General features: G+C 35.1%; 3 protein-coding genes across 4 annotated transcripts; 1 reads left to right on the top strand and 2 right to left on the bottom strand.

The window, feature by feature from the left end:
- Positions 1–1,508: 1,508 nt before the first annotated feature.
- LOC130801038 (protein FAR1-RELATED SEQUENCE 5-like) lies at positions 1,509–4,059 on the top strand. The gene is made up of 3 exons (XM_057664797.1): positions 1,509–2,063; positions 2,454–3,293; positions 4,021–4,059. The coding sequence occupies exons 1-3, from the start codon at positions 1,509–1,511 to the stop codon at positions 4,057–4,059; spliced, it is 1,434 nt and encodes a 477-aa protein (XP_057520780.1).
- Positions 4,060–20,798: 16,739 nt separating this feature from the next.
- On the bottom strand, positions 20,799–38,302 carry LOC130800669 (PH, RCC1 and FYVE domains-containing protein 1-like). Of its 2 annotated transcripts, XM_057664256.1 has the most exons (9): positions 37,834–38,302; positions 36,265–36,351; positions 33,465–33,554; positions 32,605–32,685; positions 30,675–30,869; positions 28,450–30,564; positions 26,064–26,210; positions 22,090–22,469; positions 20,799–21,325 (listed from the first exon to the last, which is right to left on the bottom strand). In XM_057664256.1, exons 1-9 carry the CDS (start codon positions 37,882–37,884, stop codon positions 21,193–21,195), a joined length of 3,279 nt encoding a protein of 1,092 aa, XP_057520239.1. In that variant the 5' UTR covers positions 37,885–38,302; the 3' UTR covers positions 20,799–21,192. The 2 variants fall into 2 exon arrangements, 1 of the variants encoding a protein (XP_057520239.1); XR_009039476.1 differs by lacking the exons at positions 20,799–21,325; positions 22,090–22,469 and adding an exon at positions 27,838–28,363 and having other exon boundaries at positions 26,078–26,210; positions 37,834–38,284.
- Positions 38,303–58,347: 20,045 nt separating this feature from the next.
- LOC130800668 (uncharacterized) lies at positions 58,348–59,554 on the bottom strand. Its single transcript, XM_057664255.1, has 2 exons — positions 59,464–59,554; positions 58,348–59,392 (listed from the first exon to the last, which is right to left on the bottom strand). The coding sequence occupies exon 2, from the start codon at positions 58,899–58,901 to the stop codon at positions 58,584–58,586; it is 318 nt and encodes a 105-aa protein (XP_057520238.1). The 5' UTR covers positions 58,902–59,392; positions 59,464–59,554; the 3' UTR covers positions 58,348–58,583.
- Between the last annotated feature and the right edge of the window lie 12,535 nt (positions 59,555–72,089).

Raw genomic sequence — 72,089 nt, 5'->3', positions numbered from 1 at the left:
GTGATTAAAAGTTACTATGACAATGTATAGCTACTGTCTTCTCTTTTGTAACTTTGAAAAATCTTTGTTGCCAAGGTGAATGCTACTATGTTCTTAAAAAAAGATACTATGTTGTGATTGAAAAATACTATGACAATGTATAGCTACTGTCTTCTCTTTTGTAAGTTTGAAAATCTTTGTTGCCAAGGTGAATGCTACTATGTTCTTAGAAAAAGATAATATGTTGTGATTAAAAGTTACTATGACAATGTATAGCTACTGTCTTCTCTTTTGTAAGTTTGAAAAATCTTTGTTGGCAAGGTGAATGCTACTATGTTCTTAGAAAAAGATACTATGTTGTGATTAAAAGTTACTATGACAATGTATAGCTACTGTCTTCTCTTTTGTAAGTTTGAAAAATCTTTGTTGCCAAGGTGAATGCTACTATGTTCTTAGAAAAAGATACTATGTTGTGATTAAAAGTTACTATGACAATGTATAGCTACTGTCTTTTTTTTGTAATATTGAAAATCTTTGTTGCCAAGGTGAATGCTACTATGTTCTTAAAAAAAGATACTATGTTGTGATTAAAAGTTACTATGACAATGTATAGCTACTGTCTTTTTTTTGTAATATTGAAAATCTTTGTTGCCAAGGTGAATGCTACTATGTTCTTAAAAAAAGATACTATGTTGTGATTAAAAGTTACTATGACAATGTATAGCTACTGTCTTTTTTTTGTAATATTGAAAATCTTTGTTGCCAAGGTGAATGCAACTATGTTCTTAGAAAAAGATACTATGTTGTGATTAAAAGTTACTATGACAATGTATAGCTACTGTCTTTTTTTGTAATATTGAAAATCTTTGTTGCCAAGGTGAATGCTACTATGTTCTTAAAAAAAGATACTATGTTGTGATTGAAAGTTACTATGACAATGTATAGCTACTGTCTTTTTTTTGTAATATTGAAAATCTTTATTGCCAAGGTGAATGCTACTATGTTCTTAAAAAAAGATACTATGTTGTGATTGAAAGTTACTATAATAATGCATAGCTACTGTATTCTTTTTTTAATTTTGGAAAAACTTTGGATTGTTATACAGGGACTCAAACTCCAAGAACTATTACACAAGTTACCCCAAATGGTTCAACACTGTGGATTCCTCATTGTGAGTTTGATAAAAAGCCATTTGTTGGTATGGCTTTTGAAAACTTAGAGAAAGCCTTAGATTTTTATGGTAAATATGCTGAAATTTGCGGTTTTGATATACGTTCATCTACTACCTACAAAAAAAAGGGTATTGTTTTTTTTAAAATATTTTGTTTGTAGAAGGGAGGGTATCATAAAACCTAAACCTAAGAAAAGTGCAGATGTTGTTGCACGTTATAAGAGATCAACCAAAAGAATTGGTTGTAAAGCTAGATTGATTTTGAAATATGACATAGCGAAGAGAACATACCATGTTTTAAAATTCGAAGAGGCGCACAATAATTGTCTAGTTAGCCCTACATCGCGTCAATTTTAAAATGACTTTGTTGCACAAAAATTTCATATCTAAGAATGCACGGGTTAATATAGGACCGATTAAATCCTTTAGATTGTTTAAGGAAAATGTCGGGGGTTATGAGAATGTGGGAGTGACAATGCAAGATTTTAAGAATTTCCATAGGGATTTGAAAACATATATTAAAGGAGATGATGGGAAGATGTTGATCGAGAATTTTATCAGAAAAAGAGATATTTACACGGGGTTTTATTTTGATTATGCTTTAGATGAGGAGGACCACATTTCACGTTTATTTTGGGCCGATGCGATAAGTAGAAAGAATTATTGTTTATTTGGAGAAATGGTTACTTTTGATTGTACTTATAACACCAATAAGTATAGCATGGTTTTAGCCCATTTTACTGGTGTAGATCATCATAAGTCTTGTATTACATTTGGTATAGGTTTATTAGCTAAGGAAGATAGTGAATCTTTTGAGTGGTTATTTAGAACTTTTTTACATTGTATGGGGGATTGTATGCCAACATATTTGATAACTGATCAAGACCCTGCAATGAAAATTGCGATTAAAAATGTATTTCCACACACAATACACAAACTTTGCTTGTGGCACATCATGAGTAAAGTGACTGATAAAGTTGGACCGGAATTGAACAAAAATGAAGATTTTTTGAAAGAATTAAATGGGTGTGTGTGGAATATTGATCAAGAAGAAAATGAATTTGAGGAAAAATGGGAGGGAATTATGACCAAATACAATCTTCAAACAGATAAATGGTTTACTAGTATATTTAGTATACGAGATCAATGGATACCCGCATATTTTAGGGATATCCCATTGGGGGGGATTTTGAGAACTACATCCCGATCGGAAAGTGTTAATAGTTTCTTCAACCATTTTTCAAACCCTCACATGACACTTGTTGAATTTTATATGAGTTATGAAAGTGCAATGGATGCACAGAGGTACAAACAAGATAAGCTCAATGCTGAATCACTTCACACAAACCCACAATATAAAACACCATTGCCGATTGAAAAACATGCCGGTGAAGTCTATACTAGAAAAATTTTTTTTCTTTTTCAAAATGAAGTTTATAAGTCTTGTTTCAAAACTTATATTCAAAATATTGAAAAGATTGAAAGTGTGGAAAGTATAACTGTTTTGGACTCAACGGTAAGTAAGATGTACAAGGTGAAATTTATACTGGGAAGTTCGATTGACGAGTTGAAGGTAGATTGTGATTGCAAGTTATTTAAACGGATAGGAATATTATGTTCCCATGCGATTTGTGTTATGAGTGCAAGACAAATAACACAAATACCAAAGCAATATGTTTTAGATCGTTGGACGAAGCTAGCATTAAAGAAGCCTATTTTTGATTTGCATGGGAATCTGATTGAAGAGAGCAAAAAGTGTAACAACGTGGGGAAGTTGTTGGGGGAAGTTTGGTGTGAAATATTAAATTGTGTAGGTTTAGCTCAACGGAGTGAGAGTGATTTACAATCACTTTTACAAAACCTAAAAGATATTAGTAGAAAATTGGAGGAAAGTGATGATGTGAGGGTGGACATTACTAAAGAACAACAAATCGAATTGTTAGTAGGCACAAGTTCATCTTCGACAATGGAAATACAAAACCCAATCCAATCAAAGAACAAAGGAAAAAGACAAAGAATAATTGGGGAAAAGGAACAAACTATTGAGCAAAGCAAGAAGCCCAAAAGAAAGTGCAAAACTTGTGGTAAATTTGATTATCATGATAGTCGAAATTGCCCATCAACAAAAGATACCCCACTTAAGGTATAAAATATATATAATTTGCTTATATTTTATTGTATCCTTATTTAATAATTTGATTATGTAAATGAAAGTGCAAAATTTTTGTTATGCAGAAAAATTGATGCTGAAGAACAGATAAATGAAGAGATTAAAAATTGATGCTTAAGAACAGATTGACTATGGAAAGCTACTGTCTTCTGTTTTGTAATTTTGAAAAATCTTTTGTATAGCTACTATGTTCTTAGGAAAAGATACTATGTTACTATTAAAAGTTACTATGACTATGTATAGCTACTGTCTTCTGTTTTGTAAATTTGAAAAAACTTTTGTTGCAAAAGTGAATGATACTATGTTCTTAGAAAAAGATACTATGTTGTGATTAAAAGTTACTATGACTATGTATAGCTACTGTCTTCACTTTTGTAAGTCTGAAAAATCTTTGTTGCAAAAATATCAGCATAACATATATCAGCGTTCTTCACCCTTTCAAAATGATTCCACACAACTGATGTTAACCGTTTTGGTTTCTTAATCACTATCTCACTTGATATTTACATCACATGGGTTTGATATGAATATATGCAGAAAATTCAAAATCGGATTGATAAAATCGAACTCGTTATTTTCATATAGTATCAATCTAGCATACACACTAATCAGCTTATCCCTTGATATGATCATAAATTCACAGATTGCCATTAACTTAGACACCAACAGTTTTTTTTTCTTTTACTTTTTTAAATTGCAGGAGAGGGTGAGGGAAAAAGATGGGCCAAACCAGAATTGAACCGAGGACCGTACAAATGAATACCTTATCTGCTCCAATCAAGACAAAACCGGATTTTTGACACCACTACTATACAAATATTCATGAAAAAACTTCACATTATTACAGTAATTAGATTATCTAGTAATTAGATTATCTAGTAACTACAGTAATTAGATTATCTACTATGTTCCATCAAATGTTTGTACAACTAAAAACTTCACAACTTCATCTTGTACTTCACATTAACGAATCTTTAATCTTCTGATAGAAACTTGTTTGGCAATGGAGCGTCTTTTATCCTTAAAATTGGACACCTCTTCTAAAACTTTAGATCTTTGTTTGTTCAAATCAGATAACACCAAAGATCCAGCAATCTTAGCTCTTGCAACATGTCTCAATGGAGCCTACATAAAAAGAAAATACATTTAGTTTGAATCTTTTAATTAGAATGTCATTCAAAAAAATACATTTAAAGATAATATTAAGAAGAAAAATCGTAACTGCATTCAATATTGGACACTGGAAATCAACTGTTCCCTCAAAAAACAGCATGCTCATCATCATGAATACATCATTTTCAATGTTAGTCCTAGCAGTCGTTTTCCAATCAGTGGGAACTCGTTCCATTTTCCATAATGGAATAACATCAGTAGCTTGCATCTTATCATCAAAAATTGTTGACAGCAAATCTTTCTACAAAAGTTTCATTTAAATATTTATTAATAAATATTTCACAATCATAGCAACATAGGCAAAAGGTTTTTCAGGATAATAAAATGCTACACATACCATAGTGTCACCTAGCTTTCTAATTTCTTCTTCTGAAATAGCAGTATGGTTCACATTGTCAATCCATTGCACTATTCTTAACTTCATATTCAAAAGAAGTAAGAAGTACTGACTGCCCTTCAGTATCGGAACAACAATCTGTATATTATATATCACTGAATCAATAAATATATCTAAAAAAAAGTGACTGCACAAGTACTAACTACCTATTAGTAGCTATAATAACTAAAATAGTGACTATATAAGTCAATCAATCATTAAAAAAATATCTTACCAGATCAAACTTAGACAAATCAACTTGGTTGAAATCCACCCATTTGACCCAAGAATCATAAATTAAATCAATTTGTTGAGAACCACCACTATTATTAAAATCCAACAAAGCTAGCTGTAAAAATAAACAATGAAATAACTAAAAATAGTTCAAAATAAAAGAAAAGTTATTTAGAATAAAAATGACAAAAAACGTACACTAGAACTAGCATTAAAAAAGAACTTTTTGGAAGATTCTTTGTTCTTTTCATGTTCATTGAGTGATAAACACCAACAATCCACAACAGAAACATGAGTACACTTTGAGGGATCCCCTAGAGTATAAAACTCTTCCCTTTGAATTCTCAAATTGTCCTCAAAATTCACAAGCAATTCACTGTCAAATAAAAAGAATAAAATAAGTATAATAAAAAACAAAAATCACAAAAAAAAAAACAAAAAAAAAGACTCACCTATTGTCGAAACATTTATCAGAAACAAAACAATAGTCAACTGATTCTTGAAGTAACGAACCAAGTGTTCTCATATATTTTTTGTTTGATTTCATCAGATGTGAAACATACGTAAATTTGTCATTCACACCTCTAAAAGGAATGGAACACTTTGCCCTGCCATGTATCAATACATTCTCATAACCATGGCTTTCGAAAACAGTGACATTATTTGCCACATCATTAACAACTTGTTCCAATTCAACCTCATCCAGTACATCATTAACAACATCTACATTACCCTCATCAGCAACAAAAACCTCATTCACCATCCTTGGAATAGAGGAAACCCATTTAACCGTGTCAACTATTTCATCAATTGTATTCAGCACGGTAGGATTCATAAAAAAACTTTGGGTTTCAGAAAAAGGTGTGGATGAGGTAGAAGGAACATCAGGAAAAGGGACAGGAGGAGAAGAAAATGAACGTTTTTGTTCTAAGAACAATTAAATTTTCTCCATGTAAAACTCAGAGACAACTTGAGTGTCCCTCCTCATGAGCATCAGCAACTCACATATTTCCTACAAAAATAAGTAAAGATAAAGTTAAATGTTGTTCAAAAAAAAGTAACTATGACATTATAAAAAAAATACTATGTTATGATTATTTTCCAAAAGCTACTGTGTTCTGTTTTGAAATTTTGAAAAATATTTATTGCAAAAGTGAATGTTACTATGTTCTTAGAAAAAGATACTATGTTGTGATTAAAAGTTACTATGACTATGTATAGCTACTGTGTTCTGTTTTGGAATTTGAAAAATCTTTGTTGCAAAAGTGAATGCTACTGTCTTCAAAAAAAATATTTGTTATTATTAAAAAATATAATGTTGAAGGCAACATAAATAAGTAAGATCATACTTACATCCTCAGCTAATCGGCGTATATCAGAATTACGCATTGCATTCAACGTTAACTGAAACTCAATTTTATCATCGTCTTGCACTGTTTGATCTCTGAAGGGTTCTTCATTTACACTTGGTTGTCCAATATCAACGTTGTTCACCTTTAACCCAACAGCTTGACCATACTCAAAAACCATTGTTTCACTCACAGGATATGTACTCAAAATTAAACCACTGCCAAAATGATTAGCAGATGTTTCCTCCTTAATTCTTTTTGACACATCCTTATCAGTCCAATGAGAGATAAGAGGTAAAGAGGATGGCAAAGAGATATTCTTGAATTTCAAACGATGAAAATAAATAATTTCCAACAAAACAATGCATCCAGAAAAAAATTGCAACTTTCCTTTACGATATCTAACAACAGAGTCACAAAACTGATCAAGAACATACTTACACCAATTAAAAGTACTAATCTTATTCGGATCTACTATGGACTTTACAATCTTAAGGTCTATTGTTCTGTTTTGAGTAGGGGCTAAGAAAGAAGAAATAGCATGCAAAACAAAAAGTTGCTTGAACTCATCCCCACCATCAATCATCTTAGGGATCATTCGTTCAAGCAATTCTAAAGGAATTGCTGCATTTGTATCTTCAAAACCAAAAAAGGATCTAAATTCTTGTTTCAAGGGAAAATCAGGATTATACTTGTTCGCACACCTTGAAACTAATTCTACATCATTGTTTGGGTTCAGAGGTAGACAAAAAACATCATATACATCATGTTCAGAAATCGGAAAGCACTTCAAAGAGTCTATTGAAAACATACAACTACCGGGATCAAAACAATCTACAAGCCAACCAAGCATTGCAGATGGATTTCTACATAACTTTAAACTAAGAAGGCCACCAAAACCAATCTCTCTCACTGAGATTTTTTGTTTCTCAGTGAATCCCTTCATCATTTTGATCAATTGAGAAGGTCTACTTTTTGTTTGAAAAGTAGATCTCAATCTGCAACAACAAAAAAAATATACAATGTTCTTAGAAAAAGATACTATGTTATCAATAAAGGATACTATGACTATGAATAATTACAATGTTGATAACCTGGAATACTTTGTTGGAATTACAATGTTGGAATTCAACATACTAGTCGATAAAATTACCTTACAGACCTTTGTTGTACATTGTCAGTTTCCTTAGCTCTTCTCTTTCTTGTGTTGGAATTCAAATGTAAATTAGAAGTGGAGGGAATATCAACTGGAATACTGCGACCTCTTGTTTTTGCCATGACAATTAAAAAAAAGTGTGATAATCGAAGTTGAAGTCATCATCATAAAAGATTTTAAATCACATAATTAAACCAAATGAAAAACCCTAAAAAATCAAATACCAGAATAATACTCAAATACCAGAATAAAAATCAAAATGTCGAGAATAAAAATCAAAACCCTAAAAATCGAATGAAAATGTAAAATCGCAGAACAAGAGAAAATCGCAGAATGAAGATCAACAGATTTTAACCCTAAATATCAAATACTAGAGTAATATTCAAATAAACACCAAAAATCGAAGAAAATAAACCCTTAAATCAAGAACGGTTGAGTTTTATATACTAATTCAAGAACTGAAACAACAACACAAAACAAGCAAAAATGTCGACATTGTTGAGTTTTATTGAAGAAATACCTGAAATAAATTCGAAGAACGATTGAAGAACAATGAAAATGTCGAGATTCAAACGAAAATTTTAAGTGTTGAAGAACGGGAGGAAGATGCAGATTCAAACGAAAATTCTTGAAGATGGAACGGGAGGAAAATGTCGAGAAAGTAAAGCAGGAGAGAGAAAAAAAAAGATTCTTTATATATTGAACCGGTTAATCAATAAAAAACCGGTTCATATTACATGAAAAAACCGCGTGCAACTATCAACTTAAACAAATTAAATCTGTCCGTTGATATAAATATGAATGCTTTAGATTACTTCTTACCTTTCTCATTTTAAGACCTCTTCTCATTTGATCCTAAATCTATATATATATATATATATATATATATATATATATATATATATATATATATATATATATATATATATATATATATATATATATATATATATATATATATATATATATACATACATATATATATATATATATATATATACATACATATATATATATATATATATACATACATATATATATATATATATACATATATATATATATATATATATATATATACATATATATATATATATATATATATATATATATATATATATATATATATATACATATATATATATATATATATATATATATATATATATATATATATATATATATATATATATATATATATATATATACATATATATATATATGTATATATATATATATATGTATATATATATATATATATACATATATATATATATATATATATATATATATATGTATATATATATATATATATATATATATATATATATATATATATATATATATATATGTATATATATATATATGTATATATATATATATATATATATATATATATATATATATATATATATATATATGTATATATATATATATATATATATGTATATATATATATATATATATATATGTATATATATATATATATATATATATATATATATATATATATATATATATATATATATATATATATGTATATATATATATATATATGTATATATATATATATATGTATATATATATATATATATATGTATATAAATTTATATATATGTATATATATATATATATATATATATATATATATATATATATATATATATATATATATATATATATATATATATATATATATATGTATATATATATATATATATATGTATATATATATATATATATATATATATATATATGTATATATATATATATATATATATATATATATATATATATATATATATGTATATATATGTATATATATATATATATATATGTATATATATATATATATATGTATATATATATATATATATATATATATATATATATATATATATATATATGTATATATATATATATATATATATATATATATATATATATATATATATATATATATATATATATATATATATATATATATATATATACAAAAAAATTTTCGTTTAAAAATATTAATATTTACTATTTTAATTCAAATTATTTCAGATTATGCGGTTTTAGAAAATTAAAATGAATAAATCATATAAATTAATTTACAATGAATTAAATCACCAAAATTTACAGAATATTTAATTTATATATTATAAACACATATAAAATTTATGGGCATAAGTTTATGTAAATAAATATATGTAAGAATTTGTATCTTAGTAATTTCACTATTAATCGGTTTCCTTATTTGTAGAATTTCTAGCCATAAAATTAGCTTTCTCCCCTTGAATTTCTATAATATATACCAAATATTGTTATTAGGAAATTTTTGAGAATTTTTAATAATTTTTGTAGGAATTTTAGAGATTTTTAAGGAATTAATTTTTAATTTTTGATTTCTTTTGTTTTTTTTTTCTCCCTACCTTTGTAGCTGAATATATATGCTAGTTTTAGTGTTATGTTTTTTTTCTTCATGTCTAAGTAACTTTAAGATAAGGTTAAAATAATAAAAAATTGAAGAAAAGTTAACACTTGACACTACAAAAAACTCTTGAATTAGCGATGGAAAAATGGCGAGGGGAAGAGTTGGTCGCCCATGGCGACGACATGGTGAGGGAAAGTTGGGTCGCAAAAGCAAAAAGCAAATTGACGACGACAAGGCGAGGGAAAGGTGGGTCGCAAAAGCAAAAAGTAAATTGGCGACGGGTTTGGTCGTCGCCCAGACGTCGCCAATTTCCTTTTTCCTTTTTGTTTTTAATTTTAAATTTTGGCGACGGGATCAGTTTGTTGCGAATGCGTCGCCAGATTTGTTTTTACTTTACGTTTCATTTTTCAAATAGTAGGCGACAGATTGTTTGGTAGTCCTTTGGTCGCCATGTTTTTGAATTTGAATTCAAAAGTGGCGATGGGTTTGTAATCGCTGTCTTGTCGCCATTTTATTCTATAAATAACCCACTGATTGTTGTGCATCGTAGTATATTTTGGAAGCTAAAGAATTTGAAGAGGTTAGTGAGTTTTTTGTTTTTTTTTATATGAGTTAGTTTTATTTATTTTTATTATTTATATTTAGTTTCTATTGTCATTAATTTGATTTAATTTTATTATTTAATTAGTACATATTTTATTTTCTTTGTTATTTACTTGAGTTTTATATTTACTTGATTTAATTTTATTATTTAATTTCTATTGTTATTTTCTTGAGTTTTTATATTTTTTATTATTTTATATTTTATTTTTATTGACATTAGTTTGCTTTAGTAGTTTTTATTAGAATAATTATATTATTATTGTCATATATTATTACTGGCATTAACTTACTTTATTGATAAGTGGAATAATTATGTTATTATATTATATTCAGGTCTTAAAAATGAGTTCTAGGCAAGAAAGAAGTTGGATGTACAACCGACGAAAAAATGAAAAGTTTAGTTTAAGATTTATGAGAGGGTTGGAAGAGTTTTTAGATTTTGCTCGTTCACAAAGCATGAGTTCTGAGATTAAATGTCCTTGTAAAAAGTGTAAAAATTGTTGTTTTAAGGAAGCAGATGAAATAAGGGAACATCTAATGAGAAGGGGGTTTGTTGAAAATTACTATGAGTGGGAATATCATCAGAACACAGAGATATGAACAACATCTGATGTTGTAACGGAAGTCGGAGAGCAATCGTCAAACAATCCAAATCCATACTCATAGATGGTGCATGATGCAATAGCTAGTGTGTTTCCAGACAATTACCATCACTTTTTTCCCTCACAGTATAATGTAGAGTCAGTAGATAATGAACCACCGGTACACGTTGACGAAAATCCAAACCCACAGTGTCAACAGTTTTTTGAAATGTTAAATTCTGTAAATAGTCCTCTGTATGAAGGTTGTAAAAATCACACGAAGATGTCTATTATTGGTCGACTTACAAACCTGAAGACAGACCATCGTCTCACTGAGAGGTGTTACGACGATATTTGTGGTATTCTGAACGAAGTGTTACCAGAAGAGAATACGATGGTAAACAACTTCTACGAAACGAAAAAACAAATAGCTGCTCTTGGATTACCTGTTGAGAAGATAGATTGTTGTCCTAACGGATGTTTGATATATTGGGGGAATAATGCGAATGCAACTTGCTGTTACATTTGTGAAACTTCTAGATGGAGAAGAAACAGTATGGGTGATAAGGTTTCGCGGAAACAATTTCATTATTTTCCCCTAGGCCCCAGATTACAAAGATTGTATGCTTCAGAGGCAACAGCTAGGCATATGAGGTGGCATGCAGAGCACCGCACTAAGGATAGAGAGATGATACATCCGTCCGATGCTGAAGCGTGGTTGACATTTAACGACATTCATCCAGACTTTGCATTGGAGACTCGAAACGTGCGGCTTGGTCTGTATACAGATGGTTTTAACCCATTTAGAAGTTCGGATCAACAGTATTCATCGTGGCCTGTCATTTTAACACCATACAATCTTCCGCCATGGATGTGCATGAAGAAGCCGTATATGTTCTTGACCCTGATTGTCCTTGGGCCGAGTAATCCAAAGCACAACATTGACTTATATCTTCAACCACTAATACAAGAGTTGAATTTGTTGTGGGAGGAGGGTATTTGTACATTTGATGTGTCAAGAAAGGAGAATTTCCAACTACGAGCTGCTTTAATGTGGACGATCAATGACTTTCCAGCTTATTCGATGTTGTCCGGGTGGAGTACTGCGGGCCGATATGCTTGCCCTTACTGCATGGTTTGACTGTCATAGAAGATTTTTAGATAAAAGTCATCCCTACAGGAGAAATGGAACAAATTTCAGAGCAGGCATTGTTGAGAAAAGAGACCCACCTATCATTCGGACAGGACTTGAATTGCTTGACGAATTAGATTAGTTTGGTTTTTTGAGAGTCAATGAAGAAGATGCACCGGAACATAATAAAGAGGCTAGTAAGTACTCTGCTGGATGGAAGAAGAGGAGCATATTCTGGGATTTGCCATATTGGAAAACTAACACGATTCGACATAATTTGGATGTTATGCACATAGAGAAGAATGTTTTTGATAACATTTTCAACACTTTGTTGTGTGTGCCAAGTAAAACAAAGGATCACATCAAGGTTAGACACGATCTGCGTGAACTTGGTATACGTTCAGAATTGCATCCTATAGGTACGTGTACACTCAAACCTTTATATAATTAATAATTAACAATAATTCATATAACATCTTATTATGATTATATACAGGTACGTCTATTCCTAAAGCTTCCTATACATTAAATGAAGAACAGATACGTGCCTTGCTTCAATGGTTGAAGAGTATTAGATTTCCCGATGGTTATGTCTCCAATATGGCAAGGAATATTGACATTGCCAAGCATCAATTGTTCGACATGAAAAGTCACGACTGTCATGTTTTCATGCAACGCTTAATTCCAATTGCATTCAGAGAATTGCTACCGGTGAAGGTTTGGGAAGCTCTTACAGAGTTGAGCTTATATTTTAGAATCATAAAGCTATGTGTGGAGGATTTGAGGAAAATGGAAGCAGATATTCCGGTTATCATCTGCAAACTAGAGACTATCTTTCCGCCCACATTCTTTGATAGCATGGAACACCTTCCTATCCATTTGGCATATGAGGCTAGAATTGCAGGACCGGTCCAATACAGATGGATGTATCCATTTGAGAGGTATATAAATCATATGTAATTAATTTTTTCATTATTCTACCAGTGAACTAATTTTTCCGTACAGGTACCTTAGACATTTGAAACTGAATGTTAAAAATAAAGCGCATGTTGAAGCGTCGATATGCAACGCATATTTAACCGAGGAAGCATGTGCGATGTAGGGTCAGAGACCTTCCTAGGAATGACGATGGAAATTACAACAATATTGTAGCTGGTGTATTCACAATCTTCAGTCATCCAATAAGATTTCATGGAAAAGGAAGAGCATATATTTTGGATGAAAGAGATTACGAGATTGCACATAGATACGTGCTAATGAACTGTCCAGAGGTGGATGTATTTGTATCTGAGTTTAAAAGTTCAATTCAAAGACAGCAACGAATTGGTCAAGTCAGAGGATTGAAGCGTTTATGCAAGAGAATTTCACTGATGCGTTCAGAACTGCAGTATGTTGTTCATCTATAACTTTAGTTATTATGTATGTATGTCAGTATTACGTTAATTAAATTCATAAAGTTATTTCCAGTTGTGTTACAGGCAAGACAAGGATCATTCGATAATCGAGTGAACAGTGACATTTTGAAGCAGATTGCTGAAGGACCACTAAAACATGCTTGGAGTTACAATGTCTGTTACACAAACGGATATAGATTCCATACAGTACGTCATGCATCAAATAAATTAGCAAACAATAGCGGAGTGTGCGTCAAAGCTGCTGACAACAGTCGTGACGAAGAAGATTTTTATGGGCAATTGCTTGAAATCGTAGAGGTTGAATACCCGGGGATACCTATCAAAAGAGTAACGTTGTTCAAATGTCATTGGTATGATCCAACTACTACTGGAAATAGCCGCGGAACAAATATTTTAATCATCTTACTATCATTAATATTTTTTCAATATTAAAATTTCAATATAAACTAATTTTATTAATTATTGTAAGATTTAATCCCATATCCGGAAACACTATTGCATCCAAAATAAGGGCTACCTTCAATTATAGGCAAGATGTCGAAGGTAGTAGTTGGAAGGGTGTGACAAAACACACCAAAGATTTTTATTTTAATGAATTTAAGGTAAAATTATTATTTTGTTGTTTATTTTTAGACTTTGTTATATATAAATTATTTTAAGTATTTTATTTGATGAAACATTTATGTATTTAGAAACAATACAAATGGGACCCTCGCCTCGAACATTTCGTTCGAAGGTCGTGGGAGGAAAAAGCCGCAAAGCGCTATGCGGATATGCTTTTCAAATGGCGTAGGACGTTGAAAAGCAAGCCTGAATTTAAACCTCCTTCCATCGATAATGAGACCTGGGCGCGATGGAAGGCGGATTGGGAACGCCCAGATAATAAAGTCGTTTCGGCTAGAAATTCCTCCAACAGACGTGGAGGAAGTGACAAAGCTGAAGCCACCCATATAGGTGGCTCAATCCCGCACGCCAGAACAATGCGGGATTTGGTGAGTATTTTGTCAATTAAGTAGTATTATATTGAATTTTTTTATTATCTTTTATTTAGTTTTAAGTCGTTTTTTTTAAATATTTCAGGAACAATCAAAAGGTCAAAGACCCACGGCCTATGAAATATTTACACGAACGCATGGGGTCTTTGACAATGAAACAGGAGATTGTTCCCAATGGACGAATAGCAAGTCACAAAAAGTTAACGTAATAATCTTTTAAACTTGTTTATTTAATTATTGTTAGTATCAATTAATACTTTGTTTATTGGTAATTGATTTCTTTGTTTTATTGAAGGATGAATATCGTTCTTTGATGGAGGAGCATCCAACTCGTGACCCAAGTCAAATTTGGTTGGATGCTTTAAAAAACATAGAAAGCGGTTCAAACAAAAAAAAACAAAAAAACCAAAGAGGTATTTGGGGTTGGTTCCGCCTCTCAAATTATTTATCCTCCTGAGCCAACGGATATTCCGGCTTCTCAGCCTGCACAACCTGATTATGATGCCATTATACAACAAAGGTTTGCGGATTTAGAAGCCCGGCAAATGGAGTTTAATAATCAATTATTAGAATCGATACGAAGAGGAAATGCTCAGACAGCCTATGACTATCATCAAAGGATGACTGAACAAATAACAAGAAAACGAGAACAATTTATGAAATTCCTTGAATCGCATTTCAATTTGAATCAACCCCCTCCTCCACCTCCTCAATGAATGATTAAAATATTTGTAATTTTTGTGACTTTGTAATAAACTTCAATTTTATATAAAATATTTCAGCTCTTTTATTTTAATTTATTTGTTTTATGTGTATATATTTTTATTTTAATATTATAACTAATACAAAATATATATAAATATAATATATATATATATATATATATATATATATATATATATATATATATATATATATATATATATATATATATATATATATATATATATATATATATATATATACGGCTTCAAAAAAGCTTCAAAACAGCAGGCGACGAGATGGCTATCAGAGCTTGGTCGCCAACTCGGCAAAGACAAAGTGGCCGCTGTTTGGTCGCCAGTTCTGGCGATAGCGTTGGCGAGGAGCTGCTTGTCGCCATGGCAGACACGTGCTTGGCGATGGATAGCTTGTCGCTCGGTGGTCGTCAATTTCATCAAAAAATATAGCGACGAAATGGCGTCCAATTTGATGCTAGCGACGAACGAAAAGGCGACCACCACGAAGCCCGTCGCCAAGGTCACTTTTTGACCGTTTAGCTATGAAATGGCGACGAAAAGCTGTGTCGCCAATTCAATAGTTTTTTGTAGTGTGAGAAGTAGCTCCTTTTTTTTCCGCCAACTCAGTTAGTTTGTTGATAACTTTTGTTTTTTTATTTTTTTTATATTATTAATATTATTATTGTTTTTTAAATCAGAAAATAGTATATAAACATAATTAGATTTTGTAAATATGGTTAATTTAGATAGGTTTAATATTTAAAGTACAATATTATCATTATTATTCCGAGAGAAAAAAAATGAAATTACTAAATATAATAAAAAAAACTTTTAATTTAAACCTAATATTTTGATCTAAGAGAAATAAATAAATAAAAATACATATAAAAAATCAAGAACTTGAAAACAATTGAAATAAAATTCAGAACCGAATTAAAAATAAAAAAATGAAACGATGATTAAATTTGTCAAAATATTTAAGATTAATGAAAAAAAGACCTGTTACACTTGGTGTGTTATGGGAGACTAATGCGGTCTTTAATGTTTCTCATCGGTCCAATGGTAGGTTGGTTTCGAATTATGAGATGAAAGATTTTCTTGAGTGTATTGCTGAAGCTAAACTCATCACTCCTCGTTCTGTTGGGCATTGGCATTCGTGGCACAACAAAGCTCATGGTGCTGCTAGGATCACTTCTCGTATTGACCATGGGTTTGTTAATGATGCTCGGCTTAATTGGAATGAGAATACTGTTTTACAATACTTGAATCACTACCTGTCTGATCATACTCCTCTTGTTTGTCAGTTTGGTAAGTGTGATTTAGCAAAGGGTAGGCCTTTTCGTTTTCTCAATTATCTTGCTGATCATCCTGATTTCTTGAGTACTGTGGAGATTGTGTGGAATTCGAATCACCAAGGCAATCCTATGCAGAGGGTTTGGAGTAAGCTCAAATGTGTTAAAAAAGCCTTGAAGGATCTTCATGCTCACCAGTTTAAGAATATTCACTCTAATATTCTGAAATGGCAAGCGACCCTTGATGCTGTCCAAAACCAGCTCCTGAGTACCCCTCTTGACAGAACTATTCATTCTTCGGAGAGTGAGGCTTCTGCTGAGCTCAGGAAATGGCAAAGAATTGAAGATGGTGCTCTTAAGCAAAAGGCTAAAATCCTTTGGTTGAAGGATGGAGATTCGAACACCTGTTATTTTCATTCTGTGGTTAAAGATAGAAGAAGTCATAGCCGGATTGACTATTTGATGGATGATAGGGGTAATATTGTGGAGGATCAGAGAGAGATTTCTCGACTCATTACGGGTTACTACAAAGCTTTGTTGGGTACTTGTGCTTCTTCTCTTGTTGGCATTGACATTCAAGCTATGAGAGATGGCCCTCAGCTTACTCGAGACCAAGCGCCTTCTCTTATTCAGTCTAATGTTCCTTCTGAAGTAGATGCTGCTCTTGGTGGCATTGATGACAATAAAAGCCCTGGCCTGGATGGGTTTAACTCTTATTTCTTCAAGAAGACTTGGCATATTATTAAGGCAGTAAATGATTTCTTTGCTCATAATTCTCTTTATGTTCCTGCTAATATTACCGCTATAACCTTGATTCCAAAAGTTCCTAATGCCTCTCTGGTTAAGGATTTTCGGCCCATTTCTTGTTGCTCTATGCTCTATAAACTTTTTGCTCGAATCTTAACTTCCAGATTGCAGAAGATTATCTGTGATATTGTGAGTATTGCTCAGTCTGGCTTCATTCCTGGACAGCAAATTGTTGACAATGTACTATTGGCTATCAATAGTCCCTAAATTAATATTTCCACAAATAGCTATTAAAATCTATTTCTCTTTAAATAAGTTTCCAAAATCAACATTTTCAACTTTACAATAAATAAAACTTTATTCTCTTCAAAAAAAATCAAATATTCTAATTAAAATTCAAGTTAAAATTGCATCATTTGAATAAGTTTACAAAATTCTACAAATTCACCAAAAATCAATATTTCAAGTTTAGAAAAATAAGTAAACTTATTAGGTTTGCAAAAATCAACATTCTAGTTATAAAACAAGTCAAACTTATAATTTCATAAAAAAATTAATATTTCTAGTTTTAAAACAAGTCAAACTTATAATTTTCAAAAAAGTCAATATTTCTAATTATAAAACAAGTAAAACTTGTAATCTCACAAAATCATTATTTCATACATAGTTTGAGCAGCAAGTGTACTAAAAGTATTTTCACATCATTTTACATAAATATTGGTCAAATAGTTAGCAAATAAAATATTTTGTACTAAATAGTGATTAAAAGTTACTTTTATTATAAAATCTCTTATATTGAAGAAAAACACTTCAACATTTAATAACTTATAAAAATTTCTCAAAAATATCTTTTTAAATTGTTATTTTATTATCATCACAAAAATAGGTGTAATAATTTAAAATAGTAAATCAAACTCTCTTTTTTTATATGATAGTGATCGAATGACCTATGAGTGTTTTGGGCCCTTTTCACATAAAAAGAACGACTTAATTTAATTTATCATACTAAATCCTAGATTTAAATAAGTAACATAACCACTTACAAAAATAAAAACTTTACGCAATAACTTAGAAATTTACCATAACCTTAAGGATAAACTTAAATCTCAAAATAAAGTATAATAACAATATTCTTAATATAACCATACTTAATAAAAAATAAGTTCATAAAATAACTTAATACCTTATAAACTAATTTGAAGGCTAACATAAACATTTAATAAAGTTTTAACATAAAAATTCTTAAATATAATAACATTCCTAATGTAACACATAACTCATAAAAATACTAACACTGGTTTATAACATGAATCATACTTAATATCACTAGAATATAATTTTGCACCCAACTTCCTAAACTTGTTCAAAGATTATTAAATGAACGTACCAAAAAATACTTTTAGCAAACACATACTTAATATAATTTTGATCATAATTTCATTAAACTAACTTCCTACTAAAACATATTAGCATATTTCATACTTTACATATTATAAAATAAATATAATGTAAAATTCCACAAAAAAAGTAGGGTAAGAAGTTATACCATACTAACACCAAGGATTAGTACTAAGTACTAATTAAGAAAATAATAAGAAATAAGACCCTCCAAAATAGATAATAATGCTTCAAAGATAATTAATCCAAACTCTCAAAATAATGATGATCTTCTAAGCTCCTAAAATAATTAAATGAAACTCTAAAAATAATGATACGTTAAGTACCCAAAATAATTACCCAATAATGCTCCATAATGATGATGATTTAAGCTAAATAAAGAGTGTTCTAAGCTCCATGTTTTTGAATTTCTTCAACTAATAATAAAGGTATTAATGTAGTAAATAAAGTGAAAATATAAGAAAGAATGTTAGAAATATTTGATGATGGTGGTGTAAGGGATCTCATGGCTAAAGGGGGTATTTATAATGAATTGTAGCAACTTTGTAGTTCATTAGATCGTATGAAAAAGAATGTTAGTAGTATAGAAGACGATTAACTTGTGTAAGTGATTTAAAGTGTGTAAGTGAATGCATAAAGTTGGAGTGTGTAAGTAAATGTGTAAGAGTTAGAGTGTGTAAGTGAATGTATAAGAGTTTGGAGTGTAGAAAAAAGTTAGTTATATTTAGTCTTATAACTATTTGTTTCAAAAGTGTTTAAATGTTATATAAAATTTCATTAATTTCATTGTTGATATATTGAAATAAAACACATTCAAACTAGAGGCTTGAAGTTTCTAATTTAATACTAATTTAAACATGTGTTTATGTGTAATTAAGAAAATTTAATTAATGGAAATTAAAAATGCAAAATCGAATTGTTGAATCAAGTTAGATCTTACCGTCCAAATTTTATTCCAATGAGGATCATAAGAACCTACAACAATACAATTATACTTATGATTATATATAAATATCGTAGATTCGTACTTGCTAATTGAACGACTGCCTTGAAGTTACTGAATACTACCAACTGCGAGTGGCTCCTGGCTTAACAAAAACCAACTTTTAATTCACTGTTCGTCTCAATCATCCAGATTATGAATAACAGAGAGGATTTAGATAAGGTTCCAATTATCTAGGTAGTACATGTTAGTTTAACTTATGGCCTTACTGAAGATTGAGGTGTATGCGTATCCATCCGGACAATGTTAAATTGACTAGCCATTGACAATGGATGCACCACATGGCCTGAGATTAATAATATGTAGTAACTGAGGTCAGATCCTATAGAGGTAGCTTTGTTTAGGGGCGGGTGTGGCTGTCTCTCGGCTAAGCTCCAAAACTGAACTCGGCAAAGTTTGTACCCTCCCGTTTTTGCTGGAATGTGTAAGATGTAAATCAGTAAAACAAAAGTTCTTGCAAAAGGTCATGAATAAACGTTTAAGGTCTCAGGTTGCGTTTGCCCCTGATTCAACTCCAAAAGATTACACAAGAACAATTCAATTGTGCATGGTATTCTGATAATGGTCAGTAGTGATAACTATAGAACATTTTCCCTAGTGCAAACTGAATTACAGGCCACTTTTAAGGCCCTCTTGCCGGTGACCAATACTCATTTCTCCAAGGTTGAGATTCAAACAGATAACAGGGGCAAGAAGATTGGGCAACTCTGAACTTATGATTTCGACTATTGGGAGCGGAACTCCTCAATGACTGAAGTACGATGCCCAAAAATCCTCTTACAAGTAGCTCCTCAATTGCAACCTAGTGTGTCCGATATTTTGAATGTCTGCATCTCTTTTTCTCATGTTTCTCACTCAGTAATTAGTTCATCCCATAAACATGCAAAACAAGCAAGGATGTGGGGCATTGTATGTCTTCGATTTATCAATAAGATGTACTTATCAAAACAAACAAATTGGGTCAGGAACTTGATGCCATCTTCAATATAAGATGTACAATCCGAATATACATTGGATAATGAATATACACGAATAGCATCCCATATTTGAAGCTGACAGCCTATTCTCTAGAGTATATACAATTTCCTACCTACAAACTTTTACGGAGAGCAACTTTGAACTCTGAATTTCCCATTGGAAAGAAGAGAGGATGAAAAGCACACTTGTTATGGTGTAAAACGGTAAAGAAAAAGAAGCATGGCTAACCTTGCTTCTGCTGACACAGAATTTCCTAAAATCTAAAATTGTTAACACAAATCAGAGTTCCTGATGCTTGGTTAATGAGCTACGCCTTCCCTTCCCACACCAATGCCAGGCTTGTCAACCATGGGAACATCATACTGCTGATATATTCGAGTTCGGTTTGCAGCCCACCATTGTTCTGCTTCTTTTTCACTAAAGCGTTTTCGACTGCGCATAACAATTGGAAAACAGCTTTATAAGTAAGAAGAAAGGATAAACATCAATGAGTCAAAGTATGTAAACTCATGTTGTCAGTTGTCACCACAGAGAAATTACTGTCAACACAATTATCTTTATGTGGTCATTATTCAAATTTCACACGAGAATTCGAATATAGTACCGATGCTTTTTATGTAACAGTTTTTTAGCTGACAAAAAAGCTCAAGTCCAACAGATTAAGCACAAGAATTACAGTACCCAGCTCTCCTGTGAATCCTATATCCCTTAAGGTACTAGGAAGCTTCACAACCAAATACAACAATGTCAAAACCTTCAAAAACTAATGAATTGATTCTAGCTAGTGGTCGTCCACAAGCTTCACCACCAAATATAGAAACACAAAATAAGAAACAGAAACATAAGACCAGTTAGTTTAGATTGATGTAACCTTCAACAACTAGGTCAACCCATATTTTCAGCTACGCGAACAAGTTGAACCAGACACTTAGAGCATATTAGTTGTCGAAATAACAAGCCATCAGATGTCAGGCCATGACTAGATTCAAGCACATACATACTATGACAGATACATGGTACAGCGAAAGGATGCCAGTCTGAAAGCTATGATGTAAAAATCAGATAATAACAAAGTGTTTACGTGTCCAATATGTTTTGCTGATATAACAGACATTTTTTTAACAAAGAATACGATACAATATCAAGATTATCAGCTAATGTTCATGAATTTCTTCAAAAAAAGATCAGCAACATACCTGAAACGGACACGCTTTAGATCTTTGACACCTCCAGGTAGTGACACGAGAGTTATGTAAACACCAGGCTCATCTTGCTCCACCCATTCAGATCCATTAATAGCTTCACCATCAGATGTCCTGTTCCTATTCTTGGAAGAAGCCTCCAACAGACCCATTACTGAGTTATGTGTCGTCCAACTGCTGGGAGTAGTTGGCCCATTAAAAGTATCTTGACGGTTTGACCAATTCAAGCCAATTTCATGCACCGACACTGGACTGTTAATTCGCTCCATTACATTTGAAAAATCATTGGAAGCATTTGGCCCAGGGGAACCTGGTATAGATGTCTTGCTGTTTCTTACTGTTCCAAGGGGCAATCTTTCAGCCATCTCTTTCAACTAATAGCAGAGAAAAAGTAAGAACGATTAGAGGATTATCTAAATAAGCTTGATTAGAGGAGAATCCAAATCAACCAATAACGCTTACCCAAAAAATTGGGTGGGGGTAACTTGAAAAGATTGGGGGGATAAAACCCAAAAAAGCAAGCAAAAATCTTTGGAAGGCAAAAAAAACATGGCCAACGGCTTTTTCAATTTTGCATATTTTCAGAATTAGTAAACCCTAAAAAATTGTTATTAATTCACTTCTAGATTTATCACTTGTCTCTTACCCATAAAATTCCAGTGTCCAATCATTGATCCCTGACTTTTAGGTTTTTCTAGGAGTGCTAGCACAAGTGAAGCATAAGACAAGAAGCTAAGAAACTACACATCACAATTTAATTTGAAATAAGGCCAACATGAATGACAGGTACGGGAAGTAATGACCTCATTCACAAGACACTTGTTAACCTTTCTTCACAAATAATGATTTTCTTTTTGTTTGTGATGTTGTGCATCTTGTTTTGTTGATCATATAAGAATAATAGAGCAGGAAAAAACCACATCACATCAGTTGTAGGTGGTACTAACAAACTTCCCTGCCAACTGGAAAAAAACCAACGAAAATATATCAGTGTCACTTGATTCATCACCTTCACCCACGAATTGAGATTGGGTTCGGTCGGCTTGAATTGGGGTTCATTAGCGATTTGAATTGGCAAAATGTGATGAATCAATGTCACAACCCTACCCAACCACTATACCACACCAAACCTTCCTGGTTGACAACAGATAACCCAATAAAATCCTCATCCGCTCAGAGCCATAATTCAAAACCCAAATACACGCACTACCATTTCCAACGAAAATTTCTCCAGAAAACCCGAAAATCCAGCACCCATCTCCAGAAAACCCGAAAAATACAGAGGTACTGAGAGACATTTTAGGAGGAAGGAAGAGCATTTGTAACCCCTAGGAGATATACAGAATTCAAAATTACACAATTTTAAATCTGGTTCGTTGTGGAAAACCGAGCAATAATTCTGCCTCTACTCACAATGTCAATGTTCTGGTGAAGGCCGATAAATTTAAGAATGAGATTCGTCAAGAAGTTAGGATGATGGAAGAAATGACAAGTGATCCTGAAATATGTGTAAATGGAAGGAAGATGAAGAGTCTTAGGAGCCCTATCAAAAGGAGAAATTCATTCCATGAATCACATACGAGTAGGTGGAATATCAAGGGAAGCTGAAACGTATCAAGGAAGGTCACACGGGTGACATTAGTAGTGTTGTCATGAACAAATATGGGAGATTTTTTATCCATCCTTTTATCTTATACATTTTTAAATTAAGGCCAATCATAACATCACATTTTTGTACCACATGGACCCACTACTTGTTGTCACTGCTATTACACGTCTTTTTCTTAGCCCAATTTTGTACAATTGTCCAAAGGTAAGCCATCAAAAATTGGTCAATGCAGCCCAAACAAATTATACACTACTATCTACTTTCCTTTCTACTACACAATCAACACATTTCTATTTCCTTCACATACAAGTTCTTATGTCCAAAGATAACCCACTAAAAGTGATCAAGTTTCCTCCCTACTCCACAAATGACATACCCTTATTTTATTCCCTTCACTCTTGATTGCTCTAAATTGCATCTTACATATTGTGACGCTGAGGAGATTGGTGCAAATTCCATTCAGATTGTGACACTATTTGTTTACAATGAAGCATACCAGTACCCACCTTGAGAACAAGGTGGATCTTTGGGAGGTCAATAATGTGATGAATCAATATCCACATAAGAGAAGCGGAATAGTCATTTAGTGAAGCTTCATGGAAAGGAATATTGTGTAACTAATCTAGCAAATGGCAACAAGTTTGTTAGGCCTGTTAGCTGTATATGATAATGTAATATGATGAGTTCTCCTTCTCATATTTCTCTCTTTTCTCTCTGTTACTTTGTGTTCTTCTTCACCCATCTTCGGCAAGTCTTCCCCATCTTTGCTTCTTCACCCTTTTGAATCCCTAATCTTATTCATTCTCCCATTATTTCTTTTGGGTTTATCACACAAAATCGCCAATCTGAAATTGTGAGATTTTCCTGAAGCTCTGCATGCCATTGAAACTCCAACATTGCTCTAGGAAAATAAAAGCTTTTTTTGTTATTGAAACGTAAGAAGAAATGTGGTGTAGGGATAAAGATGAAGGGCTTTAATCCTTTTTCTTTCTCTTTTTCTTTTTCTTAACTTAAAAGGAGTAAATTGTGAATAGGAATAAGAAGTAGAAGACAATCCTGTAGCCTTGGAGTTGAAAAGTTTAGACTTTTTTTAATTATGATGGTACGTGGTAGCCACTAAAATTTAAGACTTAAATTGGCTTGGGTTTTGGGATTTAAACACTCTTTAGACTTTTACTTAGATTTTGTAGATTATAGTTCATATCTATATGAATTTAGATACTCATTTAAATACAACAATAATAATAACCATTATTTTGGGTCTTTATTCCCTTCAAAAAATTATTCAGTCTTTTTAGAATTATCTACTACTCGAAAACAACTAGTAAACCAAATAAATTACAAACACAAATCGACAACTCAACCTAGAAAACAACAAATTTTGCAACTACTGTGAACCCAAATTCGTAAATACGAGTCATTTAACATCGAACTAGATATTATGACCTATGATAAACATAGGGTTGAAAGATGCATTAAATTAAAAATAAGCACTATTAGCTTACATTCCCCTAATCATATTTTAGCTTGTAGTACACTAATTTCCATATACTCTAAATTATTATGAAAACTGATTTATTTTAGGTTGACTAATTTAGACGTCACTTCGAGTTCAAAAAAGAAAAATTACTTTCTGCCATTCAACTTTGGCTCCCCATCCAAACTATCTCCTGATTTCTATTTGTGATAAACAAAATACCCCATTAACTCCAATCCCATCGACTATTTTATTGAAACCACAATGAACTCAACAACGTATCTCTTTAAATTAGATGAGGACTTGAGGGAATATTAGCTAACAATTTATAGTCCAAGACAGTTGGTAAGGCGTCTAAGGACCCAGCTTTAGAGTTAATATGGCTTCAAATGCATTAATTCTCGAGATTCCCCCTTAGCAACATATGCTCTCTTGATGGTTCACAAACCAAAGAAAAGCCAGCTAAAATCAAATTTACAACTCCTTGACATTAAAGATATATGATCCGACTACAATGGCATTGACCTTTGGAGAATAGACAAGCATAGTCAGTCACGTAAGTTCTTATATAGAACCTAAAACAGATTCACCAAATCAGTTTTGCTTATCTTATGTCAAGCAATTACACAATTGACAAAAAAGGAATAAGCAAGCAAGAAAGATCAAGAAAAATAGTGCTATTCGAGTTGAACATTTTGCAGCATAAAGCAACATCAGAAATTGTTTCAATGGGGAAACATTAATAAGTAATATCTAATGCACATAGTTGCAAGCATTTAACGATTAAAATAAACTTGTGCAATATGACTCAAGAAAATCAGCCATTTTCTTAGAACTAGATTGTCTCGTGATTGATTAAATCAAAATAGGCGTAATCCTTACTTGAGCTGTAAGTGACTTGATCACTTCCTTTGCAGCTTTGCACTTAGCAGTCTCTTCTCCTGCAATTACTATAGCCTCCTTCAGCTGTTTAGAAGTTTTTTCCAGTTCAACTTCTTGAAGTTGTGTTTTCCGAGCAAGTTCTTCCACCTGCATTTTGTTTCGAAAAAAATAATTGATCCATCACTTCATAACAATACACAAGATCAGATTGCAGTTAAGTGAGGGGTCTAAGATAATCCCCATCCTCGTTAATAAAAATTGGGTTAGGATCACACAAATCATATTTTTTCTATGATTTCACTCAAAGAATCATCACTGCAGCGAAAAAAATGAAGCTTCTAAGTGGCCGGTGAAGGAAGGTACACCATACAATACTAAAATGCAGTAGAAATATTGTTGGGGGACCAGGGCGAATAAATCAACCTAAAGTTAACATAAACTTGAACTAAATAAAGTAATGTGCATGGGAGGATCTAGGTGCCCTCATGTGAGGGCACTACATTTTAAAGGAATTTAACGTAATTTGAATTTCTGACCTATGGGTTGTGAGGCAAGGCCTAAACTAGCTGTATTATTCAGTTTTTTTTTACTAATAAGGGATTTTAATTGCACTTAATATGCGTTCAGTTGTACAACAAAGCTCAATTAAATGCAGTTACAATTTCCAATACCAATTTAAAACCTAATTAATTTTTCTAAACTATCCCTTTTTTACGTTTAACAAAACATCCAATTGAAAACATTATATATATATATATATATATATATATATATATATATATATATATATATATATATATATACACACTAATTTTGTTATTGAATTTTTTATTAGAAAAATTACCTAGAATAATCCAACATTTTCATTCCTACAATAATTCCACCTAGTGATTAACCATGAATAATCCCAACTTTAGAGGGTATTTTCCCCGAGTAAATTTGGATAATCCGATGACCTGCTATAATAGGTAATTCACCAAAAAAAATAAATTGAAAATTAATTTAAAATTCGAAAAAAATTTTGAAAATTTACATCAAAAATTCAAAATTAAAAAAATCAGGAATTTTTTTCACATTTTATAATATTTTTTTGACATTTTATTTTAATTTATCTTTTTTAAAAAAAAAAAATAAAACTTGCTATAACAAGTCATCCGTTTAGTCAAGGCAAATACCACTAAAGTTGGGATTATTCATGATTAATCAATAGGTGGGAATATTCTAGGTAATTTTTCCTTAAAATATCAAAATTTTTTTAAAAATTTTTTTAACATTTGTTCGACATTTTTGATTTTGATTTATCTTTTTTAAAAAAAAATTTGCTATAGCAAGTCATCAGGTTACCGGATTTACTCTAGGAAAATACCCTTTAAAGTTGGGATTATTCATGGTTAATCAATAGGTAGGATTATAGGAAAACCATGAAAAGATTATGAAAAGATTAGAATATTCTAGGTAATTTTTCCTTTTTAACTCTGGATACGCCACTGGTAATGTGTTGTCATGGCCTGTAGATTACACAGATGTAGAGTACAGGGTTTTTATTAAATTAGTCGAGATAGTGACTACTGAAAGAACAAACCTTCTCCACCCCGCCCTCCCCATTCCTTGCCCCAAAATCTAAATACTCTTCAACTACACCATCCTTCACCCCCTTTGTCATTTACGTCCACATTCCATACAATCCCTACCACACCCAAGGCAGTAATAGATACTAGTTTCTTTTTTCTTTTTTGGGACATAAATGTAAATATTACTTATAGCCACTACTCACAAGTATTTCACTGAGCCCCTTTTCTAACAAATCCACGCAGTTGTTTCCAGCCACATCCTCCGTTAAAGCTGATGTTGTGGCTTTGAGTTGGCAGAAGAATAAATTCAACTTTCAGAGCCGAATTTGAGATTGGCACTCAGAAATTGGAAGCTAATAGGGTAAACAATAAGCGCAACTTTTTTGCACAATAACATGGGTGGACAAGGAAAAGGGGTCCTTTTTTCAAGGACATTACGAGTATCGTTATTAGACCAAGGGAGGTTGAGGATGAGTGTTACTGCGGACGACTTCTACTTAAGAAAAATTGAGTTAGGGACTCCAAAACTTGAGTTGGTTGTGGCTCTAGGATTCCTTAATATGCAGTTTCTGATTAGGAAGCAAACAGAGAGCTAAAGAAGATTGAAGCAGACAACAAAAAAAATTTTCCCCATTCTCTTGATTGAATATTCGCTGCAAAACGAGGTCCCTTGTGTCCTTGAAAACTGCTCCACTCAAATGTCATTTTGAACTTCACCAAAAATCAGATCTAAACGATACAAAGAATACAAATATAAAGATCAAGCACTGCATAATCAGGAATTGTAATGACACTTGATATCAGCATACGCTTACCTGAGCTCTTAGCTTCAAAACTTCATGACTGAGATGATCATTTGTCCTCTTAGCATCATCTACAACTTTATTTGGTGAAGAAAGGACTACCATAGTTGGACTTGGTGTTGCAGCTCGAGGAGGACTGGAACGCCTTGATGTAGGTGAAGTTGCTCGAGAAACTATGCGCGACCCAGGAACAGAAGCTGAAAAGAATTTCTTTGATGAACCAGACTTGGATGTGCTAAGTGCCGCCCAATGAGTAAATCCATTAGGAAGGGGCGACACACGACTACTGTTGAATTCCATTTTCTTGTTCCTCTTGGAAGATAGACTTTCAGTATCTTTAAAGGGTTCCACAGTAGAATACTTGGGCAGTGGCACAAGAGCCTGCGTACCATTTTTCTCCTGATATTCAATGTTTTGGTTTGAACGTTGATTAATACTTCCTCTTCTACTCAAAGAAGAAACTGAAGACGAGTCACTTTCAATTGATTTCTTCAGTTTGCCAAAGCAATTATCACAGACACGATAAGGTTTATTAGGATTAGGTGCCATTGAAGCTTTTAGGGACTTTCTGCTGCTGCACGAATGACAAAATACAAGGCCACAATTATAGCAATTATGTCTTTTCCTTTTGAAATTGAAAGCTACGCGACACCCAGAGCATTGAGACTGATCAACACCTGATACCCATTTGTGAAGACAAACAGCTGCAGTAAAATTTGTACCGCATGCAATACTTTTTACTTGTTTGTCTTTCAGTGCTTCAACTAATGTTGGGCTATTTCTGTCATCTGTGTCCCCATGACCTAATCTACCATTGGCACCCTTTCCCCAAGTGTAAACTTCAGTTCTTGAAGTCAAAGTGGCAACATGAAAAGCCCCACAAGAGATCTCCTCAACAAAGTTTTTCGCCAGTTTTCCATCTACTCGTATAGGTAGCTTCCCATCTGCTTGAGGGTTACCTAATTGACCATAGACAGGGCTACCCATTGTGTAAACCTCACCAGTAGTTGTAAGAGCAACCGTCAAACTATGGCCACAAGCAACCTGACAAAAATTGGGTTCAACAAGAGCTGCAACACATGTCGGCACAAGTTTTGATTCCTTATCCCCGTGCCCAAGGTGACCCTTATCCCCATCCCCCCAAGTGAATAGTTTGCATGAAGAGCAATTGCTTGAACTAGAGGATCCCACCATAACTTCAACAACTGCAGCAGTATGCCACACACCACAAGCAGCACGCACTGTTCGCAGTCCTTTTAAAGACTCAACTTCCCTTGGAGCAGACAGACTTGTACGATCCCCATGTCCAAGGACACCAAAGGTACCATCACCAAAAGTGAACAGCTGTCCAGCAGAGGTGACGATAGCTGTATGCCAAGGTCCACATGAAATTGAAGAGATGTGTATCCCTTCTAATGATCCAATCAGTCTCTTCGGTATCCAATGACTCATTTCATCACCTTGTCCAGAAAGACCAAAACTGTATTTTCTACCACCCCATAGGTACAAATCACCAGAAAGTGATACAGCACAGGAATGATTTTCTCCACAAGCAACCAGTTCAATATTTGTGTTCTTTAGAGAGTCGACAAGTTTTGGATGCGAGACATCAGAATCCACTCCATGCCCAAGTCTGCCTCCAGATTCTTCCCCCCATGTAAAAACTTCACCTTGTTTGGTCACCAACGCAGCATGCCTTCCACCACATGCTATATTCTGAACATCAAGAAGTACAGCTGAATCCAATGTTTTTGGCGTAGTTGAGTCCAATTTCACACCCAAAGAACTATCAAGCCTGAGTGCTCCACCACCCAGAATACCATCTCCTGTGCCTTCTCCCCAAATGTAAACATCACCTAGAGCATCACCATCATCATGACCAGAGCCATGGCTTGACGAACTAACAGCACTTGACAGACTAACACGGAAAGTATCACCACCATTACCTCTACTTCTTCCATTCAAACCATCAAACCCTCCAGAAGAGAATGAATGGACAGAGCCAGAAGCAGACTCCGGGGGTATAAAGCTTTTGGCAGGTGCAGCATACAAAATTACATCCGAGAGTGCCTTCTCCAAGCCATTTTTCTGAGGACTCTCATATGGATAAAGGGAATCAATTCCATCCTGAAGCAACACACAAGAAATTGGATGTAATTGACTTCACCAAATTAGGTCATCACTGCAGCAATAAAGAAACATCAAATCATAAACTACTGAAAACTACAAGTAAACACCTTTTGAGAACCATCGCCACTACCACTACCAAAGGGAGAGCTTAATGGAGAACTCCTTTGGGTATGAGCTTTAGGACTATTAGCTTCAGATGACAGTCCACTTCTAGGTTCCACTCTTGGTCTTCGATGATAGCGTGATATTAGTGCTTTTAGACCAGTGAACCAGACTTCTGCTTCATCTTTATCCTTACAAATCTGCAAATGAGAAGGTAACAACATTATGTATTTTTTCTACCAACAGTAAGTTGAGAGGGTGCAACAAGCCGTGGGAATTGGAGGCTATGACAACAGCTCTATAACAAGTAGTAGAGAATTCAGTACAACTGTTGTCACAATACCAATTCTCCAATGAGGCAGCATGATACATCCCAAAATCTATACAGTGAACAAACAGTAGATATTCTTTACAAATAATATTAAGTGCAGATAAAAAAAAAAGAAAATTACTTAAAACTCTGACTGGATACCACAGGCACTTTAATGAATCTCAGTGGCAGTTCATTCTACCCAAAATAAATTAATTTACAATTAGATAAGGTGATGATTTAGATATTTCTCCAAATCATGCCTAAATCAGCTACTTATCTCAGGTCAATGAACAGGAAAACACATCCCCTCTCAAATCCAGAAATAAAGCATGTATATCTTGAAGTGATTAAAAAGGCCAATTAGGTCACTATAAAGTACTCCCTCAGCTTCTAAATGTTGTTCTCACAAGGAATGTCATGGGAATCAAGAAAGATGAAATCTTTGTGATTGAAGTAATGATAAGGAAGATAGTGAAAATATTTTAAATTGGTTTTAATTGTAAGTAGGGAACATAAAGGGACCAAATAAATAACATAAAATGAAAATATACAAAGATAATTATGATTCTTTATAAATTAGATATTTTATATTGGTTTCAATTTTGTAACTACGAGAAAATGTAGGGACCACAAGATTAGAGTATCGAAATTTTAATCAAATAAAGTGAGGACAATTTGTCCTACATATGTAAAATTAAGTATTAAATATATCCAAAATTATGGAATAAAAATAGAACAATTCTTTGTGGGAACAAGAAAAGAAGTTGTCCAAAATTGGCAAATGGGAACATCATTTAGGAACAGAGCTAGTATTGCATCAGAGCCTAGAAGGATCCAGAGACGACTACTAATGATTGGCTATTCTACATTAAGTAGCCAACTATATGCACATACAAAAGTACCTTGGATTTTCAAATTGGGTGCAATATTGAAAAGTAATATGTCACAGAAAAAACACTATCACAAATTTTTTTTAAAATAGTAAAAGTTACAACTTACATTTCATTAAAATAAAAAATATATAAAATTATTATCATTGTTGTTTGAGTTCTCAAATTTTGCTCAAAGTTAAACATACATTATTCTCTAGAAAAGTGATTAGATAATTATAAAAGTGACTTGACAATCATTTAGCAATTTATTTTCCATACTATTGCCTATTTTATTGTTTATTATAATCAGAAAATGAAATTGACCTCTTCCACACTTGATGTTGCAAGTAGAGGAAACAAAACTAATTTCAAAAGCTGGATCATACATTTTAAATTGTCTAAATTCATGCATAGTTTTTCACATTCAATAATTTTTAAATTTAAAAAACATGACATAATATTTTGTTAGGAATCGGGGGTGCATAATAGCCCCTTGAAGTAACAGCCTGTCCGTGGGTGCACGTAGCACAACTTTCATGGAAAGCATGTTTCTTAAATAGGAGTTACAGTTTTTCCATATCATGATTTCTTACCATGTGTGTTACTACATTAACGAAATGCAGTAGAATGCAAGACTAGGAGCAAGAAAACAACTAGAATCAGATAAATATAAAACCACCCTAAAAGTCTAGCTGATAGTTGGTTTGAACTATAGCAATTCTAACTAAGACAGCAAACAGAGATACTCACCAAATCTAAAGACCGGTCACTATATATCAGAGAAAATGATTGGTATTCCTTCTCCGGCCGAGGATATCTTTGAAAGATAGGCTGCAGATCATAACTTTGATAAGTATATACTTAAATTTAATAATTATCAACCAATTTTCATAAGAAATGTCCAATATTAAGATCCAGATTCCAGACAGCAACTGAAAAGGAAAGCCCTCAAGAGTGAACAGGGAATCTCTAAACAAGAAACAGGACATACTGCGATGCACTAGAATCATGTGCAGACAATTAAGGAATAAACAGGAACCGAGATTATTAGTCCCCAATGATTGAAAGAAATTCAACTCTAATGACTCACACAGGGATGCTGCAACCTTCCTATAGCATAAAATCAGCAAATATGACCCAAACACATAGCTAATCATTGTTGCTTTTCTCTTTTCTTTACTTGGTACTAATATATTAGTCAAACTCATTTTTTCAGACATATGACATTTCAGAGATATCGCTACCATGTAAGAACTGTCAAAAAAAAACGCACTAAGTAGCGACATAGCATATTGTGTTACAAAAATGATGCTTTAATCATCTTCACACTCAATGAATTCATTTCTGATTTCCCTATATATCTACACTAAACTGATTTTGTCAATCCTTTATTCAGTATTCATTTATTTGTGCTCTACTGCTCTACTATGATAATAATGGAAACTTCCTTTTTCCTTAAAATCAAAAATCAGAAATAATACAATGGCTTAGCAGTATACAACCTCAGGTCTTAAAGTCAAGTAACACCTCTAGAACATTAATGATATGCAAGCAACTGCACAAAGTAGGGAACAACAAACATTGATCGCTTTAAAGAGAGGAAATCTTACTGTGCGCTGCCCAGGAATTATTCTGGAAACGTGACTGAGCTTTAAATGTTTCTCATCATTCCCAGAGAACCATACTAGAAGAGATTCATCCTGGAATATATTAATAAATATGTCATGTATTAGCAGAAGAACAAAGGGATCACTTTCTTATTGTTCACAATCAAGACTTTGCTTATTTTGAAAGGATTAATACAATGAAGTTGGAAAACATGATTTTTGTGATTAGAAGATTTTGGCTAAAGAAAAGACTAGTTCGCAATTCGCATGATAATAATATAATTCTTTATAAGGTATAATACTACTGAAGCCTTTGCACTTTGCTTCCTTCAACAAACACAACTAATCTTAGCTAACCTCTCAGCACCAGCAAATGAAATTGATGATGGACAAGAAAGGACATAACATAGCATGTTTGAAAGTTTAAACTCAACCTATACATCGAGGAACATCACTCATAAATAATATAGAGTAACAATACAATCACATTTGTTTCCTTTTATTTGCATCTCTTTTTAAAACACGCATATCAATACTTTAGCTATTAAAATCTCTAGCTATAGATAAGTAAAAATAATAATTTGGAAGTAAAAAAAAAATTATGGAAACTATAAAATAGACAAATCTACCAAGATCCAATGTGACTATATTTCTTGTTAAAAGATAACTCGCTTAAAAAAGTCAAAGCAAAACTTGCGAAATTTGTAAAAGCCAAAGTTCTGCAATTATGAAGGAAACAGAGAAAGTATTAAAATGACATCAAGGGGTCATTTGACTCCACTTGACTCTTCGACCTCTTGAAAAATTTAAGTGTTTTTTCATGTATAGTAAAAGATAAATAAATTAAGGCTATTGCATTGAATCCACTAGACATAAAAGTATCTTAAACTGAAATTAGTATACTACTCAATTTGAATGTGTAATAACGCATAATAAGCTATGTTTTTTGTGTGGGATAGCTATGGTCTACGGACAAAAATATAATACTATATTTTTAAAAAAAGGCCCAAATTTATAACTCTCTAGCGAACAACAACTATTTGATGTTTCTAAGCTTTATAAAGGAAATTTGATATAAAATGACAGATGAAATTGTATATATAACTAAGTACAAAATTTTCAGTTATATAACATTGACTTTGTTATTGATTTTGACTTCTACTTTTAAAACCACCAATTAGAATATTTGGGTCTGCCACTGAGAGGTCTCACTTATGTATTGATAAGGACTAACCCAAAAAACGTCGAGAATCTCAAACTGTCATGCAGAAATCATTTAGAAATTACAAAGTATATGATCACATCCAGGTAAACAAGAAAAAATGAGTTCCATGAATTCGACATGACCTTCAATCTTCCTATCGTAGGTAGTTTCAAGCACGGGCAAACCAAGAAAAAATAAGTGATATCAACAATTTAAATAAAAAGGTGATATTTAACAATTTAAACAAAGTATAATGGCATTTTAACAACAAATTGATGATTAACATTGAAGATTTATGACTGATAATTAGGAGATGAAAGCGTAGTGCAAAAACAAGATCGCATGTATCATATCGGCCATATCGTAAAGATTTTCAAATCTACCAAACCGATATTACCCGTATGTGTAAAAAAACTGGATTTTAGGCCATTTCCAGCAGTATTTCATGGTTTAGGCCGAAATTTGGCGATATGATAACCGCATCACCCCCATTAGCGTAATACCATGCCTGTTACCATATTTTTGCACCATGGATGAAAGGGCAGTTTAGAACCGGTGGATAAGATTGGGATCACCAATGAAGTTTTGACCCAAAGTAAACTAACTGACCCAAACTAATCTCACTGCCCTAACCACGGAAAAAATTCTCATTAAAGAGATCTCATAGCGAGACAATTCTAAATTGGATTACATAGTACAACTAAATTAATCAAAACATCAACTTCCATACTTAAAATTAATACTTTGAATATTCAAACACTCATTTTATGGATTCACAAAAGAGTCGTCTCTTTCATCTTATAAATGGCTCTTTAGGTCTAATGCCAATTAATTAGCTGACTCACAAAGATAGTCACCTTTTCATCTCATAAATGGCTTTTTGATCTTATAAAGTGATGACCCAAAATGTACGCCCACATAAGATTAATAAATGGCTTTTTAGGTTTAATCACTAATGCTCAAACTAATTGTGTACACAACGAAAGAAAGTCGTCTCCTTCATCTTCATAATCACACAAGCCCTAATACACAACAACCTTTGCCATGAAAAATCCCATGCCTAAGTGCTAGGTTTTCTAGCAAATTATCCTCAAAAATCTCAAGAGTCAAGGCTAATACTGTATTAAAATGCCCACAAGGCTTAAAGGGTAAAAGTAATGTGAAAAGAAGTTAAGAATGTTATGCAAAACCTTGGATACACAGTCGTAAAATGGCTTTTTGCAACATTTATTCTTTATGCAGATCCAAACATCGGTTGTGGTAAGCTAACAAGACAATATTTGTCTTTATGGTCTCGTGTAAGTATTCTAAGGCGAACCGAGTGATTTTAAGGACTTAATAAAAATTTTATCAAAACTTACAATTATAATAGTGCAAGTTTCATCATGCAGCACGTAGCATTGCGATAAAAGCAATTCAAGAGATTAACATATCCATTGTAAAAAGACACATCAAGCTAATTGACACTAACAAAGCATAACGATGAAGATATACAATTACACACATCTAACAGATTTACTGATGAGATCACAGAAGCCCAAAAAAGTAGGGAAAAAGTTAAAGAATCATTTGAACTTCAGCTTTATGAAGCTAGCTTACATTAGACAATCTAAATGGACAGAATTTGGGCTTCCCTCTTCGCCCGTACTTCAACAGATTTGTCCCCTTCTTCAAAGCAGTAATTGCCTGCAATAAATAACATGAAAAACTTCCACATAAAAACTTGCAAGCTTACTAGCAATAGTACGGAGAAAATGAAACATTCCCAAGAACACTTAAAAAAGGCAACACAATGCCTGAACATACATCAATTGCGTAACTTGAGAAGGGCTAAGATATGTCCAAAATTATACTAGATTAAGTCGTAAAGCATCAATCCACAAAAGTGTTTTTTCATCAAAATAAAAGTCATAATAGTGACAAAATACAAGAAAAAAAAAAAGCATTCTGGTGCTTAAAATTATGAAAACAAAGACCCCACTCTATTAACTGAAGCAACCTTAATTGCACAACATGATTTCATTGCCATATTCAAGGGTCCCGGAACAAATAGGGAAAGAAAAGTATATAATTTACACAATCCTTTCCTGATACTAATATTTTCACAGTAAGCTCTTTCTAAGCAACTAAAACAGATCAATTAACCAAAAAAGGGGAATCTAGCCCCAACAATGGGTATTATAAGCATTCCCACTCTTAAAATTATAAAAGCAAAGCAACCATTTTATTAACTGAAGAACCTTAATTGCACAACATTACATTGCCAATATTCCAGAGTTCCGGAGCAAATAGGGTAAGACAAATGTATAGTATACACAATCCTTTTCTGATACTAAAATTTCACAATATAATAATTTCTAAGAAAGCAATTAAACTGACCAATTATCCAAAAGCAGGGAATCTAGGCAAAACCATGGGTTAATTTATTTGATTAAAAACCCTATTAATATTGAATAATTTAAGAGATAACACAAAAGAATGGTAGAAAAGTTGGGTCACCATAAAGAAATGTAAGGTGAGTATGCGGCCATGCCTATAACAGTATCCTTGATTTACCACTGATCCAAACCTTCACTAGTTGTGACAGTGCTTGTGTATATTCAAAGTAAACCATAGCTCGTGATACCTCCGTAAAGATAAAATATATTCCATCATCTCCCTCTCTTAACTCTTAACAAATTAATCAAAAAGCTCGGTACAAGCTACTTGCTCAGTGATAGACAGATACAACAATGCCAAAATTTTAAAAGCCTTCATCCAGACAATACTAGGATAGACAAATGATTGTTCTAAATGCCTTATTTTCTGAAACACGATCATCTAAGCCAAATTGGAAAATACGAAACGTATTATTCCGTAGATGATTGGAGGCAATAATAGACCATAAGTACATAACTAACTAATATTATCTATTAAAACCCAAATAAACGTGCCAACATCTAGATTTTGTTTGATACGCACAAAAAATAAGCAAAAAATTAATAAATCAAATAAATGTGGTTAAAATCAGAAAAATAAAACAATGATTGACACTGCTATAATCTAGTACACAACTAAAAACTCGCATCTAGTGCATGTAACAACAAAAAAAGATTATCATATATTCTCCCTCTAAAATCACTTGTTCATAAAAAGTCAAAAAAAATTTTAAAAAAATATTGAAATTACCAACTCAATATCTCTCTCCACAGGACCAGCCCTAGATTGATCGGCATTCATGGTAAGCAAACTCAAAATGACAGAATCACCGACCACTTTCTCTCTCTAAAAAAGCAACCTCCGCCATTTCAGGACCTCCAAATCGAGCTCAAACTCGTCAAACACTCAAACTTGGTGCATGAACCGGTCCACTGAGCTGACGAATGCATAAGAAAAATCAAAAAAATGCAAACTCACTACAAAAAAAATCGATGTAACTTCTAAAAAATAGTTGATTGTATAAATTTAGTAAAAAATTAAAGAAATCAGGGTTCAAAAAATGAGGAAATCGATCGTGAAGGTGGAAAGGAAAGATGAAGTTAGGGTTTGTTAGTCGAAGAAGAACAATAAAAGGGGACACTAATCGAGGAAGTGGGAATCAAGGATTGAGAAGTGTTGAGGGAAAAGGAGAGAATAGGATTATTTTTTTTACGTTTGCAGTAATAACAGTGAAAAAAAAAGAGTCACGAGCTACTGGATGGAGTCAAAAAAAAAAAAAAAAAAAAAAAAAAAAAAAAAAGGTACTTTATATCTTTTCGACTCTTTTCCCATAATATTGCTTAAAAAAAAATTAATTCCCACTTTGTATTATGTGGAAAACTATTTCCCACATTACCGTCCACGTGGAAAATTTTTTTTTTTTTCAGACCAAACCGCCACTTGAGATAGCGGTTTGCCTTAAGCAATAAACCGCCACGTGAAGTGGCGGTTTGGTCAAGGCAAACCGCCATCTCATGTGGCGGTTTGGTCTTGGGCTTTTTTTTTTTTAATTTCCCTTAAATAGTGAACGCAACCTGCATTAAACTAGTTTAATACCATCCATTCAATAATAATCAATTACGAACCAGCTTGATTTGAAAAAATTAATTATGAAAATAATGCGAAGATATATATTACAATCATGGAAAGTCATACAAGAAGTTCAAATCATATAAGAATATACAAAGTTTGTTACACTACAACCCCCGACCCCTTTTGTTTTGCCCACCGGTGAATGAGTAACCAATTGGGCAGTGGAGCCCTCCCACGCAGCTATGCTCCTGTGTGTTGCCTGAAGCGTAAGCACTGATGGATCAACTGGGCCCGGCATCGTCATGATCGCTGTTACATACATAAGTATTATAAAAATCATATAAATATTAGGTGAATCAACATGATATTACAAAATATGAAAAAAAAACATACTTTGTTGACCTTCGAGGGCATGTTTTCTTATTATGACCATTAAATCCACAAAAGCTACACGTGTTACGAGGACGCGTCAATGGTGCATCCATTTCGTTCCGTATACGAGTTGATCGCGGACGACCTTTTCTACGCTTTGTTGAGGGATCTGGAACAACTGTAGGACCGTTCCAAGGATCGCAGGTGAACATGTCTGGAACAGGCATGAAAGTCTTCTTATATGTCGATACGTATTTTGTAGTGCGAAATGAAGTGTCCACAAAAGCATCATACGATATGTTACGAGCTCGACATACTGCAAGAACATGTGAGCAAGGTAACTTGAAGATGGTTGGTTTCTGACAGGAGCATGATGTTGCTGTGAGGTCAACCATGTAGGATTTTCCACCTTTTCCTGCTATCCTGTTGCCACAACCAGTGGTGACCTCAAATATCCCACGCACTGTGTCATATATCCTAACATCTTGAAAGCGTGCTTTTTCAGCATTGCATTCAATCGTGTTAGTTGGTTTGTTGGCATACACATGTCCATTGTCTAATCTGTTTCTCCCTAAATCCCTCCTTGTGGCAAAGTATTCGTTAACCCGGAAGAATGTCATCCTCACCAATGAAGTGATTGGGAGTGACCTGGCCCCCTTCATTACGCCATTGAACGCTTCAGACATGTTTGTAGTTCTCACTCCATATCGATGCCCACCGTCATGAATCAAAATCCATTGGCGCTCAGGAATAGAACCATCCACTAAGTACTTATGCGCGTCCTCATTAAACTCTTTAAGGCGATTCATGTAGAAATTATATTTCCGAATCTTTGTCTATTCATAAGCTTTTCCAAATAAGTTTTTGACTGCTATGTTTTTGAATTTCTTATGCACGTTCGAAGCTAGATGGCGTTTACAAAACCGATGGAATGCAAATGGCTCTTCCCAACTGTTGGTCTCTTAAGGTTTTGATGATGACTTCACTTTTAAATAAACAAACATATTTTTAGAGATTGTTTTGTAGGTATATATCCGATTTAGTTTGAATCGTTGATGAAGCCTATGACTTGGTTCGTGGAAGATGTACATGTCTTAATATGTCCAAGATGTTAGATAAGTGTTATAATGTTCAAAGTAGACGTACAATCTACTGTTCCTAAAATGAACATTCTGACTGAAGTTGAAGCTTGAGACAGTACGTTGTTCCTACGTAGCAGGTCTGGAGAATAACATCGACTGGAAAATTGCGAATTAATTATTTTCTGTTTTTAAGTTGATGTAATGGTTTAGAATTAATTTAATTGCTTAAATTAATTAGTAAGTTAATTGGCAAATCTATTTTTAGGTTTTCTAAAAATAGCCCAAGACTTTTTCTTCATTAGATTTAGATCTCCTATTTTTTAGGATCTTATGTTTTTAACTCCTATGCTATTTTTAGCATTAAGGAAACTGATTTTTCTTTGAGCAAATAACAGCCGGACACTTTCATAATTCCACCACCTTTTGTTTTGAGAACGTGGATGATAGTGGGAGGTATGTCTGAGGAAACTGCTGGTTGTTCCCACTATAAATAGAAGGGACTTTGCTCGAACCAAAATCCATCCAAGAGGATCCAAGAGAATAAAAGAGTGTCCATAAAAGGGAGATCATCTTAAGAAAAATATTTTCAGTTTTTCAATGCCAATTAATTTATTATATTTTTCTTAAGTAATTATCTTAATTTTTAATCTCTTGAGAATTGGCCTTGTAAGGGTTAATGAGTGTTTTGTTGTAATTAGACTCATGAGTAGTCTATGGGAATAGAGAAGAGAAACGTGAGAAGAGAAAGAGAAGGAGAAAAGAAGAGAAGAGAATTAGGCCTAGAGTAGAGAAGCTTCGAGTGAAGCAAATTTGTTTTATGTAATTGTAATTGATTGCCTAAAACATGGTGAGAATTTTGAAATCCCGGGGGTTCGTGGTTTTTCCTTCTTATTAGGCCAAAAAGGTTTCCACGTAAAATCTTTGTCTCCTTTTTATCTTTTGCTTTTTACGTTTAAGCTTTATTTTGATTGTTAAAATTCCGCAAATTAGAAGAAAAACGAAGTAAAGCTAGATACACAACAATTCACCCCCCCTCTTGTTGCATTCGACCATCTTCGTATATTTCAACACCAACCTTTTCCAACTCTATTCATTGCATGCAAAATTCCCTTGTGACGATCAGATATAACACATAAGCCGTCCCTCTTAGTGACATAATGCCTTATACAATCCAAGAACCAACTCCATGTGTCGTTGCTCTCTCCCTCCACAACGGCAAAGGCAAGTGGGAACAATTGAGAATTTGCATCTATCGCCATAGCAATCATAAGTGTGCCTCAGTACTTTCCGTACAAATGTGTACCATCTATAGAAATAAGGGAAGGACGGTAGGGAAAACCCTTAATGGATGGTCCGAAAGCCCAAAAAATTCGCTTAAACATCACTCTGGTAGGATCCATTATCGGTTGGACTTCCCATTGCACCACTGTTCCTGGATTAGATTGCATTAACGCTTGCAGGTACCTTGGAAGCTCCTCAAAGGACTTATCCCAATCCCCAAATACTTTTGTTATAGCCTTATTTTTGGCCAACCAAGCTCTCTTATATGTTATCACAAATCCGTATTTATTTTTTACAAAATTAACGATTGACTTCACCTTAAACGCTGGATCAACTCTGATCATATCCACGATAAGATCAGCAACAAATTCAGAAATAAGGAGAAGATGGTTGTCACTGTAATGTATTGAGCAATCTTGAATATGACCCTTATATCGCACAATCTTAAATGATCCCGTTGCGATCATAACAGCTCGCATCCTCCATTCACAACCAATATCCTCCGCATTAGTGCATTGGATAACGTACTTTGAAGGCTCCGACTCAATTACACGGAAATTTCTATTGTTAGAAATCGCTCATGCTTTAACATTCTTCTTAAGGTGGTCTAAGGAGCTAAACTCTTGCCCTATCCTAAAGTCTCCATTTTCATTCATGGAGTTGTCATCGTTCCAGGTCATCCATGCATCAATCAATCTTTGATCAATCTCATCAATTCTAAGCCAGTCTTGAGATGGAGCACAATCTCTAATTGCTGCATCTAGAACTTCTCTTCTTTCATCATCCTCCTCTGAATCAGAATCAATATGCTCATCCTCCTGATCTAAAGAATCAACCTCGTTCGCATTACGCCTACCCAAGTGACTCGTGGAGAAGGTGTTCATTACACCACCACCAATGCCACGTGAATGAGTTGGAGAGGTAAGCTCATCCAAGTGCTCATTAACGTAATTTGGGTTATTTAACATTTCTGTGAATGTATCATGGCGTTCACTAGGACATGATTCAGGAAGTTCCATGCTAGTCATGACTTCCCTCGCATTATTCAAATTTGCAACCAATTCAACATAAACCTCCATTGCCGTTCCAGGGGCTTGTGATGCCGCATAAGCAAGAGCATTTATGCTTTCATCATTCTTAATCGGGACTAACACATTTTTCCCAGTCATCGGGTATTTCGTCTCCATTTTTAACATAAAAGAGTTGCGATCACAACCAATTACATCACAGATTTTGCTAGGGGTGTTCAAAAATATCCGTATCCGAAAACCGGATCCGAAAACCGGATCCGAAAACCCGCTTTTCGATTTTTAAAAGCGGATAAATTACCCGGTTTCCAAAATTCGGATAAACCGGGTCGGGTACCCGGTTTTAAAACCGGGTATTCGGGTCGGATACGGATCGCGAATTTTGGAAAACCAGGTACCCGGTATCCGGTTTTTTTTTTTTTTTTTTTTTTTTTTTTTTTATAATAAATTTTAATAGTTTATGGAATAGTGGTTGTATTTTAATTAACTAATGTTTGTATTTTAATAGTTTATGACTAAGTTAGTTAAGTATTTTAATATTATTTGTATTATATGTTTAAAAAATTGTTAAAAGAATTAAGAAAAAAAAAAAAAAAAAAAAACCGGGTACCTGGTTTTCGACCCGGTTTAATTTCCGGGTACCCGGTTTAAACCGGGTCGGAGCCGGAATACAATTTTAGCTATCCGTACCCGGTTTTTCGGAACCGGGTCGACCCGGTATCCGGTTTTGAACACCCCTAGATTTTGCTATGAAACACCTCAAAATTAGTATTCTGACGATGGATAAACATCACTGTATTTAATCCTCCATTATACACAACATCAGATCCAGTATAACTTACTTCCCCACCCCAATACATTATAACAGGATAATGATCCATATTCTGCAAACACAAACATGTTTTTCATGTGATTTCACATACACTTTATTGTTGATTATGAGTAAGGGAAGTGTAAATGTGAATACAAGAATTTCTCATATTAAGGTATTAGAACACATTAGAACTTTCAATTCAAATATAAAGCTAAAAATACCATGAATATATACTAAAATCATTAAACTAACCCAACAAAGTAATAAACTTTCATTGAAGCATTTCATCAAACACTTTATATGCATACAAACCAAATCATAAAATTCAACTACAAATGTGTAAAATGTAAGCTTAAATCATGAAATCAAGAGAATGTAACAAACAATCAATGTATTTATAACTTCAAATGACAACAATATTGAACAAAATATTCAATTTGCAAATTGAAATAAATTAGGGTTTATATTTATACCTTAAATGATGATGAAAATGAACAAGTAAAGAAGGAGAAGATGAAAATGTAGTTTATTAATTTAGTTAAATGAGAGGAATTGTGAATATGAAGTAAATGAGGATAAAAGAAAATGTTTTTTTTAAACAAGAACCGGTAGCAGCTTGAGAAGGAGGCAAATGAAATGAAGTGAAGAAATAAAAACAGAAACTAGCATTTTGTACAACCATAAAACCGCCACTTCAAGTGGCGGTTTGCTCCATATAATCTTTTTTAAAAAAAAAAAACTGAAATTCATCTAAACCGCCATTTCATCTAGCGGTTTAGTTCATATTCCTAAACGGAACCGCCATTTCATGTGGCGGTTATATTAAAAAAAAAAATTTAAACTCATCCTACGTGGACGGTATGTTGGAAAATACTTTCTCATAATATCTAAAGTGGAAAATATTTTTTTGGGGGCAATATTATGGGAAAAGATAGAATATTTTCTCATAATATTGCCCAAAAACAAACCAATTCCCACTTTGCATTAATTGGAAAAGTATTTCCCACATTACCGTCCACGTAGGATAGGTTTGGGAATTTTTTTTTAATATAACCGCTAGTTGAAATGGCGGTTTTGTTTAGGAATCTTAAGTAAACCGCTATATAAAATGGCGGTTTACATGAATTTCAATTTAAAAAAAAAAAAAATTAATATAGCAAACCGCCACTTGAAGTGGCGGTTTTGTAGCTGTACAAAACGGCTGCTTCTGTTTTTATTTGGTCACTTCATCTCACTTGTTCTTCCTTCCTCCTTGCTGCTGCTCTGTTTTTTTAAAAAAAAAAATTCAATCCTCATTTACTTCATATTCACAATTCCCCTCATTCAACTAAATTAATCAACTACATTCTCATCTTCTCCTTCTTTACTTGTTCATTTTCATCATCATTTAAGGTATTAATATAAACCCTAATTTATTTCAATTTGCAAATTGAATATTTTGTTCATTATTGTTGTCATTTGAAGTTATAAATACATTGATTGTTTGTTACATTCTATTGATTTCATGATTTAAGCTTACATTTTACACATATGTAGTTGAATTTTATGATTTGGTTTGTATGAATATAAAGTGTTTGATGAAATGCTTCAATGAAAGTTTATTACTTTGTTGGGTTAGTTTAATGGTTTTAGTATATATTAATGGTATTTTTAGTTATATATTTGAATTGAAAACACATGAAAAACATGTTTGTGTTTGCAGAATCTGGATCATTATCCCGTTATAGTGTATTGGGGTGGGGAAGTAAGTTATACTGGATCTGATGTTGTGTATAATGGAGGATTAAATACAGTGATGTTTATCCATCGTCAGAATACTAATTTTGAGGTGTTTCATAGCAAAATCTGTGATGTAATTGGTTGTGATCGCAACTCTTTTATGTTAAAAATGGAGATGAAATGCCCAGTGACTGGGAAAAATGTGTTAGTCCCGATTAAGAATGATGAAAGCATAAGTGCTTTTGCTTATGCGGCATCACAAGCCCCTGGAACGGCAATGGAGGTTTATGTTGAATTGGTTGCAAATTTGAATAACGCGAGGGAAGTCATGACTAGCATGGAACTTTCTGAATCATGTCCTAGTGAACGCCATGATACATTCACAGAAATGTTAAGGAACCCAAATTACGTTAATGAACACTTGGATGAGCTTACCTCTCCAACTCATTCATGTGGCATTGGTGGTGGTGTAATGAACACCTTCTCCACGAGTCACTTGGGTAGGCGTAATGCGAACGAGGTTGATTCTTTAGATCAGGAGGATGAGCATATTGATTTTGGTTCAGAGGAGGAGGATGAAAGAAGAGAAGCTCTAGATGCAGCGATTAGAGATGGTGCTCCATCTCAAGACTGGCTTAGAATTGATGAGGTTGATCAAAGATTGATTGATGCATGGATGACCTGGAACGATGACAACTCCATGAATGAAAATGGAGACTTTAGGATAGGGCAAGAGTTTAGCTCCTTAGATCACCTTAAGAAGAATTTTAAAGCATGGGCGATTTCTTACAATAGAAATTTCCGTGTAATTGAGTCAAAGCCTTCAAAGTACGTTATCCAATGCACTAATGCGGAGGATATAGGTTGTGAATGGAGGATGCGAGCTGTTATGACCGCAACGAGATCATTTAAGATTGTGCGATATAAGGGTCATAATCAAGATTGCTCAGTACATTACAGTGACGACCATCCCCTCCTTACTTCTGAATTTGTTGCTGATCTTATCGTGGATATGATCAGAGTTGATCCAGCGTTTAAGGTGAAGTCATCGTTAATTTTGTAAAAAATAAATACGGATTTGTTATAACATATAAGAGAGCTTGGTTGGCCAAAAATAAGGCTATAACAAAAGTATTTGGGGATTGGGATAAGTCCTTTGAGGAGCTTCCAAGGTACCTACAAGCGTTAATGCAATCTAATTTAGGAATAGTGGTGCAATGGGAAGTCCAACCGACAATGGATCCTACCAGAGTGATGTTTAAGTGAATTTTTTGGGCTTTCGGACCATCCATTAAAGGTTTTCCCCACTGTCGTCCCCTTATTTCTATAGATGGTGCACATTTGTACGGAAAGTACAGAGGCACACTTATGATTGCTATGGCGATAGATGCAAATTCTCAGTTTTTCCCACTTGCCTTTGTCGTTGTAGAGGGAGAGAGCAACGACACATGGAGTTGGTTCTTGGATTATATAAGGCATTATGTCATTAAGAGGGACGACTTATGTGTTATATATCTGATCGTCACAAGGGAATTTTGCATGCAATGAATAGAGTTGGAAAAGGTTGGGAAGAGCCATTTGCATTCCATCGGTTTTGTAAACGTCATCTAGCTTCGAACGTGCATAAGAAGTTGAAAAACATAGCAGTCAAAAACTTATTTGGAAAAGCTTCTGAACAGACAAAGATACGGAAATATAATTTCTACAAATGAATCGCCTTAAAAAGTTTAATGAGGACGCGTATAAGTACTTAGTGTATGGTTCTATTCCTGAGCGTCAATGGACTTTAATTCATGACGGTGGGCATCGATATAGAGTGAGAACTACAAACATGTCTGAAGTGTTCAATGGCGTAATAAAGGGGGCCAGGTCACTCCCAATCACTTCATTGGTAGAGAGGTGGAGGCCGGACACTCATACCTTCCACCTCATAGTTGGCGAGGCAATGATCACGTTGCAAGATGTGGCAATTAAAATGGGACTGCCTATTGAAGGACAAGCAGTGATAGGTTATGGAGAGGGAAATTGGCTAGCATTAGTTCATGAGCTACTAGGGGTTTGGCCTGAAAACCCTCAAGACCCTACACAACCGAAGATCATCGTTGGATCGTCATTGAAGTTGACTTGGCTCCGGGAGCATTTTAGCGCGTTAGAGGATGACGCGGATGATGTTACAGTTGATAGACATTCGCGAGCGTACATCTTGTACCTGTTTGGATGCATCTTGTTTCCAAACAAGAGCGGTGACTCGGTGCAGTTGATCTATCTCCCTCTACTGGGAGACTTGGAGCGCGTAGATGAGTACAGTTGAGGAAGTGCTACCCTAGCGTATTTGTATCGTAACTTATGTCGAGCATCTCGTAAAGGTGCCAAGGACATTGGTGGCTGCTTGATGTTGTTACAGATATGGTCATGGGAGCATATTCATATAGGGAGGCCCATTATTCGGACGATTCGACCCGATGGGCAACATGATCAGGAAGATGACGCGGATGATTTTGAACCGGTGTTAGGTTCACAGCATCATCGCGGAATGGATCCTTTAGCAGTAAGGTAGCAACACTCAATTCACTATTCAAATTCATAATTTCACTATTTTATGATACATGAAAATGTTAAACAATGTTTATTTGTTTGCAGCTGGCTTCGCGTATATCTTTCGAGATCCCACTCCCCACATACTCTCGTCTACTACAGAGACGCACTTGATCGACAACGGGACGAGCAGGTTATTAACATTTACTATTTGTATTAGTTATGAATAAATTGTATATATTACTAAGCATATTGATTTCTATTACAGATGACATGGCAGCCTTACACAGCGGCTAAGATGGATGCTCTGCCGCACATATGTACATCGGGCCACGAGATTTAGAGATCGCGTTGTCCACTTATTTCCTTTGACATCGTCGAGCTACATCTTCCGGATCGTGTCATGCATCAATTCGGTTTGGAGCAGGTTATTCCGCAAGCTTGTGACACCCAACCTCAACTACATGCGATCGATCGGAGGACTGAGGACAAGAACTACCTCGTACGACATAGATCGCATGTAGATGCGTGGAATGACCGAGCATCTAGATTGGATCGAGGAGATAACTTCACAGGTCATAGCTCTGCTATGTACATGAGTTGGTACAAGCGTATCTCCATATTACGCCTAACGAACACCACATTTGCGCAGCCAGGATCACATTACCATCCGACATCTACGTTACTGGTACGTCTTCTTTCAACACTCATAACATATAGTAATAGTTTTAAGTGACTCTTTTAACAATATAATGATAACAAACAGGCTGAGCGCATTCGATCGGTGCTCATACAATGCAATGACACGATTCAAGGGGCCGCTTCATCGCCAGTTGATGTGGGGTATCGGCTATGTTCAGACCCTAGGCTCCATTAATGCGTCGTTGACCGATGTATTGAGTCAGGCGGGTTATGAGTATCTCATACCGACTCCACCCGTCATTGGCGAGGTAGATGACACATTCCACACTCCTTCTCCACGGAGTTCAGCCCACCGAGGTAGCTCTTCCGGAGGATCCAGTTCTCGGTCCACAAGAGGTCGCCAGCCCTCATCTACTCGAGGTCGGTCTTCCAGATCGCCATCGACATCCGATACTATGTCGCCGTTCGTTCCTCCAGCTTCCATCACCACTCCTCCTCCACATCCATCGCCTCCGCAAAGGATCATCACATATCAGCGTGCTAGTCAACGACGAGCTCCTGCTCTTAATGTCATTGCAGAGGTTGACGAGTTCACACCATCATCATCCACTGGTGCGCAAAACAAAAGGGGCTGGGGGTTGTAGTTTAACAAACTTTCTATATTCTTATATGATTTGAACTTCTTGTATGACTTTCCATGATTGTAATATATTTTCGCATTATTTTCATAATTAATCTTTTCAAATCAAGTTGGTTCGTAATTGATTATTATGGAATAGATAGTATTGAACTAGTTTAATGCATGTTGCGTTCACTATTTAGGGGAAATGAAAAAAAAATTGCAGGCTACAAGCAAACCGCCACATGAAGTGGCGGTTTACCAGGGACCAAACCGACACATGAGATGGCGGTTTTCCTTGACCAAACCGTCGGTTTGGTGCTTAAGGCAAACCGCCATCTCAAGTGGCGGTTTTGTCTGAAAAATAAAAAAAAAAACAAATTTCCACGTGGACGGTATTGTGGGAAATACTTTCCCACATAATGCAAAGTGGGAATTTTTTTTTTAGCAATATTATGGGAAAAGATTCTACTTTATCCGTTAGTAGTTATTACCTCTACATTTATTATTGTTTAGTTTGTGTGTTTGATTTTAACTTTTTCACTTAGTTGGTTAAAGAATGATTTTTTCTATAGATGTTTATTCGGGTGATTGGATCAATTTTGGATTGATGTCATTCGGTTCAGTCATATAAGAATTGGTTATTTTTCGAATATATGTTACGACAGGTCACACTTTGGTGGGGTCGGGTCAGGTCAGTTAGTCACGGTTCAGTTGAAGATCAATTATTCGAGCTATCGGGTTAGCATTGGTTTGGTGTCGAGTGAAATTCGAGTTCGGTCTCGAGTTATCATCGGTTAGTAATTGGTTTGGTTTTACCGGGTACAGATAGGGTTCGGGTATTTTTTTCATGTAGAATTTGGCTACGAATTACTAATTACGATTGATCAAGTCAATATCAAATTAAGATGTTAGGCAATTTTAATTGATGACAAGATTCCTTTACTTAAAGCAAAATAGTTAAAATGCAAATCAATTAGTAATTATTATGTTACTTTTACTTATTTGACTATAAATTAAAATTAGAGTTCTATCATTTTTCATCTATTTTGATTAAAAATAGTTAAATAAACATCGACCATTGATTATAACTCTAAATATATGAAAACATGTATTTATAAAATTTACTTTAATAAAATATTTATCACTTTATTAGATTAACTAATAAGATGATTGAATATGAGTTGATCATACTTCTATGTTGAAAATTGGTTCAGGTTTATAGCAGTTCAATTAAAAATTCGTTCGGGTTAAGTCGATTTTAGCCGGATCGAGTTTGGTTTCGAGCACGATTCGGGTCGGATATGACTCGGCTCGGTCACTATTAGGTGCTAGTAATCTCGGTTAACAGTTATATGCCGTTTATAAAAAATCGGTCGTAGTTCGGGTTCAGTTTTCCCATTTTCGGTCGTCTACCGGTTCATGTGCAATTTCGGTTAGGATAATGTCGGTTCGATAAACCTAAAAAGGAACGCATTTTATCGTTAAATTTCGGTTTTGGTTTGGGCTTTCGAGTCAGGTCACATTTATACAACTCTAATTTTTGCTAAATGTACATGATTATTATCCATTATAATAATTTTTTCATAAAAACGGCGTGATCCTTATGGGGCATGTTAAGGTATTCCTGCCGTTTCTAAATGTTTTTTTCCCATTTTCCCTATTTGGAAATTTTTAAAAGCTCTTTCCATTTAAAATCTTTCTATTTTAGGACATAATTTTTGACTTAAATACCCTCGTACAACTCAGAAAATTACATCCTCTGACTCGTTGAGTTAGCAAAATGCCCTTTAAAGTTCTGATTTTAGGGATGAAATCACCCTAATCTAAAATCTTCCATTATAGCTCAATAAATGTTTTAGACTCTTGGTTCCATTCACCTCATTAATCTTCTCATTGTTCAACATTTTCTCTCCGGTCAATTTTTGTTTCTTGAAGCAAAAATTCAAGATCAATTCATATACCTTCATTGATTACAATATAATTCTTCAAATTTAATTCTCATCTTCTTCTTCCCTTCAAAACGAGATCAATTTGGGTATTGTTATGGTAACATTTACTCATTTATTTATTTAATTATTAATGTTATATTACCATTATACCCTTTGACTTTTCGTTGATCTTGAGTCTCGGTCAAGGGGCTTTTTCTGGGCTTCTCAACCGTCTTGCTTGGTTGCCAAGCAGGTAACTTCCATGACCCTAAAATAAATGCCCATCATTTACCACCACTTTCCCTAATACCCATCATGTCCTCCCTTCTCCAGAATAACTTCCCTCTAATTCTTATAAATAAAACCTACCCACACCATTTTAAGCTCAGACTCATTATTCTATAACAAAACTCTGCCCAAATTGTTACTCTCCGAAAACCTGAATACAATCCTCCAACTTCTCCATTGACTACCTTGAATTCAAGTTAATATTACTTGTTCATTGATCTCATCACCGATTTGACTTGAGCGTCGGAGGGGTTTTCGGGAGATCACCCCCCGGACAAGGCTAACGTGTGGTGGTGCAGGAATTTAGGTCACATTGGTGGAAGAACTACTTCACATCTCCAGGTCGTGGACAATTGACTTCGACAACACTTCATATTCAGGTATCTTAATTGTCTCTTGCACTTCCTCGTTTCATTATCGAAATAATTTGGCACTGTCTGTGGGGAGATAGTTATAAATACTTGGACAAAAAGCCATAGCTCCCTAGAGGAATCCTACGCAAACCGCTACCGCGCACAGCACAGACACAGACACTTCAGCGGGTCACGCCAACAATCAAGCTGTGACTCGCCGTGATCTGGACATGCTAGCACAAAACCTCACTACTGCTTTCTCTGAACAGCTCCACGCCGTCATAAATACTAATAATCCTGCCCAACAGTGGGTATTGGAAGACATGGCAAACCAGATAAAGAATCTTCAAGATCGGATCGAACCTCGCAAAAGTGTATCAAGTTCTCATGAGTCTCAAGATGGGAACACTGGAATGTCACGTTCCAGCAGAAGAAAATGGAAAAGATATGAAAGGTCCAAAACCCATAAAAGTTTCAACAGAGGTGATTCCGGGGAAGGTGAATCTAAAACCGCCTTCCGAGATGCGCGCACTTACCTGTAGAACAAGAGGCAATGGATATTTGAAAGTGTTCAATCGTTGGTGGACAAGAGGAGGGAAGAGAGAAAGAAGACCCAACTCACGGGGTCTAGCCATCCAATGAACCCCGTCATGATGCCACGGGATGAGGTTAGCCGAGGTAGCCCTCTTAAGGATTCTATGTTGACAAATTCCCCGCTGGCTCCTGGATTATTGGCTACCCCTAATCTGGCAAAAATAAAAATCCCAAACATGGCAGCCTTTGATGGAACGTCATACCCGGAGGAGCACATAATGGCGTATAAAAATTTGATGTTGTTATACACCACTGATCTAGCACTGCAGATTCTTCCCAACCACTCTTACAGGAGTAGCCTTAACATGGTATACTTCACTCCCCGCGGGAATATTTAATACGTTCGCCCAATTAGAAAGCAAATTCTTAGGCCACTTTGTAGCGTCCAGAAGGCAAGAAAAATCAAATTTCCACCTGCTCAGCATAACTTAATTAGAAGGGGAATCCATATCCTCATACTTGAATAAATTCCATGAGGCTATGCTGGAAGTAACAGATTTAGAAGGGTCTGCTGCTATGAATGCCTTGATCAATGGGATGAAGGCCCAAAAGTTGAAGTTTCAATTGATCGAAAGTCAAGTGAAGACATATGCGTAGGCCATGAAGCAATGTCAAAGCTATTTCACGGCCTCTGAGATATGACAGGCACATGACCCCAAAAAGCGAAAGTTAGATAAAAAAGATCCAGTGCCTTCCCACCATCCCTCAAGGAACAGAGAGGAATACTCATCAAGGAGGGATAAACATTATGTGTCGCGTCGTCTAGAACCCCTATCAGATATGGGACCTCCGCGATCTAGACATGTGTATGCCACAGAAGGAGAACCCAAGGCACGGAATCTGCTCGACGGAGGTAACGATCCAATGTTCAACAGAAACAGGAAAGACATATTCTTTGCCATCGGAGATGAGTTGGCGGCTCCATCTCCTACTACTACCCCTTTTGACTGTCGCAAATACAATTTGTGGTGTGATTACCACCAAGAACATGGTCACACCTTAGCCCAATTCCATGAACTCAAGTGTGTCCTGCATCAGCTAGCTGAAGAAGGGAAGTTAGCGCGCTTCATGAATTGGAAGGACTATGGCACAAGAAACAACATTGAAAAACGGCCCTGGATTCTAAGACGCAGATCTCCCAAGAAAGAAGAGACCAGAAGGGAAAGTTCCAACACTCAAGGAATTATCAACTTGATATTCAGCGATTATTCAGAGGAATATCCCACTGTTCATGCTGCAAGAGACAGTGTTCACACCTTGCACAATGGACCGCCGAAAACTACATCAATAGGGCCCCTCATGAAATTCGATGCCACTACTGCCCAACCACTGCAACAACCTCGCACCGATCCTTTGATGGTTACAATCGAGATCGGGCAGATGAAGGTGAGGCGAGTTTTGGTAGATACCGGAAGTACTGCCGTTCTTATAACAATGGAATGTCTCGGGCAAATGAAGTTTGAAGAAAACCACTTGCAAGCCCTAGATAAACCGCTGATCGGGTTTGGGGGAAATCAAGTCATACTATTGGGGACAATCATACTCCCTATACGAGTTGGGGAAAGAGACAAAAGCAGAACAATGCCTATCTGATTCATTGTGGTAGACTTGAAGTTCCCTTACAATGCCATCATGGGACTCCCCCTCATAAATAAAATCAAAGCAGCAATCTTTCCTCATCAACTGTTATTGCAATTTGAATAAGATGATGGACAAGTCGGTATTCTCAACAGAGATCAGGTGATGGCCCGTCAATGCCTCATCAACACCTTGAAACAAGGAACTTCTGGTGTTCCCCCAAGAGAAAGAGAGAAGAAAAGTCTCCATCCATCATGAGTGTGTACATGACACCCTGAATACACATGAAAGGCCTCGCCCGATTGAACGACAAAAGGAGGTGGAAATAATTGAGGAAAAATCGATTAAAATAGGCAAAAATCTTTCAGAGGCAGTAAAACACGAAATCTTAGCCACAGTCGCTGAGTTCTGTGACATCTTTGCTTTTTCTACGGAAGAAATGCCTGGCATACCTCCCAGTATTATGTGCCATAAACTTGATATAAAACCAGGCTACAAATCCGTAAAGCAGAAGCTGCGACACCAGGGGAAAGAGAGAATTAAAGTCGCTAAAGAAGAAGTGGAGAAATTGCTGAAACCCCAATTTATCCGAGAATGCAAGTACTCTGATTGGCTCTCCAACGTTGTCCTTGTGAAAAAGCCAAATGGGAAATGGAGGATGTATGTTAACTTCACAAATCTAAACAAAGCATGCTCGAAAGATGACTAGCCACGCCCTCTTGAGCTTCATGGACGCTAATGCGGGTTATCATCAAATCCCATTAACCCTAGAAGACCAGCCTCACACAAAATTCATTACAAATGCCGGCGTATATTGCTACAAGGTCATGCCCTTTGGATTAAAAAATGCCGGAGCCACTTATCAGAGAATGGTCAAGAAGGTCCTTCAGTCTCAGATGGGCCAAAACTTTGAGGTATATGTAGATGATATGATCACAAAAAGCAAGCAATCATCTGAACATGCCGCGGATTTACGTGAAACATTCATGACTCTTTGTAAACACCAAATGCGACTTACTCCTGATAAGTGTATGTTTGGGGTCACTGGAGGGAAATGTCTCGTTTTTCTCGTAGACGAAAGAGGCATAGAAGCAAATCTTGACAAGATTCGTGCAATACTGGACATGAAGTCTCCAACATCCGTAAAAAAGTCCAAAAGCTAACAGGATGTGTGGCGGCCCTACGGATTCATGTCAAAATCAGCAGACAAATGCTTACCCTTCTTCAAAACCCTCAAACAAACGAAATTCAAATGGACAAGCGAGGCCGAGGAATCCTTCAACCAGTTGAAAGAACACTTATCTTCTCTACCAAAACGAGTTTCACCTATCAATGGAGAAACCTTAGTCTTATACGTCTCCGTCTCGAAATACTCTTTGCCAGGGGTATTGATTGCTGAAAGGGAAAAGAAACGACTCCCTGTGTATTACGTGAGTCATGCTTTTCGCGGCTCGAAAGGAAACTACAACGAAGTGGAGAAGGTTTTATTTGCAGTGGTGATGGAAAGCAGAAAACTGAAACCTTACTTCCAATCACATCAAATCGTAGTTAGAACCACCCAACGTCTAAATTGATAGTTGGGGCTAAGATACTATCCACTTTCTTTGATTCTCAATTGATAGTTGGACAAGTGAACGAAGAATTTAAAGCCAAGGACGATAGTATAAAAATGTATTTACAACATGTGAAGGAATCCATCAAGAAATTTGACAAATTCACATTGGCTCACATCCCGAGAATTGAAAATGCACAAGTCGATTCTCTAGCAAAACTTGCCAGCTCAGCTGAAACATCCGCGGATCGTGATATCGTCTGGGATGTGCTTCCTAACCCTAGCATCAACTTTATGGTCACTACGATTGATAGGTCATAAACATGGATGGAGCCCTACATCCAATACTTGCAAAATCAAAAATTACCCCAAGATGAGAATTAAGCAAAGCTACTCCAGAAGAAGGTAAAATGGTTCGAATTTCATGAAGGAACGCTCTACAAAAAATCATACACACACCCCCTTCTAAAGTGTGTATCCCCTGAAGAAGGGAATTACATCCTTCGTGAAATACACGAAGGTGGATGTGGAATACACCAAGGAGTACAAACTGTCATAAGCAAAGTCCTGAGAAGCGGATACTACTGGCCCTCTCTCAGGAATGATGCCGAAAAATTGATTAAGCGTTGTCTCTAGTGCCAATACTACTCAAAGGTAGATAGAAAGCCATATAACTATCTTTCGGCTATTCAAGTTGTCTTGCCCTTTGACAAATGGGGTATGGATCTTCTTGGCCCCTTCCCACCAGCTAAGGGACAACAGAAGTTCATCATCGTGGCCATTGACTACTTTTCCAAGTATGTGGAACCCGAAGCTCTTAGCTCCATCACAGATAAGCAAGTTTTTCAGTTTATTGGGCGAAATATCATCACGAGGTATGGATCCCTTACGTCATCATCATAGACAATTGACGACTATTCATCAGTAAGAACACAGTAGAGTATTGTGACATATTCAACATCTAGATCTGATTTAGTTCAGTATCTAGACCACAAACCAATGGCAAAGTGGAGTCGGTGTACAAAGAAATCCTAAACGACATCAAGAAGAAAATAAATAGGGTGAAAGGAACTTGAGATGAAGAACTTCCAGGCATTTTGTGGGCTAGCAGAACAACAATTAAAGAAGCAACAGGGCATACTTCCTTTTCTTTGGTATACGGATCCAAAGCTATACTACCCATAGAAATCGGCGTACCCTCCACCAGAATTACCTATTACTCACATGGCGAGAACGAAGAAGAAAAGAGGATAAACTTGGACTTGTTATCGGAAATGAGGGGAAACGCTCTACTAAGGTCGATAGCTTAGAAACAGAGAATAATCCGCAACTTCAACCGCCATGTCAAAACTCGACGTAATCAAGTTGGTGATTTTGTCTTCCGCAAAATTGAAGCTACAGGTAAGATAGCAGAGAAAGGAAAGCTCAGGGCCAATTGGGATGGCCCATTCAAAATCATCTGCACCATTAAACCAAGGACGCTTGAGTTAGAAGATATGAAAGGAAAGAAGCTACTCCACCCATGGAATGGAGATCATTTGAAAAAATATTTCATTTAAAAAAATCTGCAAGGGGCCACAGGACAGGGCAAAGAAGTTTATCGTCATTCAAGTTAGAAGATATCTTCGTTCATCAATAACCATCAGTTCAACCATCAATTTCAATTTTCAATTTAAGTTTCAACATTTTCATAATTGTCAATTATTCAGTTTCATATTCCATGTTATATTCTATTTTTTCATAATTATCTAGTTTTCAGGTGTAAAGTTGTCAGACGTACTTGACATTCGTTTACACGTCAAATTTCAAGTTGTTAGATATCGGACATCCACTTACATGTCAAACTTTAGTTTTTGCAAATCTTGTTAAAGTCAGTATTTTCTATTAAAATCAGCGATAACTCGTAACATCTACGAGTCGGACCCCTTAAAGAGGGACCCGTGACAAAAATATTCCACGTATTCAATAAAATTCCAATAATGACTATTCGACTATCCGTTATATCGACTAGTTAGACCTCTTAAAAAGAGAGTTCCCCGGTAAAAATATTTAAAATGATCATTCATCGTAAAAAGGAATCATCCAATAAATTAAATCACAAACATAGAAAAGATGGACTCCTCATGAGTCCCATCACATGGAATAATTCTAACGGGTCGTTTGGTTCGCACAAGGGAATCGGAATGGAATGAGGAAAAGGAATGAAGGAGAAAGAAATGGATTTCCTTAATTTAGCCTAGTCGTTTGGCTGTGTTCAGGAAACGAAATGAAATGCTAATTGATTCCCTTTGTGACTGTTTGGTTAAAGTTAAGGAATCAAATTATGAGTTTTTAAATTCTTTTATATTTTTTCCAAAAATAACTAGTTATATATGATAAACTTGAAAAACTTAATTTTAAAAAAATATCATTAACATGTATCATCTTTTCATGTAATATGAAGAAAAAAAAAACATAACTCTAAATAATATCTTTCCAGCTCTATTGATTACAAATAATAATAATAATAATAATAATAATAATAATAATAATAATAATAATAATAATAATAATAATAATAACAACAAAAACAACAACAACAACAACAATTATAATAATAATAATAATAATAATAATAATAATAATAATAATAATAATAATAATAATAATAATAATAATAATAATAATAATAGCAATAATAATATAAATAAAATTAATAAAAATTTTTTTAAAAAAATTACCAATCGCACAAAAAGTGCGACTGGTATTTTTTTTTTAATTTCGAATTATGAAAATTTTTGTTTAATTAATATATTTTTTAAGTTATTGTTATTTAAATAAATGTTGTAATAAATTATTTTATTTTATTTTAATATTATATTATAATAATGTTATTATAATAATTAGTTTTGAATTTAAATAATTTATTTGAATGTTTAATTGTTTTTTAATATAATAATAATATATTAATTAAAATTTAGTTGTTAATTAATTTTTAATTTTTTATTAATAATTTTTTTATTAATTTAGTTGATAATAGTGTTATTAAGTCCAATGGAAAATTCGTAATTTTTTAAAGTCCAGGGGCAAATTCGTAATTTAATTAGGGGGTGCCGATAAAATGAAAAGAGTGGCGAATTATAACAATACCCATAAATCAAAGTTCAAATTTTAAGTGATGGGTAATGAAGTGGGGAATATAATGGAAAAGTCTAGGGGAGGGTGGGGAATGAGGGGATAATAATTTTGGGTAAACCCAAAACTAAAAAAGGGGAAAGGGAATGATAGAAAGTAGCAAACAAACAACAACAAAGAGAATTGGGTCTGTCTATTCCCTTTCCCTTTGATTATGACACCCAACCAAACGGCCCCTAAGTGTTAACAGGAAACACTCAGTCGCAATGTGAAGTTAGACTCCTTATGACACGGCCTGTTGGGTCATCAAATTTCAAATAAAATATGGCCTAATAGCCGATAAAGCATGAATTCAATTCAACTACATCCCTAAAAATAAATACCATACATTGGCCAACAAAGTACCAAATACAAATCATAAACAATTCAAAGATCCTCCAAGAAATCACCAATGTCTTCATCTGGTTCTAGATGCAGCAGCTTGGGAGATACAACACCTCCCTCTTGTAGACTGGGAGTGAAGCTCACGAATTCCTCAATATTGAACGGCTCCACTTCAATCTCGGACAGCTCCTTGGATAAGCTTTGGAGGTTCTTCCCTTCATCAATTATCAAGCTCGACAGATCGAAGCACATGTTCTCCAGCTTGGATACTGCCAAACTCTTAGGAATATCTAGAGTCGAAGGAAGACATATGGCCAAGCGGTATCTTTCATCACTAATCATAAAACTTGCATCCATCATCTCAGTCGTCAAGTTCCCTAAGAAGTTCGATGCTTCGGGCTCATCTGATGTAAGCTAGTCCCTGGCTATCCTGGCTTGCCTTTCCTAGCGAAGTTCATAAATCCTAGCCGCATCTAGTAAGACTTTAAACTTCTCCAAATCTTCCAACACCCGCTTGGTAAGGGACTAATTCTAATGAATCAGTGTGTCATGGATATCCATTAGGCGTCTCGTCTCATGACCGAGGGTAGTAGACAAGCTTGAGGCCTTATCCAAGTTTCCAATAGTCTCATCCAGCTGCTTCTTGGCTCTCTCCCGCCATTGTTCAGTCTTTATCAAGCGCTCCTTCAATTCGGCGCACTTGGAAAGTTTTTCTTTCTCAAGAGATCCTCCCGAAGCTTCTTTAGTTCCTCATTTTGCTCGTCACAACGGGAGGTTAATACTGCTAAAGTTTCCTTATCCGCCACACTTTGACGACACAAGTTTAACTCGAAAGACATTCCCAAAAAAGTCTGCATAATAATAAGGGATTCAGTTCCATATACTTTTACTATAAGATACCAAGACGAAGCGATGATACTACCTCAGCCGCAGAAGCTTGGAATTGGCGCACTCTATCCTTAGGTGGCAGGGACCCCAGATGATCAACGTCCACTTTACTTATTAAATGTGAAGTCGCCCTGTTCAAACGGGTTATCATGCCCTTATGACCCAACTCGGTGAAAAGAGTGTCATGTTGGAAAGGCAGGACTTCCCGGCGACGGTAAACCTCCTCTACGCGGGATTCAGGGGTCGCGGCTGATTCTCCTACCTTCTCTTTACCCTTACTAATAGCAGGAATAGCTTTCCTTTTTGGGGTAGATACTTCCCCTTCTACTGACCGAATTTTGATAGGCACAACAGTCTTAATGGTGTCCACATAAGCCTTTTAAGTAGCGCTCTCAACATTTGAGGAAGAAGATTCTCTCTTCCTCTTTTCTTCTCTTCCTTCTTTTCTTCCCTTTCTTTCTTTTTTGGAGGGATTACCCTCTTTGACTCGTCAGGGATGTGAACTAGACCTGATCATGGGCGGCCTGGCCCGAAAAAGTGAGGGTTTGGGTTCCAAAATATGGCCCGCTGGGCGGGTTTGGGTAGAAAATAAGTGGCCCGAATTTTTTTGGGACGGGTTTGGGATTGACATTTGGCCCGCGGTAAAGAATTATTAATATTCTTGCAATATTTTATTTGTTATGAAGTTTGATGTACTAATTCAATTAATAATATTCTTAATTATATGTAATGAAAATTACAAAAGTTATATATTAATAATCTTTGCAATGAAATGATTCAAACAAGATATCACTTAATTATATTTCAACTTATAAATAAAAAAAATTAAACAAAAATTAAGAGTAAAGAAATAATAATGACATTTTTCTAAGTTGCAATTAATTTGAAAAGGAAAAAAATAATATTTTAATTTTTAGTTTTATTGTATGATATAATTAAATAATATATAAAATAGGCCCGCAAGCCCATAAGCCCGCATATTACGGGTTTGGGCAGGAACTTTTAGGCCCGCTCTTTGGCCTGGCCCGGCCCGCATCAATTGACAGTTTTTTCTCACTCGGCCCCGCTCGAACCCGGCCCCGCCCGATGTTTGATCACCTCTAATGTGAACCCTCTTTCTCTCCTCAAGAAGCCTTAGAGCTTCTTCCTTAGGGGGCACTTCATCCAGCCCCTTCTCCGTTGTCACCAAGTCCTATAAAGAAGAAGTTAGGGTAACCCTTTATTTTTCAAAAAAAACAATCAATATCTACCTTAGGGGGAAGAGGCAATGGCTTGTCCGTGGCTCTCTGGCTCGTGTCGCGACCAAACCTTATAACACTAAACTTCTTCATTAGGTTTGGATTTTTCTTCCTCAAGTTTTCCTTAGCAACCCCTGGATAACCACAAGTAAGAAATAAGTATGCACACATTAAAAGGAAAGATCTAGCAAGCCTTACTTCGATCTATCTTTAAACTGATCCCAAATGCCGAAAGAAGATTTTCGTTCTCCAGCTTTGTGCGAGCGGGTATGCAGTTGATCTGAACGTTCATTGGTTTCCTTCCCAATTGCACGTCCATTTTAGTGTACTCTATCATCACCGCATCGTTTAACGAACATTGCGGGATACCGTTTTTAAAACCCGAAAAGTTGGGTTTAATATCAAAAGATGTCTGAATATTCCATCCTCTAGAACTATACAAATATGAAAACTTGGTCCTATATCCCTTCTGATTATCCGGGAGGTCGTGGACTATCTTCAGCCCACGAACGATGAGTAAAAGTGACCCATCCACAATCATAAGATTGAGAATTACAAAAACGTGCTCTAAAAATGTATCTTAAGGCAGTGAGTGTTGGAGGTACGGCTAAAGATTTACAAAGAATTAAAAATGCTACTAAAACAACCCCATGCGTTAGGGTACAACTCCGGTACAGATATATTCAGAAATCTAAAACTTCTCTAAAAAATGGGTGAAGAGGAAATCTAAGTCGCAGCTCAAAAGAAGGGAGATATACGGCTATGCAATGTGGAAAGGGAAACCTAACAGTGTCGTAATTCCCTGGATTAATTAAGTTATAATCGTCCTTCAACCTCCATTTGAGTGTGATGGCATCCCTTTGTTTATCCAAGTCCCTCTTGGTTTGCAAGTCGATGAAATAATTAAGTGGTCCGCCGCCCTTTACGTAAAACGGAGGAGACGCTAGCACCGCACTTTCTCTTCCAGAAGACTCGGCTGATTCTTCAATCTTTTCCATATTTACACAGAATAACCCTTTCAGGTCAGGATTTATTCTCGGCAAGTAGTTTGGGAAGAAAGCAGCGCTCACTTCCCAAGGAGCAGGTTTGAATATCTCTGGTATGTATATGGGGGAGACGGATGACTCTTCCCCGACCTTTATTGATTCATAAAACAACCCGAATCATCTGACTGTAATTCCTCATTATCAAAGTGTTTACATACAACTAAAGAGGGGAAGTTCGCCAAGTTAGTAGGGTTAATACCTATGTTAGTCAAAGTCTCATCCGTAGCCGGAACATCCATATCAACCATAGTCAGAATAAAATAGTAGATGAAACTATTTAAGAATAAAACCTAATTTCATAAACAAATTCAAGGCCTTGGTAAGCAAATTCAAAGCCTTAACAAACAAATTCAAGAACACGAATAACAATTTGAAGAAATTCAAAAATTTGAGGAAAATTTGAGTACCTTGTTTGAAGATCTTTAAGATTTGTCAGAAAACCTTGAAGATCTTGAAGAATTTGTCAGAAAGTTCGAAGAATTGTTGAATATTATCAAAGCGTATCTCTCTACTTTCTCTCACTAGAACAAAGGCTGAGAAAATGAAGGGAATACGAATGAAAGTTAGGTGAGAGGAATAGTTCCAAAAACCTCACTATTATTGCAAGAATAAATGCTCAAATACCTCTAATTCATTGATTCTTTCCTGAAAGCATTCTAATCCGGGGAAATGAAGAGTCGAATACATGATAAATTTAGTCGGGGATAATGCTTATGTAAGTGTTGGGCCATAGAAACGTTTATCTTGCCGCCATATCGACAAATTGGACCTCAATTTTGGTCCCAAAGTTGAGAAACCTAAGAAAAATTCTAAGTATAGAGGATTGCTCATTTGTCCTGTTCGACTTGTAGACAAGACGGCTTATCTAAGAACCATAATGTCCATAATGACGATAGGTGGAACAAGCTGCAGGGTCGACAAGTCGGACCCCTCTTAAGACCTAAAATAACCAAAAATTTTCTAAAATATATGAGCCAAATTATTCCATGATTTACGTACCTACGCTGAGCAGTTGCACGATTTGCTGTACCGCAGCTTGACCGGAACATAGACAAGTTGGACCCTACCATGAACCTCCAAGAGGTTAGAATATTCTAAGTATTAGAAAATTATTCTTGGGTGTTCCACCATAGCGATAAGTCGGACCCCCATTGGGCTTTTCATTTAGGAATATTTCCTAAGTAAAGAAAATAGCAGGGGCTTGCAGTCGTCGCGGCAATACCTGACATTACAAACAAAATACTGGGGGCTTAGAAAGCATTGAATATTAATTGTGACTCTCAATAGCCGTGTCACCCTAACAAGCCGCGTCATGAACTGAAGTCACGGTCTCATTTTCTCCAACGACGCATCCTGTTGTGGATCACAATTTCTTCCCCGGCACTCGTTAAGCTGAAACTAATATTGCAAGTATTACATATTTAGTTCGTAAAGTCGACAAGTCGGTCCCAATATATTATCAAATTTTGAAAATATTTTCTAATTTTGGAAATGTTCGCAACATACCTCGCAGAAGTATTTACTATTCCGCAGCCTACCCAACACCTACTAAGGAGTAGTTGGGGCTTCTGAATTGGGTTTTCAAAACAAGCTACAAAAGACACATAATTGGAAAATGCTGCATTATGTACTAAATTATGAGAATATTGACTCTGTCCGCAAGGTCGATAAGTCGGACCCTTCAAGAGGATCCAATTTTGATAATTTTTCTAAGTTAAAAGTGCCTCCACAGTATTACTATGACATAAGCCGCGACCGTCTTTCATATTTGACAATTCTTAAGTTGCGGAACTGAGTCTCCACATCCTTTGTTCATTTATGCTACGATTTAAACATATCATATATAGTTCGGATCTCTATGGAGCCACGGAATCAATTCACCCTATCCGGTTATTTTTCGTTATAATTCGAAATTCGACCTATGAATAGTCGACTCGAATCCTGCGAGCTCTATTTCTACATTCCTTTTGAAGATTTAGCGAAAAACAACGGTATCGAACTTCAAAACGTTTGAACAAGCTGTTATAGGATCGATGCTTAATTTAGCTCTCAAACACTAGTGGAAAAAAATGTATTTGCTGCTCATCATTTGCTGCGGTTTTTGTGTATTGGCAACAAAAAATAGGAAAATGGATTAGAAAAAAAAAAAATCCTAATTGCTACGGTTTTCCAGTTGACCGCAGCAAATAACCTTTCACACTGCATTAATTGCTCCGGTTTTTCCACAACCGCAGCAAATAACTCTTAAAAATTATATTAATTGCTATGGTTTTGATTAAACTGCAGCAAATAACTCTTCATGAAAATGCTAATTGCTCCGGTTTTGCTTGAACCGCAGCAAATAACCCTTCACAAAATTTCTAATTGCTCCGGTTTTGTTTTGAACCGCAGCAAATGACTGTTGGACAAAATTTTTTTAAAACCCGCCAGTTTCTTTTTTATTCACATATCCCTTCTCAAATACATTTATACAGTACTTTGCTTTGTTCCTCATTGAAAAAACGCTTCATCTTCATCTTCATTTTCTTCGTTCCTCTTCTTCATCTTCACAAACGTATAAGATTAAGCATCAAGATTTGTGTTCGTTTCTTCTGTTCATCTTCATTTTCACAAACGGTCATTTAATGCTGTTCATCATTCTTGTTGCTGTTCATCTTCACAAACGGTCATTTGCTGCTGTTCATCATTCTTAGGTTGTTGCTGTTCATCTTCACAAAGGGTTTCTGAAGGTAAATCCTTGCTGTTGTTCTTGTTCATCATCAAACTTCGAATTTTCATAAACCCCTACTATTCTTCTACTGTGTTCTTATTCATCATCATCATCATTCTTCAATCATACTTAATGTTAATGGGATATACGGGGCATAATGATAATAATAACATACATGATGCCTTAAAAATCACCTCTTTGTTCTAGTTTTTTTTACCGTCATTAACCCATAAAAATCAATTAATATCACAAAAATAAAAGACAAAAATTCATCTTCAAAACTCACTAATTTAGTAATTTAGTTAAAAATATGGTTTGTTAATTAATTATTTGCATATTTAGTAATTATTTGTGAATGTGGTTTGTGTGTGGTTTGTAAATTAGGTTTAAATTTGTCATACTTTATGAATGTGTATGTTGTTGTTGTTTTTAAGTTTTAAATTTATCATATATATCATATTTTGTTATATTTTTAAGTAATTTCTTCATTTTATTTATGAATGTGTGTGGTTTTTAAGTTTTAAATTTATCGTAAATTTTTTCTAGTTTGTAAATTAGGTTTAATTAGGGTTGTTTATGGTTAAATGAATGAGTTGTTGATATGAATGTTAATTAGTTGTCCATGTTTATGAATGTGATTTTATTTTTAATGTTTTTATATGAATATTAATTATGGTTACTACAATAAACATCATTTGGATGGTTTAAAAAACATTGTGTTATTATTTGGGTTAATTAGTGTTAATTGAATGATTATTACTTAATTTTGTGGTTAGTTAGAGTTCTTTAAGTATATATGTTTAAAAGTTGTGTATTTAATTTTGTTTTGAATCAATTAATCACACTAATTAGGATGACAAACGATCGTTCTTGGATGTATGGAAGCATTGAATCGTCGAAATTTATTGATGGCATATTAGAATTTTGTAGTATTGCGGTTGAACATCAAGTTAGGACGGGGGGAGTTGGTTTTTATTGCCCATGTGTCAGTTGTGGCAATGTATCAAAGGTAGATAGTGTTGATATCCTTAGGGAGCACATACTTCGACGTGGGTTTAGGCCTCAATATCATGTTTGGGTTTGGCATGGTGAGGAGGGAGTTTACAAAGAGAAAAGTGTTGTTGAGGACGTCAATAATGTGGCCGATGTTAAGTGGGTAGATAATAATTGACGATGCATAAAAAATGACGACCCTTGTGGATTCACTCTTGTAGACTTAGCTCGTTTGCGTGATAGTGAGGAGCCATTCATACTAGCCACACAAGCCAAGCAAGTATTCTACATTGTAGACCCGTCTGATAAAAAATGGTCTATTGTTGTACCGGGAAAAAGAAGCATCCTTGGTATAGGTGATGTTGAGGATGAGGAAGAATATGAAGCTTTTGAAGACTCCCCTCCCTTTATCAATCCAAAATCAGTGGATCAAGATGATGTAGATGATGTAGATGTTGGTTATATGCGTGTAGATCACACAGAAGGAATACATTTGAATTAAGTGATTCACAAGGTATGAATTTAAAGCTTTTTAAAGTTTTTTTGGCACTTGGTTTGTTTTGCATGAAACTTTGCACATAACACTATTTGTTATATATTATTGTGTTGAACGTATTAGAATTGTAAATCATAGTCATATTCTTAATATTACTTAGCTTATGTTCTAATATATTTCTATTCATACTCTTTCAGGTACTGATATACAATGCATCTATTCAGAGACAAAATTGTCCCCGAGATTGAGACCTCGGATAATGAGCATCGTAGTTATGACAGTGAAGAAGACCAAATTGTGAGATACGAGCGTATGGCTGAAGACGCTCCACCGATTGACAATGATTTTGAGACTGAAGACGCCCCACCAATGGATGCTCCCACTACCAGTAAGAAAAGAAAAGGGCGAGGTCCTATGAAAAACCTCAAAGTCACAGAACCCATGCATTTGGAATACAATGCATTGGGTCAACCCTGCGGAAAATGGCGTAGGCAATATGGAAAACAAGTGGGTCTATGTATCCGCAAGCTTTCCATATTGCACGCATGGAACGAGGTTACAGAGGGTTTGAAGAACTCTCTATGGAATGATACTGTGGTAAACAACTTTACTATTTTTACTCATTTAGTTTCATTTTAAAATTAATTTGATTGACAGTAATAAATATAAATTTTTTTTGTAGAATCTTTTCCACATCGAGAGCGATAAGGACAAGAAGAATGTGTTTCTTTTAGCTGTTGCAGAAAGATTCAGAGATTTCAAATCCAAGCTAGTAACTGGCTGGATTACGAAGAGGCGTGCCCGTACGACCAAAAAGGTCAAAACGGGAAACGAAGGTGGAGAGCAATCACCTTCGAAGATGCCCTACGAAATATGGGGTCACATATCGAAGAGAGATTTGGAGGCCTTTGTTGCCGAAGGAACAACTCCCATAGAAGTTGTAAGTATTTCATATTATATTATAGTTTACCAATTTGAATTTACTTCTTTTGATTCAGTCATTAAACTAATACATGACATTCTATTTCTATTGATTAATTAGGAAAAGCGTGGTAAAGCTTCTGATTCTGCACGCAAAAGGAAGTTTTACCATCGCTTGGGCCTGAAAACGTACGATGAGGTCCAAAAAGAGTGGGTGGATGCGGGTTTATACCCCAATCAAAGTTCATCCACGCCCTCATCTACGACTACCTCCGCATCCGTGAATACTTCTGCTGGAGATCGGGTGCGTGATTGGTATTGCGGACTTCATTCCTGAGATGCAAGTGGTAAATTTACCATTAATGATCCGGGAACGAAGAAGGTTGTTGATGTTGTGGTGAGTTTTGAAATTATTAAGTATATTCTTGATTTGTTTTGTATTCTTTGGCTTTGATGTACTTATACTAATTGCTATATATGTCACTTTTTATTTGAACAGATGGGCTGGAAGGAAAAAGAAGCTATGGGGGAGTTCACCCCAAGAGGCAATGTTGACGCATTGCATATGGTCTTAGAGAAAGTCCACAGTGGGCGGGTAGTCGGAAAAGGAGGCGTCCGCGTGGGGTTACAGAAGGCATTCGGCAAAGAGTGTGTTGCTACTCAATCCCGAACGGCGCTGCGGGATGAAGTAGCAACCCTCCGAGCGGAGATTACGAAGGACGTTCTCGCCAAGCTGGCCGCCGTGTTGTAGAAGATGGGAGCACCCATTGTTGACTTGGCAAACCTGATTGTCGAGGATTAGGAAAGTCAACGTGGGGATCCTAACGCTTCGGTCGAGCCAACACCCGAGCCCATTACCCCCGTAGCACCCCAGCTCATTACTAATACCCCTGAAAGGGAAAACCCCACACCGGAGAACATAAACTCCGTTGCTCAAAATCCGGAGCCAACTCCAGAGCCAGTGCTACAGGTACATAGTTTTTAAATATATAAGCACTTATTAATATAAACTGCAACGCGTTTTAATATTTTATTATGATGCTTATTATACTAATAGACACAATTTTCAGGAGGCGACTCCTTGTTCTCTTTTGCTGCCTCAGTTAGGTGTTGCTAGTGATGGCGACTTAACTGTGGTTGCATATAGTGTGGCCCAGCCAAACAAAGAGGGCCAAACAGTGCATTCAATGCCTGTTACAAGTGGCCACATTAGTGTGGCCGTGGAAACTATTGTAAAGGGGTTTGAAGATTTCTCACTCTCGGTTCCAATGCCAGCATGGAGCCTTGAGAAACTCTCACACGCTCTAGGTAGTTTCATCACATGGCCATATGCTTGGTTCCAATTCACTAACATGGTAAGAATCATTTGTACCTTATTTTTTTTCATTTTTTTAATTGCATGCTCACACTAATTTAATTGTATAAATTGAAATAGCAAAAGAGTCCAAAGGGATCTTGGAGAGAGGTCGGTTCCTCAGCAAAGGTGTCGACTGGGTCAAAGTCGATGCCAAGCACTCCAATTTTGACTGATGAGGAGCTAAAAGATCTCTCTCAAGATTGCAAATGGCTGCATTATTGTGTATCTCGCATAAGTGAGGAGGACCCACTCATTCTGAACCTGCCGAAGGAGCAATACTGCTTTTTAGAGAGCCCGTTTGTAATTATTGGTCCTAGTGACATCGGGCAATTTTTGAGAGGAGAGATGCTGAACGTAGCTCTTTTCCATGTCTACATGAGGTGATGTTCATTATCTTACAAGTTAGGCATTGTTGTTTAATTGTTTTAATAACTGAATTACTAACAAAATTTTCTTATTTGTGAGTTTAGTGCGGCTTACGAGGAGCTAAATTCTTGCGAACCTCCAATAAAAATTGGATGGTTTTAACCTGAGTCGATTTTGGGTAGTAAATGTGTAAATGATCCAGATGACGTCAGAGCATACATTCAGGCTGCTTTGACTAATTCCCTTGCATCTAAACACACGTTCATTCTGGCTCCATATATGCAAGAGTAAGTTTTATTTTTGAAATTGAACTTATCTTTTGATTTTTAAAGTCACCTAATCTCTAATTTGTTGATTTTAAATTTGCGTTTGTAGTTTACATTGGATACTTTTGGTCATATGTCCTTTGACGAACACTGTGCACGTCTTCAACTCATTACAAAAACCTCAAAGCCCGCCTCGCAACACAAAATTCAAAGCGTTGTTGAATGCGTACGTAATATTAATTATTTTACCAATTTGATTTAATTAAGTGTTATATAGATATATAAATAGTATTACTTTTCCCATGTGTTTCAGTACAATGAAAAAAGTGCGTGGATAAATGGGATCTACATTCAGAGCCACATTTCCAAAATGGACAGCAATAAAGGTACACAAATTCGATTTTATGCGTTTTTAACCGTTTTTGGCACTTTCGCGCGTAAAGTAGCTCAAACTTGGTTTGTTTTGCACGAAACTTGGCACACAACACTATTTGGTATATATATTATTGTGTTGAAGTTGTTAGAATTGAAAATCGTAGTCATATGCTAGAAATTACGTGTTAAGTTGCGATTTTATGTGTTTTTAACCGTTTTTAACACTTTTGCGCATAAAGTAGCTAAAACTTGGTTTTGATGCGAAACCGGGGCTGATTAAGGCCTTGGTTATGCAAGGATTAATATTGTGTGGAAGCTTTGATTAAAGACACAGACAAAAACTACAAATGATCATGAAAAGAACACAAAACAACCACAAACACTTAGACAATTCTGATCAAGCAAACTGTCGAGCAGCCCTCCTTCAGCTCAGCTTCTAGGAGTCCACGGGGATTGTTAGAATGGTTTAAGGACCTTGATAGCTAGATCCAAGTACCGAGATTTCATTTCCACTTTAGCCTAGGTCCTGGATGCATAGGCTTAGTCTCCACGTGTCGTGCAAGGTGGTCTGGTCACTAGTTTGCTGCAGTGTCGTGAGGTCTGTATGCAGCCTTGTGTGGGCTCCTTTGGTATCTTCATTTCATACAACCACATTTGTATCAGATATGCACGAAACTTGGCACACAACACTCTTTGGTATATATTATTGTGTTGAAGTGGATAGAATTGAAAATCATAGTCATATGCTAGAAATTACGTGTTAAGTTGCGATTTTATGCGTTTTTAAGCGTTTTTGTCAATTTCGAGCGTAAAGTAGCTCAAACTTGGTTTCTTTGCACGAAACTTGGCACACAACACTATTTGGTATATATTATTGTGTTGAAGTGGTTAGAATTGAAAATCATAGTCGTATGCTAGAAATTACGTGTTAAGTTGCGATTTTAAGCGTTTTTAACCGTTTTTGGCATTTTCGTGCGTAAAGTAGCTCAAACTTGGTTTGTTTTGCACGAAACTTGGCACACAACACTATTTGGTATATATTATTGTGTTGAAGTTGTTAGAATTGAAAATCGTAGTCATATGCTAGAAATTACGTTTTAAGTTGCGATTTTATGCGTTTTTAACCGTTTTAACACTTTTGCGCATAAAGTAGCTCAAACTTTGTTTTGATGCGAAACCGGGGCTGATTAAGGCCTTGGTTATGCAAGGATTAATGTTGTGCGGAAGCTTTTATTTATGACACAGACAAAAAGTACAAATGATCATGAAAAGAACACGAAACAACCACAATCACTTAGGCAATTCTGATCTAGCAAACTGTCGAGCAGCCCTCCTTCAGATCAGCTTCTAAGAGTCCACAGGGATTGATAGAATGGTTTAAGGACCTTGATAGCTAGATCCAAGTACCGAGATTCCATTTCCAATTTAGCCTAGGTCCTGGATGCATAGGTTTAGTCTCCACGTGTCGTGTACGGTGGTCTGGTCACTAGTTTGCTGCTGTGTCGTGAGGTCTGTATGCAGCCTTATGGGCAGCCCTCCTTCAGCTCAGCTTCTAGGAGTCCAGGGGATTGTTAGAATGGTTTAAGGACCTTGATAGCTAGATCCAAGTACCGAGATTCCATTTCCACTTGAGCTTAGGTCTTGGATACATAGGTTTAGTGTCCACGTGTCGTGCAAGGTCTAGTTTGCTGTTGTGTCGTGAGGTCTGTATGCAGCCTTGTGTGGGCTCCTTTGGTATCTTTATTTCATACAACCACATTTGTATCAGATTTGGACGAAACTTAGTACACAACACTCTTTGGTATATATTATTGTGTTGAAGTGGATAGAATTGAAAATCATAGTCATATGCTAGAAATTACGTGTTAAGTTGCGATTTTATGCGTTTTTAAGCATTTTTGTCAATTTCGCGCGTAAAGTAGCTCAAACTTGGTTTGTTATGCACAAAACTTGGCACACAATACTATTTGGTATATATTATTGTGTTGAAGTGGTTAGAATTGAAAATCATAGTCATATGCTAGAAATTACGTGTTAAGTTGCGATTTTATGCGTTTTTAACCGTTTTTGGCACTTTCGTGCGTAAAGTAGCTCAAACTTGGTTTGTTTTGCACGAAACTTGGCACACAACACTATTTTGTATATATTATTGTGTTGAAGTTGTTAGAATTGAAAATCGTAGTCATATGATAGAAATTACGTGTTAAATTGCGATTTTATGCGTTTTTAACCGTTTTAACACTTTTGCGCATAAAGTAGCTCAAACTTGGTTTTGATGCGAAACCGGGGCTGATTAAGGCCTTGGTTATGCAAGGATTAATGTATTGCGGAGGCTTTTATTAATGACACAGACAAAAACTACAACTGTTCATGAAAAAAACCCGAAACAACCACAATCATTAGACAATTCTGATCTAGCAAACTGTCGAGCAGCCCTCCTTCAGATCAGCTTCTAGGAGTTCACGGGGATTGTTAGAATGGTTTAAGGACCTTGATAGCTAGATCCAAGTACCAAGATTCCATTTCCACTTTAGCCTAGGTCCTGGATGCATAGGTTTAGTCTCCACGTGTCGTGCACGGTGGTCTGGTCACTAGTTTGCTGCTGTGTCGTAAGGTCTGTATGCAACCTTATGGGCAGCCCTCCTTCAGCTCAGCTTCAAGGAGACCAGGGGATTGTTAGAATGGTTTAAGGACCTTGATAGCTAGATCCAAGTACCAAGATTCCATTTCCACTTTAGCCTAGGTCCTGGATGCATAGGTTTAGTGTCCACGTGTCGTGCAAGGTCTAGTTTGCTGCTGTGTCGTGAGGTCTGTATGCAGCCTTGTGTGGGCTCCTTTGGTATCTTCATTTCATACAACCACATTTGTATCAGATGTGGACGAAACTTAGTA

Source organism: Amaranthus tricolor, chromosome 15 (genome assembly GCF_026212465.1).
Source record: "Amaranthus tricolor cultivar Red isolate AtriRed21 chromosome 15, ASM2621246v1, whole genome shotgun sequence".
In the NCBI taxonomy this organism is placed as follows: domain Eukaryota; kingdom Viridiplantae; phylum Streptophyta; class Magnoliopsida; order Caryophyllales; family Amaranthaceae; genus Amaranthus; species Amaranthus tricolor.
Note: the sequence above shows the minus strand (reverse complement) of the source record. Positions and strands in the feature narration are given on the sequence as shown.

Bases quoted from the DNA above. Each gene is read 5' to 3' on its own strand.
- LOC130801038 (XM_057664797.1), top strand. From the start codon at position 1,509: ATGACTTTGTTGCACAAAAATTTCATATCTAAGAATGCACGGGTTAAT. The intron at 2,064-2,453 runs GTATTTCCACAC...ATGGATGCACAG, and splicing joins TGAAAATTGCGATTAAAAAT to AGGTACAAACAAGATAAGCT. The intron at 3,294-4,020 runs GTATAAAATATA...TTTAAATTGCAG, and splicing joins CAAAAGATACCCCACTTAAG to GAGAGGGTGAGGGAAAAAGA.
- LOC130800669 (XM_057664256.1), bottom strand. From the start codon at position 37,884: ATGAATGCCGATCAATCTAGGGCTGGTCCTGTGGAGAGAGATATTGAG. The intron at 36,352-37,833 runs GTAATTTCAATA...TATTTATTGCAG, and splicing joins TGGAGAGAGATATTGAGTTG to GCAATTACTGCTTTGAAGAA. The intron at 30,565-30,674 runs GTGTTTACTTGT...GTGTTGCTTCAG, and splicing joins GTGGCGATGGTTCTCAAAAG to GATGGAATTGATTCCCTTTA.
- LOC130800668 (XM_057664255.1), bottom strand. From the start codon at position 58,901: ATGATGGATGCAAGTTTTATGATTAGTGATGAAAGATACCGCTTGGCC.